The sequence below is a fragment of the Grammomys surdaster genome, unplaced genomic scaffold, assembly GCF_004785775.1.
Source record: "Grammomys surdaster isolate TR1022 unplaced genomic scaffold, NIH_TR_1.0 242, whole genome shotgun sequence".
NCBI classification, from domain to species: domain Eukaryota; kingdom Metazoa; phylum Chordata; class Mammalia; order Rodentia; family Muridae; genus Grammomys; species Grammomys surdaster.
Window position 1 is genome coordinate 9,687,162 of NW_021604687.1, and position 72,089 is coordinate 9,759,250.

Sequence of the window (72,089 nt, forward strand, 5' to 3'; positions counted from 1 at the left end):
AGCCAGGTTGCACCTTTTGGCTGGGACAAACACCTAGCTGGTCTGGTGCCATGAAGATATCCTATCCTGAGCTATCCTAGGGGATCCCCTGCACTCAGAGCAGTGGGTAAGAACCCTCTCTGACAACCCTATGCCCCAGAGCTACAAAGGGTAACCTGGGGCACTCAGGACCCATTACCCACCCAAACCATAACCCTCCAGAATACCATTTCCCTTCCATCCCTCACTTGGTCCGTTTGCTGGGGCAGATACCTAGCTGGCCTGCTTCCATGAAGACACCATATCCTGACCCATCCTGGAAGAACCATTGCACTCAGAGCAGGGAAGGAACCACCACTGCACTCAGAGCAGCAGGATTTCAGGATCCCAGTGGCAGCCTGAGTCCCAGGAGCTCTTCCACCCAGGAGCTCAGGATCACAGGATCACAGAGACATCTGGACTCTTTGGAGTTCTGACACAAGCAGGATAACTGGAAACACAGGCTCCAGTCAGAGACAGTGAGTGCAGGTAGCACTAGAGTTAACCAGATGGTGAAAGGCAAGCACAAGAACATAAGCAACAGAAACCAAAGTTACCTGGAATCATCAGAACCCAGTTCTCCCACCACAGCAAGTCCTGGACACCCCATTACACCAGAAAAGCAGGATTCAGATTTAAAATCACTTCTCACGATGATAGAGAACTTTAAGAAGGACATAAACAACTCCCTTAAAGAAATATAGGAGAACACTGGTGAACAAGTAGAAGCCCTTAAATAGGAAACACAAAAATACCTTAAAGAATCACAAGAAAACACAATCAAACAGGTGAAGGAATTGAACAAAACCATCCAGGATCTAAAAATGGAAGTAGAAACAATAAAGAAATCTCAAAGGGAGACTACCCTGGAGATAGAAAACCTAGGAAAGAGATCAAGAGTCATAGATGCAAGCATCACCAACAGATTACAAGAGATAGAAGAGAGAATCTCATGTGCAGAAGATACTATGGAAAGCATTGACACAACTGTCAAAGGAAATGCAAAATACAAAAATCTCCTAACCCAAATCATCCAGGAAATCCAGGACACAATGACAAGACCAAACCTAAGGATAAAAGGTAGAGATGAGAGTGAAGATTCCCAACTTGAAGGGACAGTAAATATCTTCAACAAAATTATAGAGGAAAACATTCATAACCTAAAGAAAGAGATGTCAAATGAACATACAAGAAGCCTACAGAACTCCAAATAGACTACACCAGAAAAAAAATTCCTCTTGTCACATAATAATCAAAACATCAAATGCACAAAACAAAGAAAGAATACTAAAAGCACTGAGGGAAAAAGGTCAAGTAACATATAAAGGCAGACCTATAAGAATTACACCAGACTTCTCACCAGAGATTATAAAAGCCAGAAGATCCTGGACTGATATCATAAGAGAGCACAAATGCCAGCCCAGACTACTATATCAAGCAAAACTCTCAATCACTATAGATGGAGAAACCAAGATATTCCATGATAAAACCAAATTTACACAATATCTTCCCACAAATCCAGCACTACAAGGGTAAGAGATGGAAAATGCCAACACAAGGAGGGAAACTACAACCTAGAAAAAGCAAGAAAGTAATCTTCTAACAAACACAAAAGAAGATCACTACATAAGCATAATTCCACCTCTAATAACAAAAATGACAGGAAGCAACAATAATTTTTCCTTAATATCTCTTAACATCAATGGACTCAATTCCCCAATAAGAAGACAAAGACTAAGAGACTGGATATGTAATCAGGACCCAGAATTTTGCTGCATACAGGAAAGGCACTTCAGTGACAAAGACAGACGCTATCTCACAGTAAAAGGCTGGAAAACAATTTTCCAAGCAAATGGTCCCAAGAAACAAGCTAGAGTAGCCATTCTAATATAGAATAAAATCCACTTTCAACCAAAAGTTATCAAAAAGGACAAGGAAGGACACTTCATATCAATGGAAAAATCTACCAAGATGAACTCTCAATTCTGAACATCTATGCTCCAAATGCAAGGGCACCCACATTCATAAAAGAAACTTTACTGAAGCTCAAAGCACACTTGCACCTCACACACTAGTAGTGAGGGATTTTAATACCCCACTCTCAGCAATGGACAGATCATGGAAACAGAGACTAAATGGAGACACAGTGAAATTAACAGAAGTTATGAACCAAATGGATTTAACAGCTATCTATAGAACATTTCATCCTAAAACAAAAGAATATGCCTTTTCATCAGCACCTCATACTACTTTCTCCAAAATAGACCATATAATTGGTCACAAAACTTGCCTCAACTGATACAAAAAGACTGAAAGAATCCCTTGCATCCTATCAGATCACCACGGACTAAGGCTGGTCTTCAATAATAACAAAAACAATGGAAAGCCCACATACACATGGAAATTGAACAAAACTCTACTCAATGATGACTTGGTCAAGGAAAACAAAGAAAGAAATTAAAGACTTTTTAGAAGTTAATGAAAATGAAGGCTCTTCATACCAAAACTTAAGGAACACAATAAAAGCAGTGCTAAGGGGAAAACACATAGCTCTAAGTGCCTACAAAGAGAAACTGGAGAGGGCATACACTAGCAACTTGACAGCACACATGAAAGCTCTAGAACAAAAAGCAAATACACCCAAGAGGAGTAGAAGGTAGGAAACAATCAAACTCAGGGCTTAAATCAATCAACTAGAAACAAAAAGAATTATACAAAGCATCAACAAAACCAGAAGCTAATTCTTTGAAAAAATCAACAAAGGAAACAAACCCTTAGCCAGACTAACCAGAGGGCACAGAGGCAGTATCCAAATTAATAAAATCAAAGCTGAAAAGAAACACATAGCAACAGAAACTGAGGAAATTCAAAAAATCATCAGATCCTTCTACAAAAGCCTAGACTCAACAAAACTGGAAAGTCTGGATGAAATGGACAATTTTCTAGACAGATACCAGGTACCAAAGTTAAATCAGGAGCAGATAAACCATCTAAACAGTCCCATAACCCCTAAATAAATAGCAGCAGTCATTAAAAGTCTCCCCACCAAAAAAAGCCCAGGACCAGATGGTTTTAGTGCAGAATTCTATCAGACCTCCAAGGAAGACCTAATACCAATTCTCTTCAAACTATTCTACAAAATAGAAACAGAAGGAACACTACCCAGTTCGTTCTAGGAAGCCAGAATTATGTTCATACCTAAACCACACAAAGACTCAACAAAGAAAGAGAACTTCAGACCAATCTCCCTTATGAATATTGATGCAAAAATACTCAATAAAATTCTCATAAACCGAATCCAGAAACACATCAAAACAGTCATCCATCTCGATCAAGTAGGCTTTATCCCAGGAATGCAGGGTTGGTTTAATATTTGGAAAGCCATCAAAGTAATCCACTATATAAACAAACTCAAAGGAAAAAAAAACACATGATCATCTCACTAGATGCTGAGAAAGCATTTGACAACATTCAACATCCCTTCATGGTAAAAGTCCTGGAAAAATCAGGAATTCAAGGCCCATACCTAAAGATAGTAAATGCAATATACACAAGCCAGTGGCCAACATCAAATTAAATGGAGAGAAACTTGAAGCAATCCCACTAAAATCAGGGACTAGACAAGGCTGCCCACTCTCCCTCTACCTATTCAATATATTACTTGAAGTCCTAGCCAGATAAATTAGACAACAAAAAGAAGTCAAAGAGATACAAATAGGAAAGGAAGAAGTCAAAATATCACTATTTGCATATGATATGATAGTATACTTAAGTGACCCCAAAACTTCCACCAGAGAACTAAACCTGATAAACAACTACAGCAAAGTGGCTGGATATAAAATCAACTCAAACATATACGTAGCCTTCCTCTACTTGAAGGATAAACAGGCTGAGAAATAAATTAGGGAAATGACATTCTTCACAGTAGTCACAAATAATATAAAATACTTTGGTGTGAATCTAACCAAGCAAGTGAAAGATCTATATGACAAGAACTTCAAGTCTCTGAAGAAAAAAACCGAAGAAGATCTCAGAAGATGGAAAGATCTCCCATGCTCATGGATTGGCAGGATTAATATAGTAAAAATGGCCCTCTTGCTGAAAGCAATCTACAGATTCAGTGCAATCTCCATCAAAATTCCAACTCAATTCTTCATAGAGATAGAAAGAGCAATTCTCAAATTCATTTGAAATAACAAAAACCCAGGATATTGAGAACTATCCTCAACAAGAAAAGAACTTCTGGAGGAATCACCATCCCTGACCTCAAGCTGTACTACAGAGCAATAGTGATAAAAACTGCATGGTATTGGTACAGAGACAGGCAGGAAGATCAACAGAATAGAATTGAAGACCCAGTAATGAACCCACACACCTATGGTCACTTGATTTTTGACAAAAGAGCTAAAACCACCCAGTGGAAAAAGGACAGCATTTTCAACAAAAGTTTCTGGTTCAACTGGAGGTCAGCATGTAGAAGAATGCAAATCCATCTATTCTTATCTCCTTGTACAAAACTCAAGTCCAAGTGGATAAAGGACCTCCACATAAAACCAGATGGACTGAAACTAATAGAAGAGAAGGTGGGGAAGAAATTCAAATAACTGGGCACAGGGGGAAAGTTCCTGAACAGAGCACCAATGGCTTATGCTCTAAGATCAAGAATTGACAAATGGGACCTCATAAAATTGCAAAGCTTCTGTAAAGCAAAGGACACTGTCAATAGAACAAAACAGCAACCAAAGATTGGGAAATGATCTTTACCAATCCTAAATCCCATAGAGGAGAACTCAAGAAATTAAAGTCCAGACAACCAACTAACCCTGTTAAAAATGGGGTATAGAGCTAAACATAGAATTCTCAACTGAGGAAACTCGAATGGTCAAGAAGCACCTAAAGAAATGTTCAACATCCTTAGTCATTAGGGAAATGCAAATCAAAACAACACTGAGATTCTACCTCACACCAGTCAGAATGGCTAAGATCAAAAACTCAGGTCATAGCAGATACTGTCGAGGGTATGGAGAAAGAGGAACACTCCTCCATTGTTGGTGGGATTGCAAGCTGGTACAACCACTCAGAAATCAGTCTGGCAGTTCCTCAGAAAATTGGACATAGCATTATATGAGGACTCAGCTATACCACTCCTGGGCATATACCCAGAAGATGCTACAACATATAACAAGGACACATGCTCCACTATGTTCATAGCAGCCTTATTTATAATAGCCAAAAGCTGGAAAGAACCCAGATGTCCTTCAACAGAGGAATGGATACAGAAAATGTGGTACAGTTTCACAATGGAATATAACTCAGCTACTAAAACAATGAATTTGTGAAATTCTTAGGCAAATGGATAGAACTAGAAAATATCATCCTGAGTGAGGTAACCCAATCATAAAAGAACACACATGGTATGCACTCACTGATAATTGGTTATTAGCCCAAAAGCTCACAATACCCAAGATACAACTCACAGACCACATGAATCTCATGAAGAAGGAAGACCAAAGTGTGCGTGCTTTGGTCCTTCTTAGAAGGAGTAACAAAATACTCATGGGAGCAAATTTGGAGACAAAGTGTAGGACAGAAACTGAAGGAGAAGTCATCTGGAGACAATTCTACCTGGGTATCCATCCCATGTTCAGGCACCAAAGGTAAATGCTGATGTGGATGCCAGGAAGTGCATGCTGACAGGAGCCTGGTACAGTTGTCTCCTTAGAGGTCTGCCAGAGCCTAACATATACAGAGGTGGTTGCTCACAGCTAACCATTGAACTGATCATGGGGTTCCCAATAAAGAAGTTAGAGAGAAGACTGAAGGAGCTGAAAGGGTTTGCAGTCTCATAGGGAGAGCAACAATACCAACCAACCAGAGCTCCCAGGGTCTAAACCACCAGCCTGGGAGCACATAGGGAGGGACCCAAGGCTCTAGCTGTATATGTAGGGGAGGATGGCCTTTGTCTGGCATAGGTGGGAGAGGAGGTCCTTGGTCCCATGAAGGTGTGTGCCCCAGTGTGGAGGAATTCGAGGGTGGGGAGGGGGGAAGGGGTGGGGGGGTAGTGGCACTTCCTCATAGAAGCGGGAGGAAGGGGGATGGGATGGGGGTTCCTGTGGTGGGAGGAAATGTGTAAAGGGGATAAATAACATCTGAAATTTAAATAAAATATCCAATTAAAAAAAAAGCGAGGTTGCTGTCACTCAGGTCAACTATGGTGCTATACAGACAGAAATGCTTGAGCTCAAGCTCCACACATGACAGTGCTCAAGCCATGTTGGTCAGTCAGGCTTTGTTCTTGTTTAGGGCGATGGCTGTGAGGCAAGAAAGTACAAATAATAGCTTAGCAACTGGGATTCTATTTCAGTGGGCCGTGCACACCCCTCTTCTAATAATTCACCAGGAAGCCTAGCTTTTTTATGTGAACGCGCTGTGCACAAACCTCTGTCATGCACCTAGGAACCTGTTAGCAGCCTCAGACTCTTACGTGTATGGGCTATGGATATACCCATCTCTGAACAATGAGATTAGTGTCTCCTACCCTGACAACCATCAAACCTGGACACGTTAGATTCCAATGTATACTGTCTTAGTTAGGGTTTTATTGCTGTGAAGAGACACCATGACCATAACAACTCTTATAAAGGAAAGCATTTAATTGGGACTGGCTTACAGTTTCAGTGAGAAGCATGTTGGCATGCAGACAGATATGGTGCTTGAGAAGAAGCAGAGAGTTTTGCATCTTGATCTGAAGGCAAGGAGAAAGAGACTGTATATCACACTGGATACAAGTTGATCATAGACCTCAAAGCCCACCCCCACAGTGACACACTTCCTCCAACATGGCCATACCTCCTAATAGTGCTACTCCTTATGGGACAAGATTCATTCAAACACATGAGTCTGTGGGTGCCATACCCACCACATGTACTCAATACACACATGTAGCTGTTTGTATTTCAGATGCTAATTATGTTCCCCCCAAAACAGTTTACACAGAGGGTCTGCATATAGCTTCTGGGAACCTGCCCCCAGTTAGTTCTGATTGGTAAATAAAGATGCCAGCAGCCACTAACTAGGGAGGACAGACAGAGGCAGAATTTTAGGATTCCTCAGACTCGGGTCCAGGAGGACAGGTGGAAAGAGATCCACTATGCTTTAGGAGATTGTGAAGAGAGGAGAGACAGAGGCCACCATGGGGTAGAGAAGCAAGGAGAGAATACTGGGCTCCAAGCCAAGAAAGCTCAGCCCACAGGGCACCACAAATGGGTCCAGAGAGGCCAAGATGGAACAGAGAAGTTAGGAGTAACTTAGAATTATCAGTGGGAAGTAGATTCTAATAGCACAGAAGTTAGGCAGTTGCCCAGCTATTTGTGCTGCTTAAGACTTAAAATATAAAGACTGTGTGTGTGTGTGTGTGTGTGTGTGTGTGTGTGTGTGTGTGTGTATTTCACTCAGGAACATAAACCACTGAGGCAGGTAGCAACCCCTCACCAGGATTTATTAATTAATAATTAATTTGACATATACAGGCCAATTTAGTCTGAACTGGATTTATGTATATATGTACTCAGTAAACTTTTAAGGATCATTCCCTATTTATGATCTTATTCCTATACATAAGTGGGTGTGCATAAGATTAAAATGAGATACATTATGTGAAAGGGCACAAGCAGTAGAAATATGATTGTGTGACCTAATCTATCAATAAGAACAGACCCACACTCACGACACCCTTAGGAGCCAAAAGTCCTCCATCCATCAAAAGGAAGCCTCAAATAGTGACCATGGTCCTTATAGCTTTACTATTGTGGCCCATGGCTCTCTTGCAGTATATTCTGCTCTTCTTACCACTTTGCTTTGGAAAGATATTTGTTTTGCTACTTTTGCAAATCTGTGTAAGACCTTATTTCAATTCTTTGGATGAGAGACAAAGGACCTAGAAACACCTGACCTAGACCTCAGCCATCAATAACAGCAGAACAAGATGTTCCCACCTCTCGTCAGAACAATCAAGCACCCATTCTGGGTACAGGGATGAGAAGAATGGAGCCTGGCATGGCCCCTGGTCCTGTACTGATAGTTGCACTCCACTGCATGGGTACATGTCTTAGTACAGACACCATGACCTTGGCAACTCTTATAAGGAAAGTATTTAATTGAGGCTGGCTTACAGGTTAAGAGGTTGAGTCCATTATCATAGCAGCATCCAGGAGTCATCAAGGAGAAGCTAAAAACTAGCAGATGATCTTCCTAAGATGGTTCCACCATATTCTGTTAAAGTTAATGACAGAATTGCTTCTTTAGGCAAGGCCAAGAAGAATTTCATTTTAGGAAAGGTTCCTGCTATTAATATATTTTTCCTGTTATTATTAAATATATATGTAAAAATCACTAGGTATTAGCATACATTTTTGAGCAGATCTCTGCAGAACAATGAAGATGTACTGTCTTGTAGTGATGCCATATAGACACATAGATGATTTCTTAATTCTTAATGATGACCCTATAAGAATTCCAAATATTATATTGGTAACTATTAAGATCTTATACTGGCTGGTTTTGTGTGAAAACTTGACACAAGCTGGAGTTATCACAGAGAACTAGCTTCAGTTGAGGAAATGCCTCCATGAGATATAGCTCTAAGGCATTTTCTCAATTAGTGATCAAGGGGGGAGTGCCCACTGTGGGTGGTGCCATCTCTGGGCTGATAGTCCTGGGTTCTATAAGAAAGCAAGCTGAGCAAGCCAGGGAAAGTAAGCCAGTAAGTAATATCCCTCCATGGCCTCTGCATCAGCTCCTGCTTCCTGCCCGGTGGGAGTTCCAGTCCTGACTTCCTTTGATGATGAACAGCAATGTGGAAGTGTAAGCTGAATAAATCCTTTCCTCCCCAACTTGCTTCTTGATCATGATGTTTTGTGCAAGAATACAAACTCTGACTAAGACATATCTTTTATAATAGGACTGCTATTAAGTCCTTTCTGATTTCAAAACTGCAATGAGAATTCTTCCAGTCTTCAAGTGTCATGAGTTAATTGCTTCAGAGATAGCAATAGGCACCTACAACTTAGAGCACATTCTAAGAGGTTGTAAAACAACCACATGTCATAGAAAGGGAACCGAAGATTTACTATAGGTGCAAGGGAAGAAGATAAAATATTGACTGGGTTTATCTGTACAAATCTTCACTAATAACTTAGTCACAAAAATTCTAATTTTCAATGACCCTGTTGAGCTAGTGACAGATATTGAGTGTTTAGCCAGATATTTACTCTTAATGGATATGCATGTAAACATTCTCTATTGTAAACTTCTTATTCAATTTATGATTTATATTCATGTGTAAATTTGTGGGGAACTTTTTTATCACATGATTGTGTGTTCTGAAAGATGTATAAGTGCTGAGGACAAAGAGAGGAGAGGCCCCTGATCCCCTTTTCTTAGAGAACTCTCATAGGAAACTTTTTAGAGAAAACTTAGAAATAAAGATTAAACTCACTTTTCAAAGCATCTTTTTTTTTTTCTTCCTGAGACTTCAACTAGCAGGCTGGGAGTTAAAGTGTCACAGTTCTTGCTGAGATAGAACAAAAGCTATGTTGCTTAATCTCCCTCTGTTTAATATGGGGTACAAAACACCAGAGATTACAGCTTCTGGCCTCAGAGGAACTCAGACAGGTAGACCAGCTACCAAGCAAAGTGACTTAGACTTAAGATAGGTAAACATTTTATTATCAAGCAGCAACCCTAAATATCCCACCCCCACTGACGCTCTTCCACATTCACTTACCTTCAAGAGAGAACCAAGAAAGAGGAACAGCTGGGGCATGGCTCCCGGCATAGTACAAGAGGAGCTGAGAGCTCTACATCTTCATCTGAAGGCTGCTAGGAGAAGACTGGTTTCCAGGCAGCTAGAATGAGGGTCTTAAAACCCATGCCCACAGTGATACACCTACTCCAATAAGGCCACACCTACTCCAAATAGTGCCTCTCCCTGGGTCAAGCGTATTCAAACCACCACAGTACCATATGGGGTAGCCCACCTGTCTAGTACCTACTCACATAGGTTGTCCAGAGCACATGAGAACACTCTCCATGTCTGGATTCAAGGGAAAGTGTCAATGGATAGCTGTTGCATTTGTCATCATAGGTGTCACTGTCTCAGAGGGAAGAAAGGAATTCTCTGAGACGAGAACAGCTGCTCAGACCATGTGCTCCACCCTTCATGGGCAGTCCCCAGAACCTCAGCACTTTGGCAATCTGGCCATCTGTATTCTCCTGCTCACTCTGGGGATTCCTTCTTGCTGAAGATTTCAGCTCTAACCAGATGACTTCCTAAGATGCAGGTTGCACCTGTGATTCATGTACCATCTCCAGCCAGTTAATTCTTACTGCCGCTATGGAACACACATTCAACAGAGTCCCAGGAGCACATTCTGGTTGCAAAACCCTAAGCAAGGTGCAAGAGGCTGTAAGAAGTCTGCCCTCCAATACTCCTGGTTCTCCCAGCTAGAGGCTCAATTTCTTTGCCTTCAGACAGGAACTAGATCCCTAGATATCCTGACTCAACTTGCAGACAATTCTACCAGAAGAGTCACCTCCACCACAGCGACTGCTCGATGTTGTACAACCCCAGAGAGGGGCCATGTGAGTCTTATAAGAGGTTCTGAACTTCCTGAGTCTCACATGGAGGGAATGTTTCTGTACAGAACAGCTACACAACAGCCTGCATAAATAGAATGTTGTGTTTTCTATTCTTACATTGTCCCAGTTTGTTTTCTGTTGCCTTGAGTGATTCCGCAAACAGCAGCAACTTACAGAGAAAATTATTTACTTCATTTTACAGCTTACAGTCCCTCATGAAGGAAAAATCAGGGAATGAACTCAAGGCAAGAACTGGAAGGGAGGAACTGAGGGCTATTGCCTATTGGCTCACTCCTTGTGGCTTTCTCTGCCTGCTTTCTTGTATAACCCAGTACCCACACCAATTGTTAATCAAGAAAATCCCCCCACAGACTTGCCCACAAACTAATCTAATGGAGACAATTACTAATGATTTGTCTTAGTTACAGTTACTTTTTCTGTGATGAAACACCATGACTAAAACAACTTTGGGAGGAAAGGCTTGTGCCTCCACGTCTCTACCATCAAAGAAATTCAGGACAGGATCTCAAACAGGCCGGGATCCTGGAGGCAGGAACTGATGCAGAGGCTTTGGAGAGGTTCTGCTTGCTGGCTTGCTCATCATGGCTTGTTTAGCCTGCCTTCTTATAGAACCTAGGACCATAAGCCTAAGGATAGAACCACCCATAATGAGCTGAGCCCTTCCATGTCCATCATTAATTTTCAAAATGCCTTACGGGCCTGCCTATAGCCTAGGCTGATGGAGTCCTTTTCTCAGTTGAGATTCCTTCCTCTCAGATGACCACAGTTTGTGTCAAGATGCTATAAAACTAACCAGCACATCACCACACTTGGGAAGGGTGCTTAAAACTTTTTGAGCTTTCATAGTTTTATGAGTGCCCTCCTTTCTCCTGGAAGAAATGTTTCAGTGCATAATTGCTATACAACAATGTACAAAATTAGGATTGCTGATTTTTTTCTGTTCTCTGATATTACTATATAATGTTCCTCTCTGCCTCTGATAATTTTCTTTGTTCCGAAGTCTACTTTATTCAATATTAACTATGTTTTCTTTTAGTGTTACATCTGACAAACCTCTTCTTTCAAACTACCCGTTTTTTATAGCTGAAGTGAGTTCCTTCCGTTGCATGTGGCTGGCTCATGTTCTTTGTTTTGAGGCCTGCCCCTCAGCATAGCTGTAGCCAATTTGTTCCACGCCTGCCAGCTGTTTCATATTGTTGCTGTAACATGCCTTCCAGTCATTGACACAGAAAAATAACTTGACTCGGAGCAGCGTCATGCTGACCACATCCCTTGTCATGTTTTCTATATTCTGAGGTTTGCTAATCTTAGGGAGCTCCACAACTATAAGCTCCATGTAGGACCCATCAAATTAAAGTTCAATGTGAGCTGTTATGTCTAAAATGGCTTGAGTTAGGCCCAACTATGGGGCAGCACTTCCAGCCCCTGTGAATGAGCCCATTGTGGGTTTTGCCATTCTTGCATTTATAAGCTTGCCCTGAGAAATGTCCAGTGCACAGCTTTGAGCTTCCCCCCTGGTTGGTCAGTCTTGCGGTGTGCATTCAATAAACCATCCCTGTCTGAGACTGGTTGTTTATATGGTTTGTGGGGTGACTCCTGAACTCCACCCAGCATACTACAGGAAAACAAAAGTTACTTTTACAGTTGGGAATCCCTTTGTGAGCTTCCCATAGTATTTCGTGTCTGTTTCTTCCTGTGGCTTCGTTTGTGGTTACTCTAGCCTCTTCTTCTCTCCTTTAGATGCAGTTGTCAGATCTGATGTTTCCTGGAGCTCTTCTTCTGGCAGTCTATTCTCTCCAGCATCTCCACCACTCTCCTTCTGCTCCTTCACCTTTTGCGTGAGCTCATCCGCTGAGCTTTTCATTTCAATTATTTCGGTTTTCAGTTCTGAAATTTTCACTTGGTTTTTCTTTCTATTTTTGAGTTTACCTTCTGGTATCTTTAGTTCACCAGCTGAGGCATTTTTATCTTAGCTGTGTTAAACTTTCGGTGGGCATTTTCTACACCATCTCCTCTGGTACCATGCAGCACACGCTGGGCAGCTCCTGATGCCCTCCCTGGATGGATGCTGTGCCCTACCTCTAGTCTTCACTGACACTCCAAGGTTGGGTTTCCTGTGGAGTTTGATTTGAATGAACCAGTCTTCATTTAAAAGCATACAGAAGTACAGGGTATGGTGACATACACCTTAATTCCAGCACTTAAGAGGCAGAGGCAGGCAGATCTCTGTGAGTTCAAGGCCACCCTATTCTTCATAGTGATTTCCAGGACAGCCAAGGCTACAAAGTGCGACTTTGTCTCAAAAATAAAATAAAAGCCTTAGAGGCTTTCTGTTTCCTGGTTATTTGGCTATAAAAAGGCATCTCTTTTTGTCTAGGCTGACTGGAATTTCTGTTTCTGCTTCTTTGGTTCCAACACCGAGATATGCAAAGGAGAAAGAAAACCCAAGAAACTCAGCCTGTAGTGTCCTATATATAAGCACATTTTGATTTGGGTATTTGTTTGTTTAGACAAGATCTTACTATATGGCTCTGATTACCTTGGAACTCTCTACATAGACCAGACTAGCCTCAAACTCAAGAGATCTGCCCCCAGAGTACTGGGATTAAAGGCACGTGCCACCATGTTGAGCCCATAGACATAGATTCTAACTTTTGGTTATAGCTGTTTTTTAAAAGTTTTTTTTCTTTATCATTTTAGCAACTCTATCTGTGCCTTTGAAATGTTTTTAAAATATCATTTAGTCAAAATTATATTTTGAAAAGACTTATTAATTTTTATTTAGTGTATGAGTGACTGTGGAAAGTTAGAAGAGGGCATCAGATCCACCGGAACTAGAGTTACAGATGATTTTGAGACACCGTGTGGATGCTGGGAACTCAAACTAGATCCTCTGCAAAAGTAGCAAGTGCTCTTATCCACTGAGCCGCTTCTCCAGCCTCAACATTTTAAAAAACAGTTGTTTGAAATGTTAAAGTCTTTGAGACAAAGTCTCACTATGCAACCCAGGCCAGCTTTGAATTCATCGTGATGCTTCTGCATCTGTCTTCCAAATTCTAGGATTGCAGATACATGTTACTAGGATAACCACTGTGTTACTTCTAACACGTGTTCAGACATGTAAGACCACCAAAACTCTCCTGATAATATAACCCAGCCTCAATCAACATTGCACACTAAGGTATGCTTAGCAATCTAGCAGCAACTTAAAGCAAATGAGAGATAAGGTGCAGGAAAATGCAAACCCTGCATCACAGTAGCCAAGGCATTGGACATTGTCCAGACTGGAATTCCTGGGAGTCTTGACAACTACTCACTGCAGAGACAGGGAACTGTGTCTTGGTTCAGTTGCCACAGTCGGCCTGACAAGAGCAGCTTTTTAATGTAAGCCAAGCTGACACTTTGCTGCTGCTCCTGATGCTAGGTGGTCAATGGTTTCATGGCTTCCTAGGCTTCTGTGACAGCTCTGTGTCCTCAGCTGAGGGAGCCTCTTGCTTGTTTCATTTTGGAGGTCAGATGACCAGATTGGATAAGAACTATTCTGAAGTAGGTGCCTGGGACATATAAAAGGAGTCTTGTGAAAACATCTAAACATGGAATTTGATGTCAGAAGGCTATCCTCATTCACTCTGACTTTCTGGTAACATTCCAATAAAGGCAAAAACTGTATTAAGCTTTGAATATGTATTGTAATTTCACAATAGAAATTGTAAAAATCCACCCATAGATATTTTATATCTGGATATTTGCTTGCAGACATAAGTCACTAAATGGGCCGCAAAGTGAGTTGTGATATTCCAGTAAGCACTTGCCAACCACAAATGTATATCTTTACTTCCATTATTGAATATATAATCTAAAGGAATAAATATTTGGGGGGGACTATTCATTGAGAAGTGGTGTACTCACCTTGTTTTTGGAATTCTGAAGGCCACCAGTGGGTGGTCCTCTAGGACCGAAGACATTGAAGACTTTTGTTCCATGGCTGTAAGGGTTAAAATCTGATCCCATGGTTTGTGACCTAGTTAGCTTTCTATTGCTGCGATAAACACTAACCAAAAGTAATTTGGAGATGAAAGGGTTTATTTCACCTTATAGTTCAAAGTCCATCGAGAAGAGAATTCAGAAAAAGAACTCAAGGCAGGAGCTGAACCAGAAGTCATGAAAAAGCACTCTTTACTAGCCTATTCCTCATGGTTTGCTTAGTTTGTTTCTTACAAAACTCATAACTGTCTGCCCAGAGATAGCACTGCCCACAGGGGGCTGGGTTTTCCCATATCAATTAAGGAAATACCCCCACAGGCCAATGTGATGGAGACAGATCCTCAGTTGAGATTTTTTTCTTATCAGATGACTTGGTGTGCTGGTTTAAATAGTTATGGCCCCTATAGACTCTTGTGTTTGAATGTTTGGCCATAGGGAATGGCACTATTAGGAGGTGTGGCTTTGTTGGAGGAATTGTGTCGCTCTAGAGGTAGGCTTTGAGGTTATATATGCTCAGGTTATGCCCAGTCAACCAATCTCCTCCTGGCTGCCTGCAGATCAAAATGTAGAATTCTCAGCTCCTTCTCCAGCACCATGTCTGCCTGCATGCTGCCATACTTTCCACCGTGACAATAACGGACTGAACCTCTGAACCTATAAGGCAGCCTCAATTAAATGTCCTTTTGTGGTCTTAGTCATGGTGCTTCTTCTCAGCAACAAAATCCTAACTAATACCTTTGGCTTGGGTAAAATTCACACACACACACACACACACACACACACACAAGCAGAGTTGGGATTGTGCTTAGCCCATGGTAAACATACAATAAGCATTTTCTATTCTTAGGTGCCTGTTTTAACGTGTGTGTGTGTGTGTGTGTGTGTGTGTGTGCCTTTGTAGGCCAGAGGTCAATGCCACATGTCTTCCTCAATTGCTCTCCTACCTTATTTTTAAAACATTTTTCCTTCATTTGTATTTGACGTGTGTGTTTTGCCTCTTGTATGTTTGTGCACCATGTTTGTGCAGTGCCTGTGAAGGCTAAAAGGGGCACTGAATCTCCTGAGACTGGAGTTACAGCCAGCTGTGAGCCATCATGTGGATACTGGAATCAAACTGGGTCCTCTGGAAGTACAGCCTGTGCTCTTGATTGCTGATCCATTTCTCAAGCCCCCTTTTTTATTAGTTTTCACAAGTTTCTTGGCATATTTTATCTATGGAGGTGGGACATGCATGTGCCATGTTTGTGTGGAGGTCAGAGAACAACTTCAAGGACTGGTTCTTTCCTACCTGTGAATCCCAGATGTAGAAAACTCAGGTAGTCAGACACGGCAACAAGAACTTTACCTGTTGAATAGTTCCATTGGTCTTCTCCATCTCGTTTCTGTTGCTGTTTTAATGATTGGAGGTTTTAATATTTATTTATTTATTTATTTATTTATTTATTTATTATTTGAGAATTTAAATTCATGTGTATAATTTTTATCTTATCCAGCCCCACTCCTCTCATCCAGTTCCCCTAGACCCTTGTTGTCATGCTACCTCCCAAGTTTATTAATTTCTTCTTCTCCCTCTCCCTCCTCCCTCTCCCTCCTCCATACCCTTCCTCCCTCTCCTTCTTCTCCTTCTCCTCCTCCTCCTCCTTCTTCTTCTTCCTCTTCTTCTTCACCTTCTTCCTCTTCTTCTTCCTCTTCCTCCTCCTCCCCTCCTCCTCCTCCTCATCTTCCTCCTCCTCCTCCTTCAGGATGGAATTCTGAAGGCCACCAGTGGGTGGTCCTCTTAGTACTGAAGACATTGAAGACTTTTGCTCCAGGACTAGAGAGCCTCCTCCTCCTCCTCCTCCTCCTCCTCCTCCTCCTCCTCCTCCTCCTTCTGCTTCATCATCATTCTATTGAGTTTTCTCTAACTTAAATTGTGAGTAAATTATTACTAAGCCTGGAACTTATATCATTTGGCTAGGCTGGCTAGCCATAGAGCCCAGTGATCCTTTTTTCACCATCTCCTCAGTGCTGGGATTACAGCACATGTGGCTGCAGCTAACCTTTTATGTGGGTGCTGAGGATTACACTGAGGTCCCCATGCCAGTGTGACAAGCGCTTTCCCAAGTGAGCCATCCCCTCAGCCTCAGTATCTGATATTTTTAAGACTGGCACAGAGAAGTCAAACTCTACCCAAGCTCTTTCTATGTTAACTATTGTTGTTGGTACAGGGTGATACACAGGCACAAGGCATGAAAATGAAGAAGTTAGAAGAAAGAGGAGGCCAATGTGAGCCAAGAGGGACCAGGGAGGCTAATGAAGGGTAGGGAAGGATAAATATAATCAAATTACATTGTATACATACTGATTTTCCATACACAAAAATGGCAGAAGTATGTTCATTGCTATTTAGAGATTATTGGAAACTTTGTCCTAATCATCCAAAGCTAAAATGTATTACATGATCTTTTAAATTTAGATTTACTTATTATTTTATACATATGAGTGCTCTGCCTGCCTGTATGTATGTATGTATGTATATATGTATGTAAACTATGTACATGCATGAAGCCCTCAAAGGTCAAAAGAGTGCTTCAGATTCCCCTGGGACTAGAGTTAAAGACAGTTGTGAGCCTCCGTGTGGGAGCTGGGAATTGAACTTAGGTCTTTGCAAGAACAAGTGCTCTTAACCACTGAGCCATCTTTCAGCCCTATTGCATGATGTTATGAAACTCAAATCATCAACTCTAATGGGCTATAATGCCATTTGACAGAGTCTAGAATCACCCTGGGCACAAATATCTAAGCAGGAGTGTAAGAGACTCTCAAGGTAAAGTTAACTGCTGTGGGAAGGCACACCCTAAATGTGGTGGCACCATTCTCCAGGGCTGTGGCTCTGGATTGCATAAATAAAAAGGACACAGTAAACTGAGTACCAACATCTGCCTCTGCTTCCTGTGGGTACCATGTGACCAGCCTAGTATTCCTACAACCGCGCCTTCCATCCCCAGCAGACCTCTGGTTAAACCTTTTTCTCAAGTTGCTTTTGTCAGGGAGTTTTATTCCAGGCAACTACTGCAGCATCTCAAATGGCAATTAAAATCCTTTTCTGACTTTACTGCTATGTAGGGTCTGTCTTTCTTTTTATATTTTTAATAATTTATTTTATTTTTATTTAAATGTATGAGTGGGTGCTGTGCATGCTGTCGTCAGCAGAGGGCAGAAGCTGGTATCAGATCCCCTGGAACTGGAGTTATGCTTGTGAACCACTCAGCATGAGTGCTGAGAATTGAACTCCAATCCTTAAGAACTTGAGTCCTCTATGAGGGCAGAAAGTGTTCTTAATCCCTGAGCTCTCAAATAGCAATTTTTAAAATCAATTTTTAACGTAATTCAAAGATGTACATGTTTGATTCTTGTATGTTGAGGAATAGTGGTAGGAAAATGTTAAGTCCTTGTGTTCTATAATCAAACTGTTCATTCTGTAAGAGCAGAAAAGTTTACATGTACCGTACAGTCAAAACACTATAATGTATAACCTCTGTTTCAGTGTTTGTCGGTATCCTGGGGTGTGACGGCGTGTATAATACAAAGTGCTTCTGTTCCAGGTTCAGAACCAGGGCTACAAGTGGTGTGGGGGCTCATCCTTGGAATCAATCCTAACACTCAGGAGGCAAAGACAAAAAGAAATCTGTGAGTTCAAGTCCATCCTGGTCTACATAGCACAGTCCAGATGAGCCAGGACTACTTCATGAGACCCTGTCTCACAAAACAAAACAGAACTGGAGCTACAGACCAGACCTGTGGTGAAGTCCCACAAAACAACACAGTGAGCACAGCCAGAACACCTGGCTTGGTGGAATACTTCATTTTAAATTAGTTTTCTGTTGTTGTACATTCAGAAACCTTGTACTGCCCAAATGTTTCCTAACCACCCACATTCGGTTATGTACTCCAGTATAGACTTGCGACCCACAGTTTAGGAAGCTCCGTGCTTGATAATAGAAAAACACACAGAAAATATGGGGAAAGCAAAGGAAAACTTGAAGCACTCACAGAAGGGGATGATGCATCTGAAATCCCAGCAGAATCAGATACAACCTTTTGCTACTCAGATGGGTAAGAACTGGTCCACGGGGACTGCACTGGGAACAAAGGTTTCTCAAGAACCTTGGTAACTGAGTGAGATTGATAACTACAGTGAGAGCCACGGCGTTAATAATAAAGGGACCGATGACACAGACAAATATATTTACAAGCCACTGACTCAAGTTGAGATCTGCAATGACCCAGATGTATTACCACTTTGAACTTTATTTATGGGTCCGCATCCTAACATGATAAACAGTTGGCTTATAAACTAAAGACACTGAAAACTGCTACACATAACTCCAACTACTTTTCCTTTTATTCACTATGTGAGAGATGTCAGCAAGGCCACTGGTCCAGAATAACTCCTTACTCATCTAACGAATGGGTGACTGTGTCAAAGGATGAGCAGCCTACAGCTAATTCTTAAAAAACAACAGTTCGGTCCTCTGCTGACAAACTCGGTGAGAGCACCAAAGTTCTACCACGGGGCCAGCAATGTCTCTCTTTGAGGCCAATGTGACTGCACTGTGAAGGCAAGTGCTGCCCAAGGCTCCTGGAGGGAAATTGAACCCTAGGCTCTCACTCGAGCCGTTCCACAATGAACTCCAAGAGGAAAAGACAGAAGAGCCAGGAGCCTCAGATCCAGCCCCACTGCATGAAGGACCTTCCTTCCATCTTTCTTTTGTCCTTCACTTCCTGTCTTTGTTGTGATTACTATTGCTGTGATAAAACACCATAACCAAAAGCAAGTTGAGGGGTTCCTTAGTCAGGGTTTCTATTGCTGTGAAGAGACGGCATAACCATGGTACCTCTTATAAAGGAAAACATTTCACTGGGGCTGACTGACACGTCAGAGGTCTAGTCTATTATCATCATGCCTGGAAGCTTGGTGACATACAGGTGGACAGGGTATTGGAGAAGTAGCTGAGCGTTCTACATCCTGCTCAGCAGGCAGCAGGAAGAGAGAGTGTCAAAAGTGTACTCTCTATCAATCCCCACTTCCTCCAACAGTGCCACACCTGCACCAACAGAGCCATACCTTCAATAATGCCACTCCGAATAAGTCTATGGGAAACATTTTCATCTAAACCACCAAAAGGAGGAAAGGCTTTATTTCTCTCAGAGTTTCATGCTACAAATAGCACTGAAAATAGCAAACTTTGACTTTTTCCTTTCTAATTTGTATCCCCTTGATCTCTAGCTGTCTTACTGCTCTATTAGATCTTAAAGTACTATATTGAGGAGATAGGGACAAAATGGGTAGCCTTGTCTTGTTGCTGATTTTAGTGGAATTGCTTTAAGTTTCTCTCTAATTTGATGTTGGCTATTGACTTGGTATAAATTGCTTTTATTAAATTTAGATATGCATCTCCTATCCCTGATCTCTTAAGGACTTTTAACATGAAAAGGCGTTTATTTTGTCAAAAACTTTCCAGCCTCAAATGAGATGATCATGTGATATTTTCCTTTCAGTTTGTTAATGTGGTGGAATGTACTGATGAAGTTTCGTATATTGAACCACCCCTGCATCCCTGGAATGAAGTCTACTTGATCATGATAGATAATGTCTATTGTGTGCTGTTCGATTCGGTTTGCAAGTATTTTATTAAGTATTTTTGCAGCAGTATTCACAAGTGAAACTGGTCTGAGATTCTGTCTTTGTTGTGCCTTTGTGTGGTTTAGGTAATCAAAGTGACTGTGGCCTCATAGAATGGGTTTGGCAATGTTTAGTTTGAGGAATATTGGTATTAGCTCTTCTTTGAAAAACTGGTAGAATTCTGCACTAAAACCATCTGGCCCAGGGCTTTTTTTTTGGGGGGGGAGAGACTTTTAATGACTGCTTCTATTTCCTTGGGGGTTATAGGACTCTTTAGATAGTTGACCCGGTCTTGATTTAACTTTGGAACATGGTCTCTGTCTAGAATATCATCCATTACATTTAGATTTTTCAATTGTGTGAAGCACAGGCTTTTGAAGTAAGACTTACTGAGTCTTTGAATTTCCTCAGCGTCCGTTGTTATGTCTCCCCTTTCATTTCTGATTTTGTTAATTTGGGTACTGTCTCTCTGCCTTTCAGTTAGTTTGGCTAAGGGTTTGTCTATCTTGCTGTTTTTCTCCAAGAACCAACTCTTGGTTGTGTTGATTGTTCTGTTTGTTTCTGATCGATTGATTTCGGTCCTGAGTTTCGTTGTTTCCTCCCCTAAAACCGTAACTTCCTCTCCATGAGAGGAGGCTTTGGGAACTGCAGCATGTAATACATGGAGCTCTTGCTCTTCTCCATGGTGATGATGCCTCACTGAGAATAACCACATTGCTAGATTTCAGCTGTCTTAAAGCAGCCCACCATGTCAATGTTACCAGCAAGGTGCCATGAGAAATTAGCAACAGAAGTCTGCAGGGCACCTAGACTTGGGCTTCTGAATCATTACGTAAACAGTTATAACGGGTTCATGGATGCACATGAATACACACATGAAGACCGCAGGACATTTATGGGAGGTGTGTTCTCTCTACAGTGAGGGACCCAAGGAAGGAACACAGGCTTCTAGACTTGGTAACAAGTACCTTTGCCTGCTGATCCACCTCATCAGCTGATCATCTCAACCAAGGTATTTCACAAGCTCTTTATTTGTATTTATGTTCTCAATAGAGAACATAAATTATATGTGTATTATTGATATTGTGCACATTCTTTCTGCCCCAAGAATGAATGTTAACATTAATAAAAAAATACACATTAACAAATGGTTTCCATGGAGGGAGCTGTGGGGAGGCTGGAGGTTAGAGTGACTTAAAAGCCTCTATGGAGACTCTCTTTTGTTGTAGGCTATGTGTGGAATATAATTGGGTCTTTCACTTCTTTTCTTCCCCTGTAGCCCCTAGGGCTAGGATTGAACCTAGGGCATTGTGCATGGAAGGCAAATACTCTACCACTAAATTAATCCCAGGTCTGAAACTCCATTCAGCTTCTAAAACGATTAAGCTGGATGAAGACACTCAGCTGGCAATATGGCCATCTTGAGACTGATTCTCCCAAATGGCTGACAGAATGCTTTCAACACTGGGAATCTTTAGCTATCTTCAAGAGAAAAAAAAAAAAGAAAAGAAGAAGGCACCCCAGTTCACACTGTATACTAAAGACAGTTTAGTCTGGTAAGGGATGTTCTGAAACTATTGTCTTGTGTCACGTGTGCCACTAGAAGAAGCTAGGTTAATGTACCCATCTGTAAGCATTTACCAAACAAACCCCACACTGTGTTGAGGATCCACAGGTGGGTAAGGCGTAGCCAGACCCAGGTTCCTTTCAGGTATAAAATGGACAAGGTGACCCATCCAATATAGTAGCACCCAGTTTCACCTAATTTCCAGTGTGTCTATGGATGGTGGTTTCTGTATCAGGGTCAGCTCATAAAGACCAGGTGACCTATCTGGGCAGTGGTGGCGCACACCTTTAATCCCAGCACTTGGGAGGCAGAGGCAGGCGGATTTTCAAGTTCGAGGCCAGCCTGGTCTACAGAGTGAGCTCCAGGACAGCCAGGACTACACGGGGACAGGGAAACCCTGTCTCGAAAAACCAAAACAAAAACAAAAACAAAAAAACCAAACAGGTGACCTATGGCAGAAAGTAGCCAGAGCCTCTACTCTGATTCTCTGGAAGCTGAGCTTTTAAAAGCCCAGGATTGCCAGTAGCAGTCTGGGGATCCACTGGATTACCTCCTCCACACTTTAATTCTCTGACTTGCCTCCAGTCTCAGCGAGTCAATTTCATCCCATAAATCATAAAACAGTTCCCTGAAAGAAAAAATTCCTCAATATAGTCTGAGATCTGCCATGGCAAAAGGGGCAGCTTCAACCATCCCTCCTATGCTCCACGATCGTGTAGGCATGCTCCCCACTGGAAACGTGTAGCCATCGCTGCAGGCTCCGTTTACTGTGGCTGCTCTTCAGCTTCCTCCCAACGCTGCTTAGATAAGATACTTTTCTTGTTATCAAAAGAGATTCATTATCCCACTCCAGCCCCCAGGAGGCTAATCTCTATTCTGTAGTTATCAGATGTGCCTAGTCTGCATTGTCATCCTAGTTTAGAGGGGAGAGATCCACTCTAACGTTGGAAATAAGTGATGCTGTGGCATGATCCTGAACCCAGAGCCCTGCATAGATACCTAGCAGCCTAAGATGATGAGCATGCCTACCTCATGTGCCTGTACCTACACATCTCCAGAATTTTCCCCTTTAATTAGAGGTGATTCAGTCCAACAAATACAGCCCATGCACTGCAAGGACAAAACCCAACTGCAGGAGTTAGTTTCCCTCTTGTGGCCTCTGAGGGAACTGCACTCAGGAGGACCACAGACACACAATAGGCAAAACACCTTTCACGTAAAATAATAAAAATAAATCTAAACAACAAGAAAGGCACAGCAAAGGCATGGTCAAGGACAACAGTGTTTATAAAAAGCTATGTTCCAAGATTTGGAGAGTCATTATCTCTTTTGTGTAGTTATAACTGATACAGTATTACAAGAAAAACTGGAGTACCTGGCTCTGAGTTTCCTGATTTCTCTTATATTCCTTTGTGAATGTATTTCCTGAGGATCTGTACAGCAACGTAGGCACATTTCTTAATACTTGGTCCACAGAATCAACAATGATTGTGTGTTAAAGAGTACTATACAGTTTTTTTAAAAAATTATTTAAGACTTATTTATTTATTTTACTTTGTGAGTACACTGTTGCTTTCTTTAGTCACACCAGAAGAAAACATCAGATCCCATTGCAAATGGTTGTGAGACACCATGTGGTTGCTGGGAATTGAACTCAGATCCTCTGGAAAAGCAATCTGTGCTCTTAATCACTGAGCCATCTCTGCAGCTCCCTGGAGTACTATATTTTAGGGGTAGCAAAATGACAGCATGGATGTAGTATGATAGTGATTACATCATCAAGTATCCATGTAGTGAGCCACATTATCGGCAGACAAGACACTATCCACATGTGTATCCCTGGCTGGCTGGACATTCACTATATAGCCCAGGCTGCCTGGAACTTACAGAGATCCATCTCTGCCTGTGAGTTCTAGGATTACAGGTCTGGGACAGCAGCCAACTTGTAAGATACAGCCTGTCTTGCTGGAGCAGCATTTCTCCACTTGTGTGTCTCAGAACAATGGCCCTGCACAGGCTCTGGCACTCAACACAAACCTGTTTTTTTTTTTTTTAAGTACTAAGAGCTGGGAAACTGCACCCTGGCTCTCTATGGGAGTCTATAGACAACATTCCTGTGAAGGATCTGATCATCCCTGCCTGGTTTCATCCTGAAAATTTCTTAATCCACTCAATCCAGAGAATCCTTTTCATACAAATGGGTAAATATGGCAGAAAGCACTGTTAATGGAGTAGAATCTGATCTTTACAGGGTATGTTCCTGAAGAAAAATATAAATATAGTGAAGCATAAAGGTGCCCACCTTGAGATTCCATCAAGCGGGAGACAGTGTAGGAAGAGCTAGTGTGGGAGGAGTTAGGAGAGGAAGAGGAGGGGTAAAGAGGAGAGGAGGGAAAGGAAGAGGAGGAGCTAAGAGAGAAAGAGAGAGGAGGGGGGATGGAGACGGATGTTCACGTGTCTGTAGCAGTCAAAGGTAGTTGGTATATCTAGGTTGGGTACTAGGTTACACTTCTGATTGTATGGCTATCTTGTTACTGATCATTACCAAATATATAAGCCTTTGATTAATCTTTAAGCATTAGAGTCTCATTTTCCTACCGAGCCCTCATGGATAGCAGAATGGTCTGGGCAATACCCAGCCTTGCGGAGACAGTGTGGAAGATTGGCAGAGCCATCTCCCACGCTGGCGTCTTGTGAGGCGGCAGAGCTGGTGTTCCTGGCTAGCTGGTTCTAGCTGCTGCGCGCACATGGCCTCCAGCCAAGAAACATGGCAGCTGAGGTAGGCAGAGCTGCCGCAGCTTAGATAGTCAACTTGAGCCAGTGGCCATTCTTAAATAATTATAACAAGACAGAACCAGGCAGATCTCTGTGAGTTCAAGGACAGCCTGCTCAGAACATATCAGAGATCACAAAAGGGATTGCAATGGCTCAGACACAGAGTATCAAACACACTGTTTCCTGATAGAAGTTCTTGTTGGCTAGACTAGCACAATACTTCAGTTTCTCACAAGATGTTAACTTCCCAGAGACCTTATGTATAGACAGAGAAATGAACAATCACAGTACATGAGGTAAGTGGCAGGCTAGGAGTGTGGATTTCTAAGGTGATGGGTGAAAGCAGACATGGGTGCATGAGCAGGCAGGCGTCCAATGGGCAAATGGTGCCAGACGTTAGCTTGACCCAACTGCCTGTCTCCACCTGCTATTGCTGGGTCTGGAGGTCACTGGTCTCCTCCTGTTGGTCTTTATCACTTGGCTTCAAATCCTGGAAGTGGTGCTGTAGCCGGGCCAAATCCTCCTGCAGTTTCTTTTTTTGTTTTGTTTTTTTATTTTGTTTTTTTTGAGACAGGGTTTCTCTGTGTAGCCCTGGCTGTCCTGGAACTTACTCTGTAGACCAGGATGGCCTCAAACTCAGAAATCCACCTGCCTCTGCCTCCCAAATGCTGGGATTAAAGGCGTGCGCCACCACCGCCCAGCCCTCCTGCAGTTTCTTGTTCTCCTGCCTCAGCATATCCACCTTCTTCTTCAGTCTGCCCCATCAGGAGCCAGTTGTGGATGTTGCTGGAAACACCCTCTGCATAGTAAACTCCTGTAATCTCCTTCTACTTCTAGGCCCTGTTAACCCCACCAACACCCAGGTTCCCACACCCACAGAAGAGCCCTGTACAGTACACCCATGAAGGCTCCACTTAGACCAAAAGCAGAGCACAGCAAATTCAGGAAAGAATAAATGATTTCTGAAGTTCCCAACACCAGTGGGGATCCATGTCCCTCCAAAAGAAAGAGAACTCTCCACCTGTCCTTGACTCTCCAAGGTATTGGGGAAACATCAAAAAGTAGAGGGCAAATAACCTCAAGGTAGGACCATGGGGAGAATGTTCTGTCCGTGTGTTCCATGACACTCAGCTCTGTAACACCCTGCCTGAGCCCCAGAGGCTCAGGGCTGCCTAATAACCCTCTCACGATAGGAATCACTGTTCTGAGGAGGCAGGACAATGCAGGGAGGGATAACAGTCTGTAACACTTAGCAAAACTGAGTCCAAAGGGCCCAAGGCACACTGATGGCTAAAAAGCAGAAGGCATAGAACCACAGCTGAAGAATCTCCAGTCCAGAAACAAAGAAAGGCAGAAATGGCCACTCCACATCTGGTGGGCTCCCTGACACGTACTTATAGATAGAAACCAATCTCCTTCTTGAGCTCCTGGAAGTTCTCTGAGTACTGGGTGTTCTCAAGCTCCAACCACTGGAGGTCTGACATGACCTGCTGATGTTCCATGCTTTCTCATGGAAAGGATTTGGCCTGTGGTAGGGTCTGGCTCCAGGAGGATCAAACACCATGAGAACAGGCCACTAAGATTACATGAACTCGGGCTGTGTCCTAGACTTCTCTAGCCCAGGGAATGCGACATTCTAGATTCTATATCCTGGCTCCTTCTGGTGCTTTTGAAACTTGTTATTCTGACCCCAGGACAGAGGGGCTAGGCATCCATATGGAGGGTGTCTTGGCTGGCTGAGTTCACTCAGTAGACCTGGTGGGGCAGTTTAGCCCGTTATGTTCTCAGAAGCCTATGACACAGGTCTTGACCCACTAAGACTTTTCTCCTATTTTTACAGCAGGGAATCTAGATCCTGGGTAACTAATACTACAGTGGCAGACATTGCACATAATCCTTGGGATGAGACACAATGTCAGAACAGCTTTATAAACTGTCCAAGGGATTCAGACGTGCTGACAATGTGACTGACCACATTATGGCCAAAGCAGTGCTGTTTAAAGTGTGGCTCTCAAACCTCAGCACTGGTATCACCTTGAAACTGTTATACAGGTAAATCCTGAGGCCAAAAAAAGAACCATGGACTGCAGAGCCTGCAGAGACACACAAACATGCAAACATGTATATATACATGGGCACTCATCCATATGCACACAGAAAACCAGCATTTGTCCTGGCCTTTGTGTGCCGAGACTTGACTCACAGGCAGATGTGGGCACATCTTGGGATCGTCTGCAGTGAGTTAGAATGTGCACCGAGGCTTCTCATTTCAGGTAACACATCCTCTGTTCCCCATCCAAGGAGCAATTGTTGAGGTCATGGACCTCATGTCTGATCATGGTAAGGTCATGCAGGCATCTGTCTTAAGGATACAAAGTTCTTCCATTCATCAGGACTTAGGACAATGAGCCTAGGTCAGAAATGGTGACCTCATATCATAATCTATGTGACAAGTGGGACGGGGAATTCATTTGGATCAAGGATCAGTGGCCTCTGGGTGGCTTTGGGTCCCTGTTGGCCATGTGCAACAGCTTAGAGAGCCCAGTTCTAACGTTCATTGGGATTCCCAAGATGATGCACTCAAACATGCCTTAAAAACAACCAGAAGAGTGGTCAGATAGTGCAATTCACATAGTGGATGGAACATTCTGACTTACGTTGCAGGATATTTGGTCAACTGTAAACCCCAAGATTGTGTTATTTACTTAAAAACAAAAACAAACCTTGTTGTGGTGTAGCTCAGCACTAGGACACACCTATAACCCAATAAAGTCGACCCCAGGTCAAGAGGCAGAGCAACTAACCAGATGTAGGGAGTGAACATAAGTAAACAGGAAGGAGGGTGTTTAAGGGTATTTAAGAGCTGAAGGCTATTTAAGACACGGTAGAGAAGAAGAAAGGAGGTTTTCCTTCTGGGACATTAGTGGGAAGGCCAGCTGGGTACTTTCTCTGCCTCTCTGAGCTAGCAGGTGTTTCAGCCTAGCACCTGGCTCCTGCGTTTTCATTGGTAAAATTAAATGGCTGGGATTTTTGTTTTTAAACAACATTTTGGCTCTCTAACATCTGGCAAGACTCCACAGACAGAGAAAGATCACTCCTGCTGTGGACAGTCTGAGAAGCCACCAGATTTTAGAAGTCACCTGGGAAGTCTTCAAGGATAGAATTAAGGAAGAGAAGCATCATATTAGAAGGTTGAAGACCCTGTAGAGTGCTATTCTAGATGGCTTGAAGAGAGAAGCAGAAAATGAAAACCCAAATAACTTCACTGCAATTGGCTCAATACCCATTATGATTGTTATCATTTTGCCATTTTATTCTGTATTCTTAATAGCCATAATGGCTTTCTGTACCCATGCATAGGAAAAATGGGTTGATAAGACACACAAGCCAGCAGTGGTGGCACATGCCCGTAAGATTGGCTGAAGGTGGCAGAAGCAGGAGGATCACGAGTTCGAGGCCAGCCTGGGCTACACATTTGGGCTGAAAAGATGGCTCAGTGGTTAAGAGCACTGCTCTTCCAGAGGTCCTGAATTCAATTCCCAGCAACCACATGGTGGCTCACAACCATCTGCAATGGAGTCTGATGTCCTCTACTGGTGGTATGTCTGAAGAGAGCAATGGTGAATACATAAAATAAATCAATCTTGAAAAAAAGAATTTTTTTTAAAAAGACATGTCTTAGAAGAAAAATTAGTAAGACTTATAAATGAGAATAAGAAAAATACTCAGATATAGTCAGAAGAATTTACATAAGAGCCTACCACACAACAGCATAATAAAACTGAAAGGACATGGCCCAAGCTTGTTAGAAAATCAACCTTAGTTTACTCAGTTACTGTACAAGCCATACCAGCAGACAGTAAGTACCCCCAAGGTTATGGAGAAATTAAATGGATTATTTAATTAATTATTTATTTATTTAAAATTAACCAAGATATATTAGATTTCAAGAGATTTAAGGAAGCAATCATTTCCTGTGGTACGCAATCATCCTATGTGAAGAAGATATTAAATTTGTGAACAACTCAGAATAAAATTATACCTCAAGACTAGGAAGATTTGGCAGCAACAATATCTGAAGCTGGTCTTCAGTTACCATGACAAACATGGTAGAAAGAGGAAGCCAGGGCTATAGAATAAGGAAATCAGACAAGAGGCACTGATATTTCCCAGGATGCACTGCTAGGGAAAGCTAAATATGCTGAGTTACAAAGCCAGCTTGAATTTGATGGTTATGCCTAGGTGCTGTGTTACCCAGCAGTTTTAAATGCTTGGGATAAGGCTGAAGATTCAGGAAAGAAGGCTGAGTTATTCACTCAAATTATACAAGTCCTGAAGAAAGCTTTCACTGATTTTTTTTTTTTTGCAAAGATTGACTTCAGCTGTAAATAGAATAATATCAGATTCAGAAGTCAGAAAAATAGGGATTGAATTGTTGACGTTTGAAAATGCTAATTCAGAATGCAAAAGGGTGACTGGACCTTTAAAAACAAGAGCAGCTTCAACAGAGGATCAATTAGAGGTACAGCTGATATTGGACCTCATGTTTATGATGCTAATTTGATAGGAGAAGAAACTTCTAAAAATCTTAAGAAAAATAAAAGTTGGCAGATGTTTTAATTGTGGTAAGCAAGGCCATTTGAAATGGGGTTGTACTATAACTCTATTATAGCTTAAAATCGGGGATGGTCATACCTCCATAATTTCTCTTCTTTCTTCTTTCTTCCTTCCTTTCTCTCGTTCTTTCTTTTTTCCACCCTCTCTTTTTCTTTGTGTGTATGTATAGGATTGTTTTAGCTATCCTTTTTGTTTTGTTTTTCCACATGAACTTGAGACTTGCTCTATCAAAATCTATAAAGAATTATGTTGGAATTTTGATGGGAATCGCATTGAATCTCTAGGTTGCTTTTGGTAAAATGACCATTTTCACTATGTTAATCCTACCAATCCAGAAACATGGGAGATCTTTCCATATTCTGAAATCTCACTCAATTTACCTAAGAGACTTATGATCTTGTCATAATCAACTTTCACTTGCTTGGTTAGAGATACACATAGATATTTTAAATTATTTGTGGCTATTGTTAAGGGTGTTGTCTCCCTAACTTCTTTTTCAGCCCGTTTGTATAAAAGAGAGCTACTGAATTTTTAAATTTTGTATCCAGCAACTTTACTTAAGGTGTTAATCATCTGTAGGAGTTCTCTGGTAGAATTCTGGGGGGTCACTTATATATACTACCATATCATCTGTGTAGAGCAATACTTCTCCCTTTCCAATTTGTCTCTCCTTCATCTCCTTTAGTTGTCTTATTGCTCTAGCAATGACTTCAAGTACTATCTTGAAGAGATAGGGAGATAGGAGACAGTCTTGGCTTGTCTCTGACTTTAGTGGAATTGCTTTAATTTTCTCTCCATTTAATTTGATGTTGGCTATTGCCTTAGTCTTTATAAGTTAGTTTGGACTGAATAACAAAGCTGTCTTATGAACTATCGCCACTGCTTATTTAGGAAGTCTCTCCTGTTCAAATTTAATCCTTATCAGTTTTGATAGTATCAACAGTTTTTTCCTTTGCTGTGGAAACAAAGACAAAACTTCTTCCCCAATGTAACATATATTCCAGTTTTTATTCTGAGATCAACTCATCCTTAATTATACAGACTGATTTAATAATTCAGCAGGGTTTTTTTAAGACTATTGTCTTAGTCAGTGTTTCTATTCCTGCACAAAACATCACGGCCAAGAAGCAAGTTGGGGAGGAAAGGGTTTATTCAGCTTACACATTCACATTGCTGTTCATCACCAAAGAAAGTCAGGACTGGAACTCGCACAGGGCGGGAAGCAGGAGCTGATGCAGAGGCCATGGAGGGATGTTACTTACTGGCTTGCTTCCCCTGGCTTGCTCAGCTTGCTTTCTTATAGAACCGAAGACTACCAGCCCAGGGATGGCACCAGCCACAAGGGGCCCTCCCCCTTGATCACTAATTGAGAAAATGCCTTACAGCTGGATCTCATGGAGACATTTCCTCAAAGGAGGCTCCTTTCTCTGTGATAACTCCAGCTTGTATCAAGTTAACACAAAACCAGCCAGTACAACTATCAATGTCTCTCTGCTGCTGTTGTTTATTTCTTATTATTATTATTTCTCATTAGCATTTCAAAAATTTAAAGTTAATAAAGCACTGTGTAATCTATCTCTGAGGGTCTTTACTACCTTTTTCTGTTTATTATCAGTATCTTTTAACTTTGGTCTCTCATCATTTATAGGAGTTTGTCAAAATACTTGTTTTCTAGTCTCTACTGAATCTTTTATCTACTGAAGCTGTTCTTTCTTTTTTTTTCTCTCCAGATGTTCTTTCTAATGAATTGACCATTAGATTTATACATTTCTAAAATGGCCAACAGACCACAGAAAGACATTTCTGTAGGCTCCTGCTTGAAACCAACAGCTTCAGTAAACTGCCGGCCTTGATTCAGGGCCAAGAAGCTGTTCTTTCGTTGGTCTGCATTCATTAGTCAAGTGTCAGCCTTTGCCACACTTTCAGCATACTCCAGAAGGTAGAGGCCATCTTTTTTAATTCTTTGGGAAAAAGACATTATTTCTAGGACTGCTTTGTCTATAATCCCTTTCCTTTCTATTATTATTATTTATTACTTTACATTCTGATTGGGGCCTCCATCCTTCCTCTCTTCTCAGTCTCACCCATACAAATCCCTCTGTCCATTATCCCCTCTCCTTCTTCTCAGAAAAGAAGCCCCACTTTAGCTACTACCCCACCCTGGGACATGCCAACACAGTAGGCTTAAGGGCATCCTCGCCCAATGAAGCCAAACCAGGTAGTCCAGTTAGGGGAAAAGGACCCAATGACACGCAACCAACCGAGTCAAAGACAGCTCCATTTTCTGGCCTCCCCTCTCCTCCACCATGTCCACAAACAAAGAACATCCAGGTTAGATCTCATTCCCCTACCTGTCCCCTGTGGCATGCCCAGCTGCCCTGAGCTAGCTCCTTGCTGTCCCCCAAGCTCCACTGTCTGGCCACTACTCATTTGTCCAGGCTCTTCTAGTTTTTAGAGTCTATGTTGAAAAGTCAGTGTAGTTCTGAGAGGTCTGCCTTTGTATGTTACGTGGCCCTTTTCCCTTGAAGCTTTTAATATTATTCTTTCTTCGTTTTGGAGATGTAGTGCTTTCATTATTATGTAGTGGGAGGATTTTCTTTCTTGTTCTATACCAAGAGCATTCATTCCAAGGCTACCCACGAGAGACCTGCTGCACCAGAAACATCCGCAGATGACGAGATGGCTAAAGGCAAGCATAAATGACAAACAACAAGTGTCAGGGCAATGTGACACCTTCAGAGCAAAGCTATCCCACTACAGGAAGTTCTGGAAACCCTAACACACCTGAAGCACAAGAAATGACCTTAAATCCAACTTTATAAAGATGATATATGCCTCTAAAGAAGAAACGAATAAATCCCTCGAAGAAATACTGGAAAATACAATCAAACAGATAGAGGTCTTTAAAGAGGAAACTGATAAATCTCTTAAAGAAATACAGAAAAATACAACAAAACAAGTGAAGGAAATTACTAAAATTGTTCAAGACCTGAAAGTGGAAATAGAAGCAAGAGAAAAATCACAGTCTGAGGGAATCCTGGAGATAGAAAACCTAGGAAAGATAACACGAACAAATGCAAGCATCACCAACAGAACACAAGAGATGGAAGAGAGAATCTCAGGTGTGGACGATATGATAGCAGAAATTGATGCATCAGTCAAAGAAAATGTTAAATCTAAAAATTTTATGGCACAAAGCATCCAGGAAATCTGGGACATCATGAAAATTCCTAACCTAAAAATAATAGGAATATAAGAAGGTAAAGAATCCCAGCCCCAGAGACTAGATAATGTTTTCAACAAAATCATAGAAGAAAAATTTCCCAACCTAAACAAAGAGATGCATATTAACATACAAGAAGCTTACATAACACCAATTCAACTGGACAAGAAAAGAAAATCTTCCCACCATATAATACCAAAACACTAAACCTACAGAACAAAGAAAGAATATTAAAACCTGCAAGGGAAAAAAGCCAAGTAACATACGAAGGCAGACCTATCAGAACTACAACCAACTTCTCAACATAGACACTAAAAGCTAGAAGGGTCTTACAGGCTCTAAGAAACCAGTGATGCCAACATAAACTACTATACACAGCAAAACTCTCAAATATCATAGATATAGAAAACAAGATATACCAAGACAAAAACAAATTTAAACAATATTTATGCACAAATCCAGTTGTACAGGAAATACTTGAAGAAAAAGTATGACCCATGGAGTTTAACTACACATAAGAAAACACAGGAAATAATTCTACACTAGCAAAAACAAAAACAAGTAAAGCACACACAAATAAACACACACACATATACACACAAATACCTAACAACATCAAAATAACAGAAATTAACACTTATTGGTTGTTAGTATCTCTCAACATCTATGGACTCAATTCCCCAATAAAAAGACACAGGCTAACAGAATGGATGTGAAAACAGGATCCATCATTCTGCTGCATATTGAAACATACTTCAGCAACAAAAGTAGACATTACCTCAGAGTAAAGTTCTGGAAAAAAGGTTCCCAAGCAAATGGACCCAAGAAGCAAACTGGTGGAGTAGCCAGTATAATATGCAAAAAACAAAAAACAAAAAAACATACTTTCAACCAAAATTAATCCAAAGAGATAGGGAAGAACACTTCCTACTCATCAAAGGAAAAAATCTACAGAGAGGACATAAAAGAAACATTACACCGGGTGGTGATAGCACACGCCTTTAATCCCAGCACTTGGGAGGCAGAGGCAGGCCGATTTCTGAGTTCGAGGCCAGCCTGGTCTACAGAGTGAGTTCCAGGACAGCCAGGGCTATACAGAGAAACCCTGTCTCGAAAAATAAATAAATAAATAAATAAATAAATAAATAAATAAATAAAACATTACTAAAGCTTAAACTGCATGTTGAACTGTACACATTAATGGTGGAAGACTTCAGTACCCGAAATTAACAAAACTGGAAATGAAAAGGTAGACACAACAATGAGACACTGAAAATTCAAAGAATCAAACTAGAAAAATCTAAATTAAATGGAAGATTTTTTGATAGATACAACTTATCAAAGTTAAATCAAGATCAGGTGAAGTATTTAAATAGTTCTATAATCCCCTAAGGATATAGAAGCAGTCATTAAAAGTCTCCTTGCCAAAAGCAAACAAACAAACAAGAAAAGCCAAACACACCATGGCCAGATGGTTTTGTCACAGAATTATACCAGGCTTTCAAAGAAGAACTAATACCAATATTCCTCAAACTATTCCACAAAATAAAAACAAAAGGAATATTCTCAAACTCATTCTATGAGACCACAGTCACACTGATATGTAAACCACACAAAGATACAATAAAGAGAATTTCAGACTAATTTCCTTTATGAACATTGATGCAAAAATACTCAATAAAATACTAGCAAACAGAATCCAAAACCCCATCAAAGACATCATCCACCATGATCAAAATTGATCCAGGGATGCAATGGTGGTTCAATGTGTGAAAAATCCATCAATGTAATCCACCATGTAAACAAGCTGAAAGAAAACAAAAACGCATGATCTTCTCATTATATGCTGGAAAGGCCTTTGACAAAATCCAACACTCCTTCATGATAAAAGTCCTGGAGACATAAGTAATTACAAAGTGCACACCTAAACATAATAAAAACCAATATACAGCAATCCAATAACCAACGTCAAATTAAATGGAGAGAAACTTAAGGCAATTCCACTAAAATCAGGGATAAGAGAAGGCTTTTCCCCTCTCTCCCTATCTATTCAACACAGTACTTGAATTTCTAGTTAGAGAAATAAGACAACTACAGGGGATCAAAAGGATACAAATGGGAAAGGAAGAAGTCAAAGCATCACTAAAAGAACTTCTAGGGATATCACCATCCCTTAAAGCTGTATTACAAAACAATAGTAATAAAAACTGCATAGTATTGGTACATAAACTGACAGGTTGATCAATGCAATTGAATTAAAGATCCAGAAATAAACCAATGGAAAATGAAGAGCATCTTCAAAAAAGGGTGCTGTTCTAATTGGATGTCTGCATGTAGGAAAATACAAATTATATATATAGTCTAGTCCAAGTAGATCTAAGACCTCAACAACAACAACAAAACCCAGATACACTAAATCTAATAGAACAGAAAGTGGAGAATAGCCTTGAATTCATTGGTACAGGAGATAACTTTCTAAAACAAACAAACAGAAAAAAAAACCACTAATGGCTCGGGCACTAAGATCAACAATTTAAAAATGGGACCTCTTGAAACTGAAAATCTTCAGTAAGGCAAAGGACAACAGGACAAAAGGACAGCCTATCGGTTAGCAAAAGATCTTCACCAACTCTACATCCAACAGACGGCTAGTATCCAAAAATATGTAACAGACTCAAGAGATTAGACACTAACAACCCAAGTAACCCAATTTAAAAATGGGATGCAGGTCTGAACAGAGAATTTTTAACAGAGGAATCTCTAATGGCCAAGATGCACTTAAATGTTCAATGTCCTTAGTCATCAGGGAAAGGCAACTCAAAACGACTCTGAAATTCCACCTTGTACCCATCAGAATGGCTAACATCAAAAACTCAAGGGACAGCACATACTGGTGAGGATGTTGAGCATTGCTGGTAGAAATTCAAACTTGTACAACCACTACGGAAATCAATGTGGCAGTTTCTCAGAAAACTGGGAACCGTTCTACCTCAAGACCCAGCCATATCACTCCTAGGCTTATACCCAAAAAATGTACTACCATCCCACAAGGACACTTGCACAGCAAATACCTCAATGGCACCTGTGTTCCAGGAGTGGGGATGGCTGCACCGTAGAAGCTGAGCAAAACTGAATCAGAGCTTTCCTCTCTGCGGACTGTGGCATGGAGATAGCCAATCACAAAGAAGCACAGCAGGACTGCTAGTAGGAGCACGGGTTGGGACACACGTGGAGAAGCTAGAAGACTAAGACTGGGGAAGCAGAGGATGGTGGCACCCTGCCTAACACATTGGAGCTTCAAGGCTGACAGGAATTCATTTTTCATTCCAACTTGACACTTCATTTTGTAGATTAGAGACAAAGCTACTAAAGATCTGAAACAGGGGAGTGACCAAGGGAGTCAGGTGCTCTGGTCCCAGTCTTGTGGTCCTCCTGCCTAGTGCCTGCCTCCCTCCGCTTCAGCGAAGTGATCCTCACTGTTTCCTGATACAAACCTAACCTACATCTGTACCAACACACTGTGCGTGAAAATCGTTTCAACACCTTAGGGTATCAAGAAAACGTCTTTGAAAATTGGCCACGTCTGGCTTTTTCAGAAGAATGCTCTAGCCTCCTCCATTATAAGCTACAACCTCTTCCAAACTTACCTTCCTTCCATCCTCCTCCCCCTCTTCCTCCTCCTCCTCTTCTTCCTCCTCCTCCTCCTCCTCATCCTCCTCCTCCTCATCATCATCATCCTTCTCCAAGAAGCCAGTGAGGCGCCACATAGCTAGCTTGACCACATAAGGTAAGAACAATGTTTAAAGTGATACCTCAGCCGGGCGGTGGTGGCGCACGCCTTTAATCCCAGCACTTGGGAGGCAGAGGCAGGCGGATTTCTGAGTTCGAGAGTTCGAGGCTAGCCTGGTCTACAGAGTGAGTTCCAGGACAGCCAGGGCTACACAGAGAAACCCTGTCTTGAAAAAAAACAAAATAAAAAAACCCCCCCAAAAAAAAAAAAACAAAAAAAAACCCAAAAACCAATAAATAAATAAATAAATAAATAAATAAATAAAGTGATACCTCAGGATGTAAAGACAATGACAAAATTCTAAGTCATGCCACATTGGGTGAACCAGAGCATCCATTATTTTGGTCCTGATCAGAGGAAAGTCCTCCATCTAACTTCTCCAAACAGAGCCAGCATCTTCTTCCTCTTTGTGAAACTTATATCTAACTCCTCTCTGGACAAGTTCTCCGTGTTATGTTTCTTCAGACAGGGCCCCCATGCCCTTTGTGTTAGTTAGGGTTACTATTGAAATGCCATGACAAGTTGGTGTGGAAAGAGTTTATTTGGCATACACTTCCATATCCTCATAGTCAACTGAACAAAGTCAGGACAGGAACTCAAGCAGAGCTTGAGGCAGGAGCTGATGCACAGGCCCTGGATGGGAGTTGTGTATTGGCTTGCTTGTTCATCATGGCTTGCTTAGCCTGCTTTTTTTATAGAACCAGCCCAGAGATGATAGTACCCACAATGGACTGGACCCTCCTCCATCAAACACTAATAAAGAAAATGCCCTACAGCTGGATCTTATGAAGACATTTTCTCAATTGAGGCTTCCTCCTTTCAGTTGACTCTAGCTTGTGTCAAGTTGACACAAAACTAGCCAGGACATCCCTTCTTCAGACAGACCCTCTGTCTCTCAACAGGCTATATTTATCGCTTTTGTGTCTCTGTGGCAGAATGCCTGACAGAAGCAAGTTATAGAAGAACACACTTGGGGCTGGAGAGATGGCTCAGAGGTTAAGAGTACTGACTAGTCTTCCAGATGTCCAATTCCCAGCAACCACATAGTGGCTCGCAACCACCTGTAATGGGATCTGATGCCCTCCTCTGCTGTGTTTGAAGAAAGCTACAGTGTACTCATGTACATTAAATGAAGAAGGAGGAGGAGGAGGAGGAGGAGGAGGAGGAGGAGGAGGAGACAATGATGACAGACGACAACAACAACACTCATTTTGGATCATCCAGATGGTCTTTGTCCATCATGGCAAGAAAGGCCTGGAAGAGTGGTTCAGATGATGTCAACAGGACATGTGTTATAGAATGTTCACATGGCTACTGCAATTGCCCAGGCAGCAGAGACAAGGGCAATTCCAGTGACCCGTGGCTTTCTCCTTTTCCCTTTCCTTCCTTCCTTCCTTCCTTCCTTTCTTTCTTTCTTTCTTTCTTTCTTTCTTTCTTTCCTTCTTTCTTTCTTTTTTTTTTGGTTTTTTCAAGAGAGAGTTTCTCTGTATAGCCCTGGCTGTCCTGGAACTCACTCTGTAGACCAGGCTGGCCTCGAACTCAGAAATCCGCCTGCCTCTGCCTCCCAAGTGCTGGGATTAAAGGTGTGTGCCACCACTGCCCGGCTTCCCTTTCATTTCATCAGGACCCCGCCCATGAGATAATTAATGCAAGCACATCTGGGATGGGTATTTGCTCATCTGTTAACCAGCTGGATATGGCCCCATGGACAAACTAAAAAAGAGCCTCGCTGTCTCCGGTGATCATAAGTCCTGTCAGACTGACAAAGAAAAGTAACCATGATAGTTTGCTTTCTGTAACTGTGATAAACACTATGATCAAAAAGCAACTAAGGAGGAAAGTTTTATTTACCTTACATTTTCACATCAAGTCCACTTTTGAGGGAAATCAGGGCAAGAACTCAAAGTAAGGAACCTGGAGGTAGGACTGAAGCAGAAACAGTGGAGGAACACTGTTTGCTGGATCTCTCTCAGGCTCTGTTCAGCTACCATTTCTATGTGATGGCTAAAGAAACGCCACTTTTATGCAGGCATCCATCTTGGTATCCACTGGCCATTTGTCTGTGACTTCATTCCCTGGATGGTAAGTTCCTGGTAGCCCTGACTCTGTGACACACCCCAAATCCCACCCAAAAAAATGTACAGCCATGACTATCTATTTGTTATGATCTCACTAACTTCTCTCTTTTTTTTTTTTTTTTTTTTTGGTTTTTCGAGATAGGGTTTCTCTGTGTAGTTCTTCTGGCTGTCCTGGAACTCACTCTGTAGACCAGGCTGGCCTCGAACTCAGAAATCCATTTACCTCTGCCTCCCAAGTGCTGGGATTAAAGGTGTGCGCCACCACTGTCCGGCGTAACTTCTTACACAAATACCTAAAGATGGTTTTGAGTTGTCTTTACCACTTAACTCAAGAGAACAGTCCAGTTTTTGCTTGCTTTCATAAATATTGAAGGTCTTCTTATGGTTTTTGCCTTTAAAAAAAAAAACCTTTCTCATACTCATTCTTCAAAGCAATTTCAAATATGGCTCATAGATGTTCACCCTGCTAGCAAATGATCAATAGATCTAATTTGATTGGGTCCATGGCCTTTTCCCAGGAGTCACAAACTCTGTAACACCGATACTTCCTATACTTCTCCCCCATCACTTGGGCAGGAGTGGTACTACCCACAGTGGGACAGACCTTCCTAAACCAATAATTAATAACAACAACAACACGCCTTAAAGATTTGCCTACAGGCCAGTCTGATGAAGGTTTTCTCTATAGATGTTCCCTTCACCCAGACGACCCAGGCTTATGTCAAGTTTACAAAAGACCATCCAGTACAGCAACCACCACACTTCATCCTCTTCCAAACAGGATCTATCCTCCCACTCTAGTCAGCACCCTTTTCCCAACTCCCTTCAAGCCATTTTCTTGGGATCACATGGGATTCTACAGAACTCACTCTCTTCCTTTGATATCACTGGTGAAGACACTGAGGCTGTACCTTCCCTATATGTACAAACTGTGCAACACAGACATGAGCTGCACTATTTCAAATAGTCATTACAGTAACCTTGTGGGCTCAGAACTCTATGGACATGTCTTCAGCATGGATCAAGCATTGTTCTAAGTTCTCCACACCCACTACCCCACCTCATCTCCACTCATACCCTATAAGGTCAGCAGTATCGTCACATTCATTTTACAAAAAGACAGTCTCTTCAGAAATCACCCTTCTTAAAATGTGGCCTTCAGGTTCTGCTCCTTAAAACATAAAATTCTCTTTATTCAAAGATATTTATTACATCATCATTTCTAATATAAAAATGTTGGCAATGCTGTTGGCCTTGAGTTGGGACACTCTGCTGAGGAGTGTTTGAGCCCGAGAGTTCAAGGTCAGCCTGGGCTACAGACTGAGAAACTATCTCAAAGACAGAGAGAGAGAGACAGAGAGAGAGACAGAGAGAGGGAGACAGAGAGAGGGGGGAGAGAGACAGAGAGAGACAGAGCGAGCATTGACTGCCTTCCCTTGGGTACACACTCATGCACGAAAAATGCAAGGATGTGTGAAAATTTATGGTACAGCCATACCTAGGGTGATTTCCTCAGGTCACCCCAAAACAAAGTACAAGAGGCTTCAGATTTTAAAGGACTCTATTACTGCCTGTGACTGCAGCCCTCCGACCAGCAGAGGGAACCTGCCACCAGTCTCGACTTTTTAAGCCACCGAAGCGCGCGTCCGGAAGTCCCTCCCCTGCCGGAAGTGATGTCGCGGAACATCCCGGAAGTTAACGGCGCGTGTAGACTGGGGACCTGCGGGCTGTGGTTTAGAGCGCCCGGGCATGGCTCGCATGAAGCGCAGTGGCTTCCGTCGCCGTCCGGGCGGCGGGCAGGGACCCTTGAAACGGCTGCGGCTGGCCGTGAAGGACTTCGTGCGTGCTACCTCCGAGAGCGAAGCCTCCGAGAGCCGCAGCGCTGTGGCGGGCTCCCGGCCCGGAGGTCGTAAGAGCCGCAAGGAGCTTCGTAAGGAGAAGCGACACCTGAGGAAAGCGCGGCGCCTGCAGAGGACAGTAGGCTCCGCGCCAGGGGACCAGGACGGGAGTGTACGCCTCGACGGTAGCCCGGAGAGTCGACCGCCTGCTGAGATGAGACCGACCCCCGCCAAAGCCACAGCAACCCCAGCCAAGGCCAGTGCTCCCTCCGCTAACGCCAAAGCCTCGGCGACCCAGCCTAAGGCCAAGAGTCCCTACTCCAAGGCGACTTCAGCTCAGGCCAAGGCTAAAGGTGCTCCGGGAAAGCCTAGTCCCGCCACCGCCACTGCCCGTAAGCGAGCACTTCTAGAGGCCAACGAGGAGGAGGACCGAGAGATCCGAAAGCTGGAACGATGCCTCGGCCTCCACAAGCGTAAGAAGAAGGGCGACGGTAGCTCGGTGCCGCTCAGCTTCGCGCGCGACGGGCTGGACTACATCCTGGGGGCCCTGGAATGTGGGAAAAGCGGCGGCCTGTACGAAAGCAGCGAGGAAGAGGAGGAGGAAAAGGCGGAACCTGGACAGACAGTCTCGGAGAGTGACCTAGAGAGCTATTCTGAAGAAAGTGAGGAGGACCCAGACTGGCAAGTGCAGCAGGAGGAGGATCCGGAAGATGTCAATTCGCAAGGGGAAGGAGAAGCAGAGAGTGAGACGCGAGGAAATAAAGGGAGTAAGAGAGTGCGTTTTGCCGAAGTTGTAGAAAAGAGGGAAAGTTCTTCCGAAGATGACATAGAACATCAGGTATGGCACAAACAACCTGTAGGCCCTCTGGGTTGTCATTCCAAATGGACTGAGGGGGCAGAGTACAGAACAGTATTAGCACTAACACAGTGGCAAGCACAGCCTGTTGAGGGACAGGCTAACCCAGGCCATCCTAGGCCTTCAGAGCTTCACTTCGTTAAATAGCAGTCAGTGTCCTGTAATGATAGCGGCTCCAAGTTCTCATGAGTTTGGAATTTGGAGTAAGTAACAACAACCAATACCGGATTTTCCACTGTAAATTTTTGTTTGCAATTTTATTCCTGTTTTTCAAGGAGAGTCACTGTGTTGAAAGTGGTGAAAAGTACATCCCTCCTCGATTGAGGAGTGAGGAGACAATAGATGTCCACAAGAAAGAAGAGCTAGACAGGCTCAAGAAACATGTTAAAGGCCTAATTAACAGGTAACCTCAAAAATATGACGTACTATCACGTAGCTGTAGGAACTGTGTGGAAAGCAAGTGAGGGGACTAGGGCTACACAATGAATGCTTTTGATCCTTGTTCTTGGTGTGACATAACTGGACTTAAACTCGAAGAGGTCGCGTGCTCAGCCATTTGATACTGCCCTTTATGTGTTTGAAGACAGTCCACAGGGTCATTCTGAGAAGCAGAAAGGAACAGGGCATGCCTCTGTGTGCTCCTAGGAGCCGCCTGGCTAAGGTCTGTGGGCCTGGCCTGCAGAAGTGAATTCATCTAGTGGTAAACAGGGTCCTCAGCCCTTGAGTCACCATCTGTGGTTTTGTTTAATTGTCCATTTTAAGAATAAAGCAGCACTTGGGAGGCAGAGGCAGGCGGATTTCTGAGTTTGAGGCCAGCCTAGTCTACAGAGTGAGTTCCAGGACAGCCGCCAGGGATATACAGAGAAACCCTGTCTCGAAAAACCAGAAAAAAAAAAAAAAAGAAAAGAATAAAGCACGAGAAGGTTCATTGGAAGCCACACGGGTGGGAATTTGTCACTTACCTTTCCTCGTTGTTTCTCTAGTCTTCACAGATGAATTGGAATCACTTATCTCAAGCCTTCTCCACTTCTGTCATGTCCCCCACTCAGCCTTGCTCAGGTCCCTCTCCCAAGCCCCAAAGATGACCACTGTCTTGGCCTCCAGCACCTTATCCAATTCTGTACGATTTCAAATATATATTCTTTTTTTTTTTTTTTTTTGGTTTTTCGAGACAGGGTTTCTCTGTATAGCCCGGGCTGTCCTGGAACTCACTCTGTAGACCAGGCTGGCCTCGAACTCAGAAATCCGCCTGCCTCTGCCTCCCGAGTGCTGGGATTAAAGGCGTGCGCCACCACCGCCCGGCTCAAATATATATTCTTTTTGTTGTTGTTGCTTAACTTGTTATTGTAGGTCACTGGGAATTACAAAGTGTTGGGAGGTCCTTAGAGGGATCACTCTCAGGCTAGACTACAGTTAAAAGCAAAACAGAGAGGGGGGGGGGGGGGAGAGAGAGAGAAAGAGAGAGAGAGAGAGAGAGAGAGATTCATTTAACATGCACAAAGCCTGAAGCCCTCCCTTGCTTCCCAGACCACATAAGCTAGAAGTGGTGGTACTTGCCTGTAATCCCAGGACTCGTAAGGAAGAGAGAGATGGAGACTGATTGTATGCAGTTTTGTCGCCGGAAGATTTAGGTGACTGCTACCAATATCAAGACGCATGGCTGTTCTGTCACATCTCTTTTCTCTCCTCTGTGCTTTTTATTTCATTTTCATTGAAGCCCGTGATATCCTGTGACTTTGCCATTACCTGTTGTTTTGACAGCAGGTTCAGTTTTAAGCAGAGGTACACAATGGATTTAGGAACTGAGTGTTTGTCATCTAAGAGATGAAACAAGTTCTTGGTTTTTTCCTAACTCACCACCTAGGAATGATCACTGTCTCTACGGGATATTCGATCCGACAGTCTGTGGGCATATGTACAGACTGAGGGAGGAGCCCGGGGTATGCTTCAGTGGCTGTGCTCTACTAAAAGACAGCTGCCATTATTTCAGTTATTATGTAAAAGATAACTGGTATTTCAGGATTCTAGAGTGTGTTATGAGCAGTATGCACCAGGTTTTTGTGGCTAAATCAGAGTAGTTTATGGTTCCGAAATGCACATGAAATAGAATGTGAGGGTAACACTTTGCTCACATTCCGCTGCAGGCTGAGTGAGCCAAACATGGCTTCTATAAGTGGGCAGCTAGAGGAGCTGTACATGACCCACAGCAGGAAGCACATGAACGACACCCTGACAGCTGCTCTCATGGATGCCTGTGTCACTGCCTCAGCCATGCCCAGCAGATTGATGATGGAGCATGTCTTCCTAGTCAGCATCCTCCACCACACGGTCGGAATAGAGGTACACCTGCACCTTTTCTCCATACCCTAACTATGTCATCAGTAATGATATTCCAGCCTGAAGTCAGTGAGGCTGAGAAGTGAAAGACTTGGGAAGCTGAGGACAAAGGACAGAGTGGCCCAACTACCTCAGAAGCCCTGCTGTGTAAGATCTGCCCTGGCTACCTCAGAAATTGTGCTTCTGTGGTCATCTCCCCCCTCTGCCCCGCCAAGGACTATGCTTATTTTTACATGTGAATGTCTGAGTCCATTTTCTTGCCATTACAAAACGTAATGGATGCCCTGGGCAGCTTTCCTTGTGCCCCATAATCACAGTAATTGACACTGTTCTGTGGCTGCTGTGATACTTCCCCCATCCTGTACCACACTAGGACAGTTCAGCAGACTTAATCAAAGTGATTTTAATGTAAACGGCATTTCAGTGAGTTATTTTAAAAGTCATAGATGTGACCACCACAGCACATCAGGAATTTACTTGATTTGAAAACCTGAAATTATTGGTCCTACTTCCCATTGAAACCTTTGCTAATAGCATGAAGGACAATGAGATGACTTGTTCAAGGGGAAGTCATTATAGTACTTTAGCTAATGGCACTCTCTAAAGCTTGCGCCAGATACACTGTGCTCTCAGGATGCTGGTTTCCATTAAACTGTGCTGAGAAAAAGCTCCCAGGAACTCATGGAAGGAAAAAAAGTGCTGAAGGTGTTCTCAGCTACTGTGTGCCTTCCCTCAAGCACTTAACATTCAGGCCTTTGCAGATTTGTGCTGAAATTCACTTATCAGAGTCAGTATTAACAACATGGTATTTGTTCATATTTCTAAGTTATACTAATATGTTTAATGTTAAAGAAATAATAGAATTTAAATTTTGGCCTGTTTATGTGCCAAAAGCATACCTGAAGTAGTGTCTCAATGTTTCCTGCTCTGAAGATCCTGTCTTTGTTAACACAGTACATGAGCATAGATGACATACTGCTGTGGAAGGGTGGTCTTAGTTTTTTCTAAAATGAGAAAACCTGAACTAGGAATCAAGCCTCAAGTCTTCAGTTTTAAGGCTTCCAGAAATCAGTATTGCCAGTCTGCTGTGTCTTTCTGGACTCTTCAGCTTCATTGTTTTGCAGTCTAACAATCCTGTGTGGACTTGCCCATTAAACTCTGAGCTGACTGGATCTCATCAGTCCTCCTTTGTCTGTGTGTCATACATAATCTGCATTTTACAGTAACTCTGCACATGTCCACTGACACTGAACCAGGTTTTGACCAGCTGCCCGCAACCTCCTTACCCTTGTCTAGTTCCTGGAGACCCAGACAAAACGCTGGAAATCACACCCAGTGATACTTCCCTGCCGGTTTGTCCCACGTCACCATGTGAGCAGCCCTTTCTTCCCCATTATAGTTGCCTCACTCATCTCCAGCTGGATGTCCGACAAAAGAAAATAGTCACAAGATAGTGCTACCAGCAGGAGGGTCAGTCACTACAGTTTCTGCTTTCAGGATATACTGCCTTTGTTCAGAACCACCACAGAGTCAAGCCCTGGCCTCCTCCTTCCCCAAAACACACATGAGAGTTATAAGTCGAATGTTCCAGAACAACAAAAGGACTGCCATAGTGGCCTTGTCCAACTTCATCAGGCCTCTGCTAGTTCTTGGCCTGCTGCTTTCCCCTGCTTATCATCTTTACAAACTCAGGTTGTCAGGTGGGAAACAAACTCCTTTATGCCAAGCCATCTCTGGCACATTTTTTAAAGAAAATTTTCCAGGGAGTCACAGTAATGTCTGGCTAAAAACCACTTTCTTGTTGATTCTAAAGAAATGAAAGTATCTTTACAGAGAAGATTTGTATGCTGAGGCAAGCACTCAGTACTGTATTTGTTATCTAGAATCTTCTCATCCATATGTGAAGGCTACATTCTTAGTTACCAACACCCCTGTTGGAGTTCTTATCCCATCTGTATTCATGTTACAGTCTTTAAGGCAGGTCCCAGAGTAGCGTGATGATGTCCCTTCTGTCTCCTTCAGGTTGGCGCTTGCTTCCTTGAAGCTGTGGTGAAGAAGTTTGATGCTGTCTATAGAGATGGAGGTGAGGGGAAAGAACTGGACAACCTCTTTACCATGATCGCCCATTTGTACAACTTCCACGTGGTCCAGTCTCTCCTCATCTTTGACATTCTAAAGAAGCTTGTTGCAACTTTTACGGAAAAAGACATTGAGCTGATCCTGTTGATGCTGAAGACTGTGGGCTTTGCGTTGAGGAAAGATGACGCCTTGTCACTCAAGGACCTGATCACAGAAGCCCAGGCCCAGGCCAGTGGTGCAGGCAGCAAGTTTCAGGACCAGAACAGGGTAGGAGTGCTGCTTGAACTGCTGAGTATCCATGGAGCAGATGACAGCATGTATAGATGAGTGTCTGGCTGAGCACTAGTGTTTGTGCCCTAATGCTCTCTGTTTTCCTCTGCCTCATCTGCTACTGTGGCTTTGTCCTTAGTCTGCAAACTGACCTTGGTTTGGGGGGGGGGGGTTTGTTTCCATGAATTTTTGAGATGGAGTCTCATTATGTAGCCCAGGCTAGCCTCAAACTTAGGATCCTCGTCTGAATGCTGGGTTACATGTGTGTACCACCATATGCTGCTTGAACTTTGTTTCTTCATTTTTTTTTTTATTGGATATTTTATTTACATTTCAGATGTTATCCCCTTATCCCACTTCCCCCCCACCCTGCCCAGAAACCCCCAACCCATCACCCCTCCTCCTGCTTCTCTGAAGATGTGCCCCTACCTACCCCCCCCCCACTCCCACCTCCCCACCCTCGAATTGCCCCACATGCCTTCATGGGACCTAGAATCTCCTCTCCCACCTATGCCCGACAGGGCCATCCTCCCTTACATAAACAGCTGGAGCCATGGGTCCCTCCCTAAGTGCTCCCAGGCTGGTGGTTTAGACCCTTGGAGCTCTGGTTGGTTGGTATTGTTGCTCCCCTCATGGGGCCACAAACCCTTTCAGCTCCAACAGTCTTCACTCTAACTCCTACATTGGTAACCTCTTGATCAGTTCAATGGTTAGCTGTGAGCTTCTGCCTCTGTATATGTCAAACTCTGGCAGACCTCTAAGGAGACAGCTATATCAGGCTCCTGTCAGCTTGCACTTCCTGGGATCCACATCAGCATCTGCCTTTGGTGACTGCACATGGGATGGATACCCAGGTGGAATGGTCTCCAGACAGCTCCTCCTTCAGTTTCTGTCCCACACTTTGTCTCCATATTTGTTCCCTTGAGTATTTTGTTACTCGTTCTAAGAAGGATCGAAACACCCCCACTTGGTCTTCCTTCTTCATGAGCTTCATGTGGTCTGTGAGTTGAATCTTGGGTATTTCGAGCTTCTGGGTTTCTTCATTAAGAACTCATACATATTTCATGATTATAATGGATTTGTTTGCCCTCTCGGAAGTTGCTTCCCAGAGGCTTGGGTGTCAGCCTGGGTCAGATGTGTGGCACTGTTTTTGAGCATCAGAGACTTGGGTCTTACCAGCCAGTTTCCCTTCTGTAAAATAGGTCCCGCCTCACGTGAGGGGTCAGAACTGCACCTGAGAGGCCCTCAAAAAGAAAGGAGAAAGTGATCTATTGAAGAGCACCAGTGTGGGAACCTGGGGCCTTTGCCAGAGAGAAGATAGGCCAGGTCCAAAGCCTCACAAATGGGCCCAGGGAGCCAGGTTTTTTTCCATGGGTAGAGGAAGATCTACACAGATGGTTGGCAGATCCTGTACTTTGCTGGCCACTTTGACCCCAGTGTAGAATGATGGGAAGTGGCCAGAGCAGGGAAAGGCTTCAGGATTCTTGAAACAAAAGTAGCACGTGTGAGTATGGTGGCAGTGGATGTAGCCTTGAAGTCAGAAGTAACTTTCATGCGGTTGGCGTTTGAAAGAGGTGAGACTGGAAGGGGAGGATGACCCTACTTCTGAATAGTCAAGTTGGCATCTAGATTAAGTCTTGAGGGAGGGTTTCCCATGAAGGATACTGGGTCACTCTCGTACCAGGGCTGAGATTGTGGGAGTGGAGGGGGGAAGGCCTGTGGATAGTGGTGAGATTTGAGACTCTACTATTCTAAAAACTGTATCCCTGAATGCAGTGCTGAGATAACACAGACTGCCTCCAGCTGTCAGTGTTCTCATAAGTGGTGCCCCTCTGCTTCAGCTGTGATGTATTTCTTAGCAGGCTCAATCATCAGTGACTGTTAGTGATGAGTTTGCGTGGATTACTTTTCCCTTAAGGTACGGTTTATGTTGGAAACAATGCTGGCTTTGAAGAACAATGACATGCGTAAAATCCCTGGCTATAATCCTGAGCCTGTGGAGAAACTGAAGAAGTTACAGAGAGCTCTGGTGAGTGACACCTTATTCTGGGTTTTCCTGAACCTCCATGCCATTATGGACCCATCGTGACAATGGTTCAGGCTATGTTCAGCACACGTTTTAGAAACTGTACATCTGGCTAGGTGGGGTGTAATGGGCCTATACCTTTTTTTTTCTTATTTATTTATTCACTTTACATTCCGAATGTAGCCCCCTCTTCCTCAAGGTCCCCTCTCACATAGCCCCTTCCCCATCACCCCATTCCCTTCTCTGAGAAATGGGAGGGCCCCCCTGAGTATCACCCCACCCTAGCAAATCAAGTCACTGCAGGACTAGGCGCATCCTCTCCCACTGAGGCCAGACAAGGTGTTTCAGGGAAACAGGATCCACAGGCAGCGGATTCAGGGACAGCCCCTGCTCCAGTTGTTGGGGGACCCACATGAAGACCAAGCTGCACGTCTGCTATATATGAGTGGCATACACTGTTAAGCCCAGCCCTCGGGAGGCAGAAGCAAGGAGGATCTCTGAGTTCAAGGCTGACCTGGTCTACAGAATGAGTTCCAGGACAGCCAAGGCTACACAGAGAAACCCTGTTTTGAAAAACCAAGAGGAAGAGGAGGGGGCAGGAGAAAGAGGAGGACGAAGAGAAGCAGCAGCAGCAGCAGGGATGGGGGGGGGACTGTACATCAGTAGTGATGAGTCCATCAAATTAGTTAAGTACCCAGTATGACTCTCTCCCAAGGTGCTAAACTCAGGCCGTATGATGGCTTCCTCTGTTGGTACTCAGAAGGCCAGGCCCCACCTAGAACCAGGAGCCTGTCCTCAGGTGTTCCGCCTGTAGTCTTGACAACATGAGATGGTCATCATGGTCGTTCTGAGTCTTCAGTTGCACAGTGCATCACTGGTGCAGATCCCAGGTCACATACATTTGAATGGTGAACCCATAGACTTCACACACAGAACACTGAGAGGTGATGGCTCTTTCTGGCATTTTTCTAATCAGTTGTCTGTGATTCATTGCCATAGTTGTACACCAAAACTGCCATTGTCAAACAAATCATGACAGAAGTGCAGGTGTGAATCAGCTGAAACACTTCATGAAGCCTTTTCTTGTAATCAGGTTCGAAATGCTAGCTCAGGTTCTGAGACTCAGCTTCGCATCTCCTGGGATGGCATCTTGAATGCAGAGCAGACTGGTCGCTGGTGGATTGTGGGGTCTGCATGGAGTGGGACTCCCATGATTGACAACAGTCACCACACACACCTGCAGAAGCCACTTGAAGGCACGGTAAGAAGACCCTGTTGGCTGCCTGGCTATGGGCACCCTGGTGCGTCAGAAGTCTGTTCTGCTTAAAGTTGCTCCCTGTTGATCCTGAATGTTCTTGAAATGTACCACAGAGGATTATCAGGAAGCTTCATAGAAATAGCTTGTGTCAGCCTATGATTAATTCACTTTCTCTGCTTAAGAGTTTTTAAAAGTTTCAACCCCAATTCAGACAAAATCTAGAAATTGAATGAAAGAGGTATAAAAATGAAACTCATAGGAGCTGTTGTTGGAACTCAGCAATATGTTATTCCCAGGAGGTGTATGTTCTAGTCCCTACTGTGGATTCAAATTGTAACTCCGGTGTCCTTGTCTGTCTGCCCGGGACCCTCATCTCCCTCGGTGGCTCCCAGGCTCTGGCAGCAGCTTGTGTCTGAACTTGGGTCTTCATCTGATGCACAGGTCTCATCCGGCTCTTGGCTTCCGCTGAGCTTTTCTCCTTTTGCAGATTTGCCCAAGAATACAGACGTGGTATTTACATGCATACATGTACACACAGTTTTCAGTCACATGTGTTCAAATGGGAATGTTACTCTTCAGAAATTCAAGTTTAGACTCATGCTAGAACAGTGTCCTGTCTCTGAGGAGCGAGCTTTCATTGAGATAGTGGAACAGTCTGGGCACTGATCTTTCTCTTTTCAGGTAAGCTCTAAGATGCTGGAGCTTGCGAGGAAGCAGAGGATGAACACTGATGTCAGGAGGAACATATTCTGCACTATAATGACAAGTGAGGACTTCTTGGATGCCTTTGAAAAGCTGCTGAAGTAAGCATTTGCTGGGAACATTTTGATTTTTATTAATAAGCATGACAGAAGTTGATCTCGGTTTTAGCTTTTCGATCATTTTTTTTTTAAAGATTATTTATTTATCTTACATATGTGAGTACACTGCAGCTGTCTTCAGACACACCAGAAGACGGTATCAGATCCCATTACAGATGGTTGTGAGCCACTACCTCATTGCTGGAAATTGAACTCAGGACCTCTGGCAGAGCACTCAGTACATTTAACCACTGAGCCATCTCTCCAGCCCCCGCTTTTGGATAATTTGAGCTACTGAGTCTTTCCTGTTACTGCCCTCTTACCTGGGCTTCAGGTCCCATGTGACCATCATAACACATTGATCCCTGCTAGTATGTCCTTGGTAAATGTCGCTGTGTGGTACCAAGATTTGACAGTTTTTGGCTGGCTGTGTTAGGTAACCAGCCACCTGATAGTCTGTCAGGGTTGTTGGTTGTTGAGAATTGTTATCTCTGTCTTTCAGACTCTTGGTACAAAACTTAGTTAGTTGTAAACTTTACAAAGCATTTCTAAAACAATTGAATATTAACCCCTTCCTTTATCTGGTTCAAACTTAGAAATATGTGCAAGTCTGATGATTGGGTTTCTGAACTGGGCCTTGTTGATATGAAAACATCAAGCTTGCTTCTGTTTCTAAAACCGTATGCTGAATGTAGTCTCCTAGTCAGTGCTGGCATCATGGTGCAACCTGTTTCCTTAGCACTTGTGAGGCTAAAGCTGGAGAATCATGCTTCCGGGCCACCTAAGATACAAAGAAAAGGCAAACCAGACTTAACAGCGACTCCCTGCCCACCCAACTTCTGTTCATGAAAATCATTAGCCAGGCTGGGGCTATAGCTCAGCAGTGTGCGACCCTGGAGTCCAGCATTCCAGCATTGCAGATTTGTTTTCTTTTCTCTTTTCTTTTCTTTTTTTTTCTTTTCTTTTCCTTTCCTTTCTTTTCTTTTCTTTTCTTTTCCTTTCCTTTCTTTTCTTTTCCTTTCCTTTCTTTTCTTTTCTGTCTGTTCTTGGGGCTATTTAACCCCATGGATTGATTAGTACAGCTGAAATGAAGCTGGTTGTTTGGCTGGCCCACATACACCTTGAGCAGCATGCTGCTTCAGTCAGGGTTTGTTTGTTGTTTGGGGAAGTTGTGGGGGGAAGTTGTGTGGCAGCAAAGTTGCTGTTTTCGCCTAAGTCTAGAGCCTTTGTCTCCAGCCATTGGAGTCAGAGGGCAGTCAGTTGGGGTTAGGGACATGGCTCAGTGGCAGAGGGTTTGCCTAGCATGTCACAGAGCAGTTGGTTCTACTCTTAATATGCCTCCCCCGCCATCACAAGAAGAAAGACAAATCAGGTGCTTTTCATTGCTAAAATCTCAAAGGCTGTATATTCTTCCACTGTTGGGTAGACAGCAGCTGTGGGTCCTCTTGGTGCCTGGGATACTTGACAGTCAGCTCCACAGAAGGCTGAGCACTGAGGCTCACACCAGCACACGTGGTTCTAAGCCCAGGACGAGGAGTCAGTCTTGACTTCATGACTGTTGACATGTTTATATAGCAGACTTAGAGGCTCAGAAAATACATCCTTGGTGGCCTCTGTTTCAAGGAGAGTACCTGCTGCAAAGAAAGGAAGGTGGTTTAGCAGCTGTGGAACTTCCTGTGTTTCCACCGTGGTGGTTGCTACCAGACACTGTGGGATTGTCCACACTGTACAAAGAACAGAATGGATTTTGCTGTGAGTTTTACCTGGAGTAGATGTATTTTGGGGATTTGAGACAGGTCTCTCTGTACAGCTCAACTGTTCCTGAGCGCCACAGCTGCATAACAATATAAACTAGTCCTCAGCTTTGTAACTAGTATACAACTTGGGAGTTGTGTTGTGCCTTACACATTAGGCCATGTTACTGAAAAAGCTGAGGCCCAAAGAAGCTAGGAACAAAACAGGACTATGGCCCAATATATAGCTGCTGCCATCATCTTGATCAACTTATTTGCCACTGGACTCCTCAGACAGGGAGGAGCTGATTTTGCCATAAAAATTGAAAGCAGACCCCACCACTCACCCCTCAGCCCCTGCCCCTTGCCAGCTGGTTCCTTGGGTGAGCTAGCCAGAGCAGTGCTAGGAGCTTGCCCTGGTGGTTTTGGGCATAGGAGAGCTGGAGGGCTGACCAACTCAGCTACCTTCCAGGCCCAGATGCAGGGCTTTGAGTTGGCCCGCTCCAACATCTGCTCCATCTGTGAACTGTTGGAGCACATGAAGAGGCCAGACCTGCAGATCCAGAGCTGCAGGATCTTCGTGACACAGGGCAACCACAGATTATCTAAGAGGACTCCTTGTGAGGATCCAATATTGATAGTATAGCAGAAGCCAAAGACCTCGAAGCACACCAGTGCATGTTGCAATGAATGTTTGCAAGTAAAGATGTTTGCACAAAAGGTTATATAGTGTGTGACAGACCATGACACACAGCAGCCCCCACCACAGGATGGTTTGTTTGGTTGAGTTCTATCGTCTTTTCTTTTGGAGGGCGATTGCAAAGGCAGGTACAAAAGGATGAGGAAATGAATGGGATTGGGGTACATGATATGAAATTCACAAAGAATCGATAAGATGTTAAAACTTTTGAAAGAACATATTCTTAGTCTGGGTGATTGTCTGCAGGCTTGGGCTGAAGGACCAGCAGGAGAGAGAGATAGTTCATATCCTCATGGATTGCTGCCTGCAAGAGAAAACCTACAACCCTTTCTATGCTTTCCTGGCTAGCAAGTTCTGTGGCTATGAACGGAGATTCCAGGTAACTTATAAGACTACCAGTACATCTGCCTGGCTCATTACCAGGACTTCCCTCACGGGTCACGTCCATGCAGCCAGGCCTGCCTGCACTGGAGAGAAGATGGAACCGTAGGGCAAGGTAACAAGGACCCAGCCCAAGGCAGCTCGTCTGTCACGACTGGAACAATTGTGGCCTTCTGGCTGGATGCCTCTAGTGTTTTAAGGCACTGACAACCTTTCCTCAAAGCTGTGTGTTGGCGTGTGGGACAAGACTTCAAAAGGGACTTCTATGATGGTGTCAGGAAGAGAGGTTGTTCCTATTCCCAGGAACTGGGTTACTGACAAGTGACTAAGAAATAGAGTACCTTTACAGTACATTCTGGTAAGTTGTTCCAGTGATTTGTTGCATTTTAACTTTTTTCTTCTTTACTGTTAACCAGATGACTTTCCAGTTCAGCATATGGGACAAATTTCGGGACTTAGAGAATTTGCCAGACACTAAGTTCTCAAATCTGGTTCATCTGCTGGCACACCTGTTGAAGACAAAGTCACTTCCCCTTTCTGTTCTAAAGGTATGTATAATGCAAGAAATTAATATAAGCAGCTTAAGACAGTATAAGTTATTTTATTTGGTATATTTTTAAATGCATTTTCTAAGATTCTGAAATTTGAGGGTTTTGGTGGAGGTGACAGGGTTTCTCTGTGTAGTCTTGGCTGTCCTGGAACTTGCTCTGTAGACCAGGCTGGCTTTGAACTCAGAGATCTGCCTGCCTCTGCCTCCCAAGTGCTGAGATTAAAGGCAAGTTCCCGTACACATACCAGCTATGAAGTGTTTTCATTGTAGTAGCCATCACAGAAAATTCTCAGTCAACACATTCTATAAATTTACTTAGAGAATTAGTATCCAATTATAGGTTTGGGTTGGTGTTTTGTTTTGTTTTGTTCTGCTTTACATTTATTTATTTTGTGTGTGTGGCAGGGGGAGTGACCTTGCATGTGCTGAGGTCACAGCTCATCTAGGAGCATAGAGTGAAGTAGAGCTTTGTTTTCAGGGTTACTGTTGCTGTGATAAAACAAAATGACTAAAAGCAGCTTGGGGAGGAAGGGGCTAATTTCACTTATATTTCCAGGTAACAATCCATCACCATGGGTAGTCGGGGCAGGAATGTGAAGGCAGGACATGAGGCAGAGGCCCTAAAGGTACTCTGCTCAGGCTGCTTTCTCATAGAACCCAGACAACCAGCCTAAGATGGCCTCACCCACAGTGAGCTGGGCCTCCCCATCAGTCACCACTACAGTCCATCTTATGGGGACGTTTCTCAATTGAGCTTCTCTCCTCTCCGATGACTCTAGCTTATGTGAAGTTGACAAAACTAGCCGGGACAGACTTCCTTTATAGAGATGCAGTTGTGGATCTATGTTGACTGCAGAATCCCATAAGGCTGGAGTTCACCACCCCTGCACTTCAAAGCCTTGAGACACCAGTAGAGAGACAGTGAAGCACAGGAGTTGGGGATTCCTGACCTTTGACAAGACGGAAGAAGATAAACAATAGAGACAAGGCAAGATGCTAACTAAGTTCAGCGTCCTGCTGTGACATTGCTCATCTGCAGGACAGCGTCCTATGCATTTGGCCTTCCTGCCTTTCATCATAGTTTCTGCTCACAATTTCCTGGTGACCGTGATCTAGGCGGGAGCCAGTTGTGTGTGGTAGGGCTTACACTAGGGTTCTCCAGAGTAACAGACTTATAGAACGAATTGATATATAGAAAGGGGATTTATCAGAATGACTTACAGGCTGCAGTCCAGCTAATCCAACAGTGGCTGTATGTGGACAAAATGTCCAGGAGCCAGCAACTGCTCAGTCCACAAGACTGGATGTCTCAGCTGGTCTCAGTATACACTGGAATCCCAAAGAAGTAGGCTCTAATGCCACTGAAGGGATGGACGTGCTAGCAAGCAGGGCAAGACGGCAAAAAGCAAAAGCTCCCTCCTTTCTGGTCCTTACATAGGCTTTGAACAAAAGGTGTAGTCAAGATTCTAGTTACAAGTGGATCTTCTACTTCAAATTAAGCAAAGAACTCCCTCACGGCAAACCCTCCATGTTGGAATTTTAGTTAATTCGGGATGTAGTCAAGTTGACAACTAGGAGTAGCCGTCCCAGAGCACCTCCCAGGCCTTGTTCCTGAGCTCCATCCCCTCAGCTCTTCTCAGGGAAGCTGCTCGGTAATGCCGTACTTATCCTTGTTCTTAGCGTTCACCTGTTCCTGTATCTGCAAGCAGAGCATGTGTGAGCATTGCTCAGGCCTCTGGGCAGAACCTTGTCACCATACCCTGTCTTCCTGCAGCTTTTCCTTTTTCTTTTTTTCTTCCAAATAAGGTGAAGGGCAGTTTATTAGCATTTTAAAAAGGAAGAACTACAGGCAAGCTCTAAAACCTCAGTAGCTGGAGAAGAGAAGGAAAAATGGCCATGCCATTTAAGCTGGCGTGGAGGTCAGACACAAGACAAAAACCCCCTTTGTGGTGGGATGTGTTGGAGGAGGAAAAGCCCAGAGTCTTAGAGGAAGCATACTATGAAGCTCTCTTCAATTCAGCTTGAGTTTGTGTTTTCTCCATGTTGGCGTCTGTGGTTGTCAAGGTGTAGTATGTTTATCCTGCTGCTGAAAATGAGATGCTTTGCTCAGTTTTTGATGCTTTCTAGGAAACACATACGCATGTGTGTGCTAACCTAATTCTCTGTGTGAGGTTGTAACTAAAGAGTAACTACTTCAGAGGACAGAGGACTCCAGCCCTGGGTTTAGAGTGTATATACCTTGTGGCTATGATCGACACTGCACTGTAGCTCACAGCCCTGGGAACCAGCCTACCTTGCCAGTAGTACTCTGTGTCATTTCGAGCAGTTGGCTTCTGACAGCCGGTGTTGTAGAGAGCAGGAAGGGCCACAAACCATGGTAAAACTGAGTCAGCATGATGGTGCTTTCCTATCTCCTGACCCTTAGGTAGTTGAATTCAGTGAATTGGATAAACCCAGAGTTCACTTCCTACGGAGAGTGTTGACTTCGCTGTTGATGGAAACAGAAGATGATGACCTGGCTGTAATTTTTTCAAGGTATGTGCCTACTGTTCCCTGATTGCACATAGGAAAAAGGCAGTGAGATTGCATTGTGAGCCAGCATGGAGGTCACTCCCATTTCACTGTTGTTGGTTTATAAAGCCAGGTTTGTGTCTAGTACACAATTTTAGTCCTAAATCTGAGGTATAATGTTTATGCACTAGATTGAAGAAATGCAAGACTGCTACAAGCTCAAGGCCAATCTGGCATACCCAGTGAATTTCAAGTCAGACTAAGATTCAGAGTGAGACCTTGTCTCAAAAAAAAAGGGGGGGGGAATTTTTTTTTGTTTTGTTTTGTTTTGTTTTGTTTTTGAGACAGCGTCCCTGGCTGGCATGGACCTTGCTATGAAGACCAGGCTGGCCTTGAACTCATGGGTCTACCTGCCCTTGCCTCTGCCTCACCTGTGCTAGGGTTAAAGAAAGACATGCACCACCACACCTGACAAAAGTTCTTAACAAAGAATCGTTACTTTGAAAGAAGCTGGAACTGGATGGTAGCACACACCTTTAATCCCAGCACTCAGGAGGCATTAGGCAGGTGAATCTTGAGTTCGAGGCCAGCCTGGGCTACAGAGCAGCAATTTCCAGGACAGCCAGGACACAGAGAAACCTTGTCTCAGAAAAAAGCAAAACCACAAATTAGATAGATAGCTATATATGTGGATGGATGGATGGATGGATGGATGGATGGATGGATGGATGAATTCTGAGTATGACCAGTTATGGCAGCATATGCCAGTAATCCTGGCACCTCAAAGACTGAGGCTGTAGGGTCACAAAGTTGATGCCACCCTGGGTTACCCTCTCCTTTAAAAAAAAAGAGGCCAGGTATAGTAACATTCTAGTGGTTACACCTTTTCTAGAGGCTGAGCCAAGGATGTTTGAGTCCAGGAATTCAAGGCCAGCTTAGATACTATAGCTAAGTTCTGCCTAAAAATACAGAGATTTTCTTCAATAAGCAAGCCACAGGGTTGGAATATCTCAGTAGCAGACACTTGCCTATCTTATACAAGACCCTGGGTTTTATACAGTTATCAAAAAAAAAAAAAAAAAAAAAAAAAAAGGCCGAAAAGTAGATTTTGTCTTGCTTCTTCAGGCACCAGGCACTAAGATCTCGAAGACAAGCTTCTCCCTGACCTGTGTCTGCAATTTCCTTTCAGAGTGTCTGACAACCCAAAGCTGGGGATGTTACGAGAAGGCCTGAAGCTCTTCATCAGCCACTTCTTACTGAAGCACGCACAGGCACACCAGAGTGCTGAGGAAGCCAGTCTGCTGAGAGAGAGGGCAGGCCTTGCGTCTAAGTCTTTACAGGGCAAAGCCATCCTAAGAATGTAGCCAAAGGGTAGGGAGCATTTGACTAAGAGATTGGTGATTTGTGAATTCAAGGCCACCCCACCTCTGTGAGAACAGGAGGAATTATGCTGTGCTCTGTCATGACGTAAATACTGTATTTTCTGATTTTTAGAACCAGGGTTGTATTGTGTACTTCCAATGTATATATATGTATACAGCAGGTCAGAGGAAAGGGGGAGAGAAGATGGGGATTAAGCCATGAGGGGAGGGTTGCGATCATAAATTGAGGGCCTTTTTAATCTTCTGAAATGCTGGTTTAAAGTTAAAAGCTGGGCACATGGTGGTGCACGCCTTTAATCCCAGCACTTGGGAGGCAGATCTGTGTTCAAGGCCAGCCTGGTCTACAGAGTGAGTTCTAGGACAGCCAGAGCAAATTGTGCAACCCTATCTCAAAAAAAAGTTGAAATGCCTTAAGAAACTATGATGCTTAGGTCCTGATATCTCCCACTCAGCAGTCCCACTGACTTCGGGTCGGTACTGAGTACTTGGTGGGAAGAAGAGAGAGATAAGAGCAGAGATAAAATGATGGTGTTAGATAAGGATGGCACGAGCTCACAGGCAGTCAGAGGAAGGAGGGCCTTGGATGCATGGCTTCCATGAGGCCTCTTTATTCTACAGCCTTATGGTTTGCTTTCTCTCTTGGATGCTGTGGACTTGGCTAACCCTGACCTTCAGTTGTAACTAAATAGAAGTAGAAAAATCCTAAATCAGAGCTTTTTCTCCCAGCCATGTTCTGTGGAGAGTGCCCTTGGCAGCCAGGCGGGCGGGCGGGCCGGCGGGCCGGCGCAGACGAGGGATGCTGCTCCCATGTGACTCACTCCTTCTGTTAGAGTTTTGAACAGGGCATCCCTGTAGCAGTGTGTTTGAGATGACCACGTACAGTCAGGAGGTCTCCATGCAGGTCCCTGAGAACCGAGCCTTGAGGTGAGCCAGCAGTGCCCGCTGCTGTTTTTGTTGCTGTGACAAAACCTGACAAAAGCAGCATACGGAAGGGTGGCCTGGGCTCACACTGTGGAGGGACATCACAGTGGGATATCATGCGGCAAGAGCTCAGGGTGTCTGGTCACGTTGCGTCTGCAGTCAGGAAGCGGAGACAGACACGGGTACTCGGTTCACTTCCTCCTTCTCATTGAGTCCAAGCCCCCAGCCTGCGGGATGGTGCCACCCCTGTTCAGGGTGGGCTTCCACCTAGATTAGCCTACTCAGACCCCCACTCCCAGAGGTGTGCCTCCGAGGTAACTGGGATCCTATCAGGTGGGCAGTGTGTATAGATTTGCGGTTAGGAGTAAAGCTCCATTTAGAGCACCTGTTCAAACTCTAGGCTCACTCCTCAGCTTTACACAAAAAAAAGGAAAAAATTTTTTTTTACTTATCTTTTCTAAATTTTATTTAAGTGTGAGTGTATGAACATGTGTACAAGTGCTTTTGAAGGCCAGAAGAGGGCTGTCCTGGAGTGGAGCTCCAGGTGGTTGTGAGCTGCCTAATTTGGGTTGTGGGAACCAAACTGAGCTCCTCTGAGGAGGACAGCAAGCACTCTGAATCAGGCCAGATCTCCAGCCCCGGTATGTCTTCCCCCTCCACACACACACACACACACACACACACCAGCATATCTCCTTGTAACCCTAGCTGTCCTGGGACTCAGTTTGTAGATTAGAGATCTATATGTATGAGAGATCACTATGTAGATCACAGAGACTCACCTCTCCACCCCACGCCCCCATGGAATTAAAGGCATATACCACCATGCTGGGCCCCAATTCTGTGTGTGTGTGTGTGTGTGTGTGTGTGTGTGTGTGTGCTTCTTACAGTGAAGGTTAAGAACTAACGTATATGCTGGGTGCGGTGGCACACACCTTTAATCCCAGTGCTTTGGATGCAGAAGCAAGCAGATCGCTGACAGTTCTCAGTCAGCCTGGTCCTCATAGCAAGTACCAGGGCTGAAGAACCTGTCTCAAACAACAACAGACATATATAGAATCACTTCTCAAGGGGCAACTTCATCTGTAAAGTAAAGATGTACATTTTATGTAAAAATAAACAACTTTTAAGCTATTTTCTGTAGTGTGTCACTGCCTGTGATACTGAGGCTGGCTTGCGTCTGTATGGGATGTTGGCCAGAAACTACTGACACAGTGTAAGATTGTTCATACTTGGTTCATCACCAGACTCTTCCCTTTATCATGTTTCTGAAAACAAAAGAAAACCATGTTGGATATAAGGAGCCGTGGTCATGTCCTAGCGGAGGGGACGGCTGCATGTAGAGGATCCGCCTCTGTGTTGACTCTAGGCTGGACAGTGTCCGAGGGGTTCCTCCATTTGTAATGCGTTAGTCTTGCTCCACATTAAGAAGCAGACCCCTTTTCACCACGTGATAGCACTGTATGCCTGGATCCCATTCTACCTTAATACAGTTGAAGGGATTGTGGCTTGTTTATGTGTGTAGTGTTTCCCTTGTATGTGTGTTGTAAGCTGCTGTGTGAGGGCTGTGAACCTGGGTCGTCTGGAGGAGCAGCAAGTGCTCTTCATTGTTACTCATCTCCCCATCTCATTTAAACCACTTTGTGTGGTTGACACACAAACAGCTATGCAGTATCAGTGTGGACAGTTTGATAAGTTTGGGGGTAAGCATGCCCTCACGAAACTGTCACCGTCATTAAGGTCATGACATATCCTCTATGTTTCAAGTCCACTCTCATCCCTTATTACTGTGGCTTGGATTCAGGTAAAGTTACTTAATGTCAGGTGTGTTTAAGTACATGACACAGCTGTTAGCTGTGGTCCCCATGCTTTGAAGTACAATGCCAGAACTACCCTCCATTGCTGTTGGTACCCTTGAACATCACTGCCCGTGGCCCTTGAGAAGCACTGTCCTTTTCTGCTGTTGAGTTTATTTTAGAGATCATGGAAAGGTGAGGCCTACTGTGTCTCTGTGTCTCGCTTATTTTACTGAGTATGGTGCCATCCATCTCATTCACATGGTCACAAATGATAGGACTCTTCTCTCTGAGAAGGCTAAGTGCATTTGGACACTGTTCTCTGTATCCATTCTCCCATTCTTGGACAGTCAGGCTCTTGTGAGTGCTGCTGCAGTGAATATGGGAATGCCATGTCTCTGGCACCCCAACCTCAGTTCTAGCAGTGGGTATACTGTACCCTGTGGCATTTCTATTGTTAGCTTTCTGAGGAACTTCCCCGCTGTTTTGCATAATGGCTGTACCAGTTTTCATCCAGCCCACACAATACAAACAAACCCTTTCATTACTTGTTACTTTCCCATGTCTTGGCAGTAGCCATGCAGACAGGTGTGAGGTGAAGCCTCGTTGTGGCTTTGATTCCACACTCTTGGCCATTTTATATCTGCTTTGGAGAAAAATGTATTCACATCCTTTGCCCAGCTTTTGTCAGGGTCTTGTATCACAGCAACAGAAATGACATTAGAACCAAGAAGCTAGTATCTTGGGGCTTATTGTTTTGTTCTGTTTAGTACTTTCAGAATGCCATCCCACTGTCCTCTGGCCTGCAGTTTCTGCCAAGGACTTCAGCAGTCTTATAGAGGGGAGGGTGGTCCTTGGTATGTATTCTTTCTCTCGATGCCTCCACAGTTCTCTTTGATTCTCTCTTTGAACAGTTTGGTTATAAGGCATCTCAGTTAAGACCACTTCACCTACTTGGGGTTCTCTGTCATGAACTAGGAACTCACTTTCCCTACAGCTTTGAGGTTTCAGTCACTTCCTGTCAGAGCCCCTCCCTCACACGGTAGGACCCTATGCTGCATGTTTTAATGTACATCATGCTACTCTTGAGTCCTGTAGGATTCTTCTTGGTTTTGTTTTGGGTTTTTGTTTTGTTTATTTGGTTGGTTGGGTTGGGGTGGATTGGGTTTTTATCTTTTGTTTTGAGACAGGCTTTCTCTGTATAGCCCTGGCTGTCCCAGAACTCACTCTGTAAACCAGGCTGGTCTCAAACTCAGATCTGCCTGCTTCTGCCTCCCAAGTGCTAGGATTAAAGGTGTGAGCCACCACCACCCAGCTCCTGTAGGATTCTTTGCTCTTTTTATTCCTTGTCTTTTTGTTCAGTGTGTAAATAGTTTCCATGCCTGCTGAGAGCTTGCAAAGTCTCCCATTTGACTATGTGCTCTGGTGAAGCTCCCTGGAATTCGTGTTCTTCTTTCTCTTTATAACGCCTTGTTCAGGTGTTGTTCTCCTTGCTTGTAGTCCTGCTGTGTTCTCACAGTTCAGTAGGCTGCTTTGATCCTTCTAATGCTTGTTAGGCTGTTTGCAGCTCCCCATGTCTCAGGTTATGTCTCTGGAGCTCCACTTCATTCCACTGGTGCTTGCTGTCAGTGTGCTCTCAAGCCTTGCATCACTGTCCCGTATTTTAAGAAGCAGATGCCTCCTGCTTTTACTAACCTGACTCAGAAAACTTCACCACCCATCCTAGCCAGGGTTCAGGGACATGCAAATACATGAACCTGTGGGAGACACTCACATTCAAACCACCAGAGAGCTATAAGTATGGAAGTGTGCCACTCATTTCTGAGACGGACTGTGGGTGTGTGTCTATTGCTGTGATGAAACATGATGATGAAAAGCAACTTGGGGAGATGGAGATAAGGGTTTATCTGGCTTACATATCCTGAACTGAGGAGAGGACGCAGAGGCTCAAACAGGATGGGAACCTAGAGGTACAGGCCATAAAGGAGTGCTGCTTACTGGCTTGCATTGCCTGCTTTCTTACAGCACCAGCCCTTGGCACTGCTCACAATGGGCTGGGCCCTCACACAGCAATCACCAGTTAGGAAAATGCCCTGCTTGTCTGCCGTCTTACCCCCGCCCTCACCCCTACCTCCAGGGTTTTTTGAGACAGGGTTTCTTAGTGTAGCCCTGGCTGTCCTGGAACTAGCTCTGTAGACCAGGCTGGCTTTGAACTCAGAAATCTACCTGCCTCTGCCTACTGAGTCTCTGCCGCGCCCAGCTACAAGCACCCTGCCTTGGCCTTTGGAGATTCCTTCCTCTCAGATGATTCTCGCTATGTCAGGTTGAAACACTGTGCCACTCATTTCTGAGATACCAGGTTTTCTTCCTATCCCCTTTACAGAACAGGGAGGGAATTTTGTGAGTGTCATGTGTATTGGTATGTTTACGTATGGCATTTATGAATACATTAAGCCTGGCTTCACACAGGTGACTCAGGTGCCCACCCAAGACTCTAGGAGTCACACCCTTCCCACCCCTCTGCCTCTGGCTCCCTTTCTTCTGTGTGGTAAGCACGCACTTGCTCAGTCACACATTGCACTGAGCGCTGTTAGGTTGGCTGACTGAAAGCCTGGAGAGAGCTCTGTGATTAGTTCAAGATGTGTGTCTGAGTCCTCTTGGATTGGCGCAAAGGGAGGCCGAGCCGAAGCACCTGACGTAGAGTTGGGGAATTGGTTCTCATTTCCATGGTCTGAAATGTAGATAACACCATTGTTCCTGTTTGTATGCCACTTGAGCCCTCCCTCCGTCTTCCTGATTTATGGATTGTAAATTACTTTTAACAAACCATTATATTCGTGAAGTTTTACTGTGTGCTGTGTCCTTCTGACATATTCCAGACACGGAAGCTTTGAAATTCCAAATATTCCTCTTTATCAGCAAACCAGATGTATGTCTCTAGTGTGCCACAGCTGTGAAAGTATGGCTTGTTGCCAGTGGCAGCTGCCGTGTGACTTTTTGTGGTTCTGATTACATAGAGATACATGTCCCAGGAATGGTAGGTCAAAGCCGGCTGGCTATGGCTCTCAGAGGGGCCCTTACCTCACCTTATATGCAGGCCTGCCTCTTTGCCATCTCAGTAAGCTGCCGAGATTGAGTGAGGCACATGTGCTCCAGGGTCTCCCTCACCCACCCCCATTGTTCTCTTGATATATCATGAGAAATATTACATTAAGACTCCCTGTTTCTGCCTGGCTTGACTGAGATGCAAGACCCATGTCTTCCAGTTTCCCTTTCTTCTGACAGCACCATTCTGCACTCTGTAAGCATCTCCTGAGGCCACTGCCCTCTGCTACAACCTTGGAGCTGCCGATACTCACCATATGGCGGCTTGCTTCCTTTCCCTGGCCTACCATGGCTAACTGGGCTGGGTTAGGATGGACCTCAAGGCACCCAACTTCAAGCTCCCAGAATTCCACCAGCCAGGCATCCCAGTGGAACCATGTTTCACAGCGTCAGTCAAGGATTCTAGAGGACGGGTGGAAGGGAGGCTGTGGGGCAGGAACTGTACAAAGAGACATTTCACAAACTAGTAAGCCATGGGTCAGAAGATGACAAGACGGAATACAGAACTCATCTGCTGGTGGCAGCTGGTAAGTCAGTCTAGGAGCTGTGGATGCCTGACTGTGCCAGCTCTACTCCGCCCTCCAGGTTCTCCTGATCACTAAGGGCTCCAGGTGTGATGAGGGCTGTCAGCTTGGACACCTGCATGAGCACAGCTGGAAGGTGGGGCCGACATGCTCACTTACAACGGCCCCACCTCAGATCAAGGTCAGGGACACCCAGAGTTCCATGTCTGTCTCAGACGTACTGTGGAGGCAGATGTGTGAGCACGGGCTGCCTGCTGCTCTCTCATACCCCTGCCGCTCTTCTGAAGTTGGTGGTACATTTTCCAACACAACAGCCTGACCGGTAGAATTTCCCAAGGCCATCCTGCAAGTCATCCCTGAGGCCAGATGTGGAGATACGTCCAGCCTCCCCTGCAGCAACTTGCTTTCCTCGAAACCACAGGAGCTCCTGAAGAGATCAGATGGTAAGACTGGGACTGTTAGGGTAATGTGGCCTCTGCTTAACAGCTACATTCCCTCCAAGGCTGCTGGAGTGATCTCTGCTCTGTTCTTACTCTGGTTTTCCTCCACTGGATGCGTCACAGGGTGGCAGCGGATTATAAACGTGCAAAGTGGATGAGTCCATAGTCCCGCTCACAAAGAGTACCACTGCAGGAGACCAGCGGCAGTGCCTTCCCAGCAAGCACCCTGTGACTTGATGACTTCTCATGAGGCCCTCCTTTTAAATGCTTCTCGGGCCCCACACGGCCACTCTGGGGCCCAGCTCCCAACACGCAAACCTTGGAAGCAAACCACACCACTGCAGTAATGAACACTGCTCAGAATTTGGAGGCTGAGGAGAGGGGTTGTGGAGAAAGGCTAGTTAGGTGTGAGGCACACTGCATTTTCTAAGACCTGAGAAATCTGTGGTGGTCAGGGCCAGGCAGACCTCACCACTCCACCTCTGGGAGGAGCCTGCGAACCTCCAGCATCTAGGATCCCTGGAGGAGAGTAAAGTCAGGAGGAAAGAGTGCTATGAGTGGACCTCTGGACAGGTCCAACAGCTAGGCATAGACCACAGTTGTCCAATCAAGAGAGACACATGCTGCAAGTGCAGGTTCTGGGATGGGAGGACTTGGCTGTGTATTCTCATTAGCACACTAACCAGAAAACAAAACATGTCTGTTGGAATGTGGTCCATATGACCACAGAGAGATTAAAGATCCACGTGAAGGTAGCCCTGACAGGCCAGGGCCACTTGATCTTTCCCCCTCTTTATGCCTTTGTGTCATGGGGCTACAGCACAATGGTAGTAGGGACTTGGCTGTTTGGAGGTAGAGCTCATGAAAAAGGTACATTTAGCTTGAGTAGAGCAGTGAAAAATTATGTTTGCATGAGATGGTGCTGGGGAACTTGGGTCCAGTGTGATGAGGTCCAGGTTGAAGGGGGATCTCAGGGCTGTGACTTTCATGTATACTAAAGACAACAGTATAGCATGTGCCCCACTGGAAGGCAGCTTTGCCCATGCTGAGCAACTGTGACTTTGGACAAGTCAAGTCCTGAGAAAGATACGGCTGCCACCAGCCTTCCCTGGGTACCCAGCTCACATTTGCAAAAGTATCAGGGATAGTTTCTGAAGGTAATGACCACCTCAGAGTACGCTATGGTCTGATTCCTTCCCTGTAAACACGCTGCCAGTCATTCCTGGACAGCCTTCTTGTTGGCTGTCAATTATCCCAACACCTGAGGGAGACAGGCAAAGACAGCAAGCTTGGCAAGGCAGCCGAGCAAAGGGACAACTGCAGTTTTGAAGGTAGCGATGGTTCTTGATAATGGGCTGTTTGTTTCATTGTACTTTCTCTGAAGTGTTTCCAAGAAAAGAGCAGTTTGCTGCTTTTATTTGCTAATCAATTTTAGTTCTCCAGTTGCTCACAGCCCGAAGTGCTAACCGTGTTCACTTTTACACGTTTGCATATAAAGTTACGTATGCAAGTTTATATACATTTCGATGCTGTTTCCTGAGTGAGCAGATGTCGCTCTTCACTGCTGACCTTTAACCTCCCCCTCCCATGGTTGCAGACTTCTCTACTCTCAGGACCATCACAGCCCCTAGGGCTGTGCACTGGAGGATCACGTGTCATAAGGACGGCCAGGTATTCTGCTCCTGGCTGGGTTGTGTATACAGCCATTTTCCCTAAAAAGGAGCAGATGGGGTTAGTATGCCATGTTTACTTTTCATTTCTCTTTCAAATAGAACACCCTGACCCACATTTTAAATTATCCTACTACCCTGGGAACTTTTTAAAGATATGTTTATTTTATATGTATGAATGTTTTGCCTGCACGTACGTATGTATGTATGTGCACCGTGTGTATGTGATCGCCTGCAGAGGTCAGGAAAGGGCATTGGACCCCCTTGAACTGGGATTACAGCTGTGGGTACTAAGAATCAAATCTCGATCCTGTGCAAGGCCAGCAAGTGCTCATCCACACTGGGGATCTTTTAAGATCCCTGACCAGCTATGATTCTAATGTCTCTCTTCCCGGGTGTCTGGATGGCTTTGAATTAAACATGCTGGGAAAGGCTGCTGCAGGAATTCTAAGTTCTTCACATTCTGAGCTCCTGCGTTCCCTCATAGTAAATTTAAGCTGATGGTGCAATTAAGTTTAGTTCTCACCTAGAGGGTGGCTGAAAGGAATTCATTTGCAAAAGTTAAGACAAAGCCAGGCAGTGATGGTGCACACCTTTAATCCCAGCACTTGGGAGGCAGAGGCAGGCGGATTTCTGAGTTTCAGGCCAGCCTGGTCTACAGAGTAAGTTCCAGAACAGCCAGGGCTACACAGAGAAATCCTGTCTCGAAAAACCAAAAAAAAAAAAAAAAGTTAAGACAAACCCTGTGGGAAACCATGTAATAATAGCCATCCAATTCCATCCCGGCTTGCTTGATGCTATAGATACCTCATCCGTGTCTACTGTCACTTGGGGTCTTGGAACAGCTGCGTTTAATCTGTCATTTCTCCTACTTTATCAGCCTGAGTGGTAAGTCAGAGTCTGGGGAGATGATGCAGTGGAATGTGAGGTCCTGAGTTGGAATCCCCAGAATCCAATAAAGCTGGGTGCGATGCCTCACATCTGAAGTCCTAGGTTCCGATATCAAGATGAGAGACAGAGACACAGAGTCCAGCTAGCCTGGTATAATCAGATATAAGCTAAACAACAGAAGAGCCTGGTTTAAACAAGGTAGATGGTGAAGACTAACGTCCAAGGTTGTCCTCAGACCTCCACGTGGATGCCCACACTCATATGCACAAATACACATGTGTACACACACACACACAGTGTGTCTCCCTACACTCTCACTGTCTCCCAGCAAAGACTAAATCCAACTGATCTCAGGCCACTAAGCAATCACACCGAGGACTGGCTAGTGCCTTCCCGGAAGGCTTAGTCCCTGGCCTGCAGTGGTGAAGCCAGGCGGGAGGAAAGGTGCCTGTGGTTTGCCTACCTCTAACAACCACCAGCGCCACCTTGAGGTCCTCATGTTACCTTCTGCAACTCAAGGCCTATATTTGGGGTGTGGTCTTACACGCTATTAGTAAAAAGGCATTGCATTGTCCGTGGGCTACTAAGTAACTAGAAAGGAAAGCCTGAAGCCTGCATGATGCCACTGAAGCTAAAAGAGGACAGACGACGGGCCACAGGACAGTGGCAAGGCGGCGGGGCGAGGGGACTAAACACATCAGACCTAGGCTGTACTGATTAGAGGCCCAACTCAAGGCCACAGAATCCCTGAACTACATTTTCCTATGAGATCAGCCATCCCTTGTGTTCCCTACTACTCAGCGGGACTGAGGTCCCCAGGGATACTGCCCTCCACTGTAAGACCAGTCAAGGTGCTGTTCTTAGTTCTTTGTACTGATCCTTATTGTCACAGTTCCTGTTGACAGAGGTTCTGGTGACGTCACTACCAACCCCGGTTTGTCTATGGTTAGGTGGGGTTGTCTCAGAATAAGAGAAAGTTCCACCAACCAAGTGGATCGATCATCCTGCCATCCTAAAGAGCTACCAGGGGAGTCTGCCATAGGAGACACACTTGGCACTAAGGGAGAGCTAGTGAAATGTCTGTGGACAAGGGGGCAGATGGGAACAAACCCAGAATAAGCAGTGCTGCACGTGGCTCCTGAGACTGCATGTGCTCTGTCCTCAGTGATTCTTCTGTCACTAGCACCTGGCAGCCTGGAGGTCCCAGGCACTAGACTTGGTGCTTTAATGCCCCTCGCTGCTCTGTCTTTCAAGAGACCTGGTGCTCTATTGGTCACCAAGTAGGTGCTGATCCACGGAAAGGAGTTGTCTACTATGGTTTGAGAATAGGGCCTGTTTCTCTTCCTGAAGAGCTTCTAGGGGAGTCCCTAGATATTTATCTCTTCCCTGGTGTATGTTGGGGAGGGGAGCAGAGCTCAACCTTGGGTGTCAGGAACTATCTACTTAGTTTTTAAGATGGGGTCACTCACTGATTTAGCTATGCTGGCTGGCCAGCAGGCCCCAGATCCTTTTGTTTCTACCTCCCTAATCCTGGGATTTATTACATATGAATACACACCATCACACACACCTGACTTTTTATGTGGGTGCTGGGGATTGAACTCAGGACCTCATGAAAGCATGTTATCTGCTAGGCCACCTCAATTGCTGTGAATGTCATTGTAAGAGTCTGTATTCGTATCTGTTTTACTTTTTTCTTTATATGGGTAAATGAAGAGGATGATCTTGAACTTCTGACCCTCCTGTCTTCACCCCCCAAGAGCTGGAGTCTAGACATATACTACCATGCCACGTTTACACGGTGCTGAGGATTGAACCCAGTATCACATATAAGCACTTTCAACAAGCTACAGCCATACACTTAGTGTCTATAATCCTTAAAAGCTGATGGGTAATCCAGGACACTTTTTCTCATTCCAGGAAAATAATTACTAGTAAGACGAAGGCCAAGCCCAGGACGCTCTCAAACATTTATGACAAGACCCAAGGCACCCAGGCAAGCCTGGCCTGCAGCATTTCAATGAGCAGGATCTGAGATGGGACCAGAACCATTAATACTATTATTGTTTAGTTTTGCATAGCCATGGCCAAAACTCCCATTTCCTAGAAAGAAACAACCCCAAATGCCCAAAGGTATAAATTATCAGACAGGATATAGAAGCCACAAAAGCAAAGCAGATTTCCTGTAAGTACTTATCCAGAGCTTGTGGCTACAGAAAAGCAGGTGGCTTATGCTTGGGGCATAAAATACTCAATTAACTCATCAAAAACACAGTGTGATCATTTGTGATTTATTTGTCCTCGTCCTCCACCATTTGATTAATAGATCTGGCTCTGGTGGATGATATCCTACTGTGGTCAGTGGTCATCAGCACTCTGGATGGTGAGGGTGGACTGGAACCCCTCAGTCTTCTGGTTAAACCTAGCAAGTGGCAGGCCTGCATTTCCACTTTAGTAGTAGCAGGACTTACTACTAGTAGACTAGGCTGCGGAGAGGTGCTGGCCTCTCGTTGAAGCAGGAGGCAGGGATCTGCCACCCTGTGCCTTCCCTGGGGAATATGGTTCACATACAACAAATGGGACATGCTACAGGTGTCACTTGTGTATAAACATTTGAGGGCCTTTCTGCTCCCTCAAAGACGTACTGCTAAAATAGTCCACCAGGATGACAAACATGTTCCTCCAGAAGGCTGTGTCCAGGTCTGGGCTGCCTTAGAACCTAGACACATCCGTAGAGTGTCCTGGTGTTACGGTGGCATCAGTTACCATTTGGAGCATCTCAACAGGGCCACATACCATCTTCAGGCCTGCTAGGAGCTGTTTTACCCAGAAACAAGGGGCCCAGTGGTCTCCATGGACCCTGCCCTCCAGAATTCCACACCCTTCCTGCCCTATCTCCCCTGAGACAGATAAGGAACAGAACTTACCAGAGCAGAATCGTGAACAGCTTCCTGCCACCAAGCAGAGAGTCAGCACAGCCAGAAGGGCTCTGGGATATGACAGGAGTTGGACCCAGCACCAGTGTTCAGCTTAGAGCCCAGGAAGGAGACTTCCCTGCTAGCTCCTGTTCCTTTCAAGTCCAAATCTGTGTCATCCAGTTCTGAAGGCTTTATGTCTCTCACGGACTGGAGAGTTGGTACAGAGCTCTGCCCACCTTCTCCTGGCACCATCGTGGGAGAGTCCCAGGGTCGGAAGTCCAAGTGTCACTGTAGCCACAGTGGGAACCGACGGCTGGGGCACTCCCCCCTGTTAATGGCATAATAAAATGCTTTGTAACCTTTGAAGGAGAGGCCTGATAAAAGCAAAACACTATCACACCGTCTGCGATTAGAGGCAGCCAGGCCCTGAGACAGAGTAACATATATGGGCAAATATAATTTATTTCTGTTCCCTGATTATGAAGGTCACAGTGGTTTAACCTGCAGGGAAGGCTGCAGGCATTATCTGCCCCAATAGAACTGGGAAAGAAAACACTAGCAGTCATTAAAAGCAAATTACTTTGCTTTATGAAGATAGAGAGGAGAAGGCCTTCGAAACTCTAGCTGTGGACTGTGAGGTACCCCTGAAGGGAAGCAATTGAGGTACTATGCTAAGCTAGAATTTCGTAATGACTCAGCCACCTGCAACTGGAGGGCAGGAGAGGTTCACTTAGGGTTTCTGGGACCCCTTGTCTCAAGGTATTTCTAAAAGTTTAAAGACACCAGAAGCTTGCTGTATGAGGATGGGATATTTTCCCATATATATAATTTACTATTCATTTTATATACATTGGTGTTTTGCCCGCCTGTGTGAGGGAGTCGGATCCCCTGAAACAGTTCAATCCCCAGAATCCACATAAAACTTGAAGTAGAGCCAAGTGTGGTGGCTCACACTTTTAATCTCAGCACTCAGGAGAGAGAGGCAGGGGGACCTTGGTGAGTTTGAAGTCAGTCTGGTCTATAGAAGGAGTTTCAGGTAAACCAGGAATACAAAGTAAGACCCTGTCTCAAAACAAAAGTGGAAAGAGAAAACTGGCTCCACAAATTTGTCCTCTAATTCTCATGCATGTGCTATGACACAAATACTCACAGAACCACAAATAATGAAACATTAAACACAAAAGCCAGTGGTGGTGACACACGCAGTTAATCCCAGCACACAGAAGGCAGAGGCGGGCGGATCTCTGTCGGTGCAAGTCATACTGGCTCTGTAGAGTCAGTTCCAAAACAGCTAAGGCTACTTTGTTTCCAAAACCCAAACAAACAAAAACCCAAGTTCTGCCAGGGCCGGTTGTGCACACCTTTAATCCTGGCACTTGGGAAGCAGAGGCATGGAGTTTTGAGCTTCAAGGCCAGTGTGGTTTACAGAGCAGGTTTCAGAACAGCCAGGAAACTTTGTCTCAAAAACAAACAAACAAACAAACCAAAACAAACAAAAAAAAAGCGGGGCAGTGGTGGCGCACACCTTTAATCCCAGCACTTGGGAGGCAGAGGCAGGCAGATTTCTGAGTTCCAGGCCAGGCTGGTCTACAGAGTGAGTTCCAGGACAGCCAGAACTACACAGAGAAACCCTGTCTCCAAAAACCAAAACAAACAAACAAACAAACAAACAAAAAACAAAAAATTTTTTAAAGGAGCCAAACTCCTGAGACAGGCAGGACCACTCCTGAGACAGCAGCAAGGCAGAGAGCACTGGGCCGCTCAGAGCATGAATTGCAGATCTCAGAGAATTGATGTTTAGAAAGTGAAAGTGCAGAGAGCAGGGGTGCTATATGGCACCACTTACAGTAGAAGACACATATTTATAAAATTTACCACAATAAAAAAGGATCCAGGGCTGGTGAGATGGCTCAGTGGTTAAGAGCACTGACTGCTCCTCTAGAGGTCATGAGTTCAAATCCCAGCAACCACATGGTGGCTCACAACCATCTATAATGGGATCTGATGCCCTCTTGTGGGTGTCTGAAGACAGCTACAGAATACTTACATATAATAAATAAAAAAAAAAAAAAAAAAAAAGGATCCAGACCAGTTACCTGTAACAGAATGTGTTGTTTCTCAGGATTCTCTTATCCCACCATACATGCTGAACAGTTCAGCCAGGTCCATTGTCAACCAAAAGTGGAAGCTTCCTTCTTGTCCATAGAGGTTCTATGTGGTTCTGTGTTGAGTTCCAGCCAGTGGGATGGAGAGGATCCGTTCCTCAAGTCCTGAGGAGCCACACATCAGTCCATCTCCTGTGATGGTCAGTTGTCACTGTCACCTAGACTAAATTTAGTGTCACCTAGGAGACACCTCTTGGTATGTCTATACAGTTATTTCCAAAGAGGTGTAACTAAGGAGGAAAGACACACTCTGACTCTGGAGGCAACATCTCACGGTTCCAGACTGAACAAAAAGGAAAAGGAAGCTGTGTACTTGGCAGGCCCGTCCTGGTGCCACACGACTTTAATTCCAGCACTTGGGAGGCAGAGGCAGGTGGATCTCTGAGTTCAGGCCAGCCTAGACTATAGACCGAGCTCTGGGACAACCAGGGCTATGCAGAGAAACCCAACTGGATCATGCCCTCTCAAACCTTAAACCCAAACAAAGCCTCCCTCCTGGAAGTTACTTTTTATCACACGTTTGGTTCCAGCCAGGGAAAAGTAACTCAATATAACCACACCC

The 72,089-nt window shown here is 44.2% G+C and overlaps 1 protein-coding gene and 1 non-coding gene across 2 annotated transcripts; one reads left to right on the forward strand and one right to left on the reverse strand.

The window, feature by feature from the left end:
* Positions 1–31,013: 31,013 nt before the first annotated feature.
* LOC114627125 lies at positions 31,014–31,149 on the reverse strand. The gene has a single exon (XR_003712337.1). It is a non-coding gene; the product is annotated as a small nucleolar RNA SNORA2/SNORA34 family (small nucleolar RNA).
* An 8,900-nt stretch (positions 31,150–40,049) lies between these two features.
* Positions 40,050–59,152, forward strand: Nom1 (nucleolar protein with MIF4G domain 1). Its single transcript, XM_028774736.1, is given in 12 exon segments — positions 40,050–40,127; positions 40,129–41,052; positions 41,346–41,473; positions 43,215–43,410; positions 45,430–45,753; positions 47,675–47,785; positions 48,876–49,043; positions 49,722–49,843; positions 52,520–52,652; positions 53,071–53,202; positions 55,630–55,739; positions 56,905–59,152. Coding segments are annotated over 12 exon segments (2,601 nt in total). The 3' UTR covers positions 57,080–59,152.
* The last annotated feature ends 12,937 nt before the right edge of the window (positions 59,153–72,089 follow it).